The sequence below is a fragment of the Perca flavescens genome, chromosome 12, assembly GCF_004354835.1.
Source record: "Perca flavescens isolate YP-PL-M2 chromosome 12, PFLA_1.0, whole genome shotgun sequence".
Taxonomy (NCBI): Eukaryota; Metazoa; Chordata; class Actinopteri; order Perciformes; family Percidae; genus Perca; species Perca flavescens.
Genome location: NC_041342.1, coordinates 8,251,060 through 8,323,148, shown reverse-complemented (window position 1 = coordinate 8,323,148; position 72,089 = coordinate 8,251,060). Strand labels below are relative to the sequence as shown.

General features: G+C 40.8%; 1 protein-coding gene and 2 long non-coding RNA genes across 3 annotated transcripts; all 3 read right to left on the bottom strand.

The window, feature by feature from the left end:
* Positions 1-53,515: 53,515 nt before the first annotated feature.
* Positions 53,516-58,065, bottom strand: LOC114565219 (uncharacterized). The gene is made up of 5 exons (XM_028593127.1): positions 56,491-58,065; positions 54,984-55,130; positions 54,606-54,748; positions 54,026-54,110; positions 53,516-53,566 (listed from the first exon to the last, which is right to left on the bottom strand). The coding sequence occupies exons 1-5, from the start codon at positions 57,967-57,969 to the stop codon at positions 53,516-53,518; spliced, it is 1,905 nt and encodes a 634-aa protein (XP_028448928.1). The 5' UTR covers positions 57,970-58,065.
* Positions 58,066-58,119: 54 nt separating this feature from the next.
* Positions 58,120-62,858, bottom strand: LOC114564736 (uncharacterized). The gene is made up of 3 exons (XR_003693823.1): positions 62,772-62,858; positions 58,954-59,024; positions 58,120-58,629 (listed from the first exon to the last, which is right to left on the bottom strand). It is a non-coding gene; the product is annotated as an uncharacterized LOC114564736 (long non-coding RNA).
* Positions 62,859-66,326: 3,468 nt separating this feature from the next.
* On the bottom strand, positions 66,327-68,639 carry LOC114565907 (uncharacterized). Its single transcript, XR_003693998.1, has 3 exons — positions 68,454-68,639; positions 67,586-67,627; positions 66,327-66,498 (listed from the first exon to the last, which is right to left on the bottom strand). It is a non-coding gene; the product is annotated as an uncharacterized LOC114565907 (long non-coding RNA).
* Between the last annotated feature and the right edge of the window lie 3,450 nt (positions 68,640-72,089).

Here is a 72,089-nt window from a genome sequence, read left to right as displayed (position 1 = left end):
GTCACTGCTTTCTTCCCCCAACCCCACTCAGAACAGCTCCACCTCTCCACCCCTTCTTCAAACCTCCAGCAAGTCTTCGTCCTCTGTCCATCCTCAGACTGGAAGCCTGAGTCTAGACCCAGCACCCAGCGAGGCCTGATCAACCAGTCCTTTCTGTCAGGACCCTGAGCATAGCCTCTGTCTCACAGGTACAGGAAATCTTTTAGTAGCACAGTCAATTCACTTTCACAGGAGAATGGGATAGTAATAAAAACCAGTGTTGTAGTACTCAAGACCAGTCTTGGTCTCAAGACCACTTTTCAAAAAGGTCTCGTCTTGGAATCAACCACATTTTTATTCGGTCGTGTCTCGGTCTCAGATAAAGAGGACTCAGGATTTTATTTAAGACTGGTCAAGACCACAACTGCAGGGATATCACTAAATTGCCTTGTTTATCGTCTGATTTATGTGTTAACATCATTACTGTGATTGGATGTAAAACTTCCTGCTTCAAATGAAAACAAATACCTTGACTCATTTCTAGTTTGAAATGTGTTACTGTTAACCCCCGTTCCTGCCCCCCCTTTACACACACTCCCAAAGTAAATGTAGGTGACAAGAGAAGAAGTTCTGGCTGTCTGGGAGATATCAACCAAATTGTTGGTAATAACATTTTATTTATTGTACCAAAACTCTTCAGAAATCTCTTCACCCCTTACCCAAAGTGATTTAGCGAATATTAGCTATACATATTAGCTAGTTGTATACTGTATGTTTCAGTTCTTTGGTCTGGTTTTGGTCTTGTCTTGGTCTCAATCGCATAGGCATCGATTTTGGTGGGGACAGATTTCGTCATTAGTCATTTTGTACACACCACTTTTTTTGAAAACCTCAAGCTCAATTTAGTTAAAAAAAAAAGTCCATAACACATCATTCTTGAGCAAAAAAAAAAGAAGCTTAACGTTGTTTAATGTACCTAAACAACGATCAATGATCACCGAATTTCTCATGACCATATCTTGTAATTAACACTTAACCCTGTCAAAAGAACTAAACCGAAATCCAACGATTATATAAGTTATCTCACAAAGCGTTTTCTTTTTCATTGGCGCCTATGGCGAGGAAGAAGCTTGTACCTAAAGAATGATCAGTGATTACCAAATTTCTCTCTCATATTGCTCCTCATAACCACTGAAAACTGTCAAAAAAAATCGAACCAGAAATGTGGCGATGATTGATCTTTGTTTAGGTACATTAAACCATGTTAAGCTTTTTCACCCACAGCCGATCCGCTGCCCTGCTGAAAATATGAAGCAGAAACGCATCAGATGTCAGAAAACGTCCATAATAATTGGACTTTGGGTTAGATTTTTTTGACAGTTTTCAGTGGTTAGGAGGAGCAATATTAGAGATAGATTTGGTAATAATTGATCATTGTTTACGTACATTGAACCACATTTTTATTCATTTGTAAGCTACAGGACAGCGTCTTTCAAAACATGACCTACACGGAAGAGAAAAAAAAATGAATGCGTCATTGTACCCAGCACTTCTGGAAATGTAATTCCTAATGCGTCTCTGTCCACAGCACATTTCAAACCAAACTGATGCCCATGCTCAACCCCTCAAAGTCTTTACACTCGTCTTGGTAACGACTTTGTCTCGGTTTAGGTGGTCTTGACTACAACACTGGTAAAAACTATGCAACTATATGACCTCCCGGTAAAGCTAACTCAGTAATACGGTGGGTAGTCTATATCCACGACATTCCACTTCCGGGATTGTTAAGGCTCTGTCTAAACATTCATTAACATTTGTCAAAGCAGCGAATATGACCCGAATCACAGAGATACCGACTCACACGGGACTAATATTATCTCACGACCTCTGTGTTTGCCAAAATATAGTGGGTAATTTGCTTTGGAATTTTTATGACAAACTACAAACATGGCAGATTCAAAAGGGATTAAAATCACAGATGACCTCTGCAATCATTACAAATCATGTTGAGTTTGTGGCGGTTATACTTGTCCTCACACAATTGACGGAAACATGGATGCAATTATGGTGATTGGGATGTACCCCCTAAATCTATTGCCCCAGTGCATGCTGGGGAGGTTCCTAACACACCAACCCACATGATCAGCACTCAGCCAGTATGAATGCTGATCAGGGTTTCAACACAACACTTTCAACTAGCTGGATGAAAACTAACCAGATGATTTGAACCTGATGTCAGCATGTTAGCCTGAAATATTTAAGCCACATTTTAATAACAGGGCGCATGATACTAGTGTCCATGTAAATGTATCCATTAAGAATTTCATTGAGATTTAAATACCTCAGAGAACTGAACACCATTCATTTTAAAGGACACCATGTAGACACTGAGCATCTTCCCCCTCTAAGAGTTCAGCATGGAATTATGTTTTTTTGGTTCCAAAACATCTGACCTTACTTTGTCTCTCCATGGCAGGACCAGCCCGTCTGTGGACAGACAGTCCCTGTGCTCCCACCATCTGTTTGTCATAGCTTCACCAATCAGAAGAGGGCCTCGCACCTGCTCAACCCAACACAGAAGCAGCATCTAGCCAGAGTAGCAAGGGAGCCCGCTGTGCCTGTTATCATTGGACAGCGGTGTCACCACACTGCAGTGTCTGCTCTAAACTGTGTGAACATGCTTCTGCAGAATGATTTACTTCGTCATCTGTCAGCATATACAGTGGGGAGAACAAGTATTTGATACACGATTTTGCAGGTTTTCCCACTTACAAAGCATGTAGAAGTCTGTAGTTTTTATCATAGGTACTCTTCAACTGTGAGTGACGGAATCTAAAACAGAAATCCAGAAAATCACATTGTATGATTTTTAAGTAATTAATTTGGATTTTATTGCATGACATACAGTAAATATTTGATACATCAGAAAAGCAGAACTTAATATTTGGTACAGAATCCTTTGTTTGCAATTACAGAGATCATACGTTTCCTGTAGTTCTTGACCAGGTTTGCACACACTGCAGCAGGGATTTTGGCCCACTCCTCCATACAGACCTTCTCCAGATCCTTCAGGTTTCGGGGCTGTCGCTGGGCAATACGGACTTTCAGCTCCCTCCAAAGATTTTCTATATGGTTCGGGTCTGGAGACCAGGACCTTGAGATGCTTCTTATGGAGCCACTCCTTAGTTGCCCTGGCTGTGTGTTTCGGGTCGTTGTCATGCTGGAAGACCCATCTTCAGTGCTCATTCTGAGGGAAGGAGGTTGTTTGCCAAGATCTTGCGATACATGACCCCATCCATCCTCCCCTCAATACGGTGCAGTCGTCCTGTCCCCTTTGCAGAAAAGCATCCCCAAAGAATGATGTTTCCACCTCCATGCTTCACGGTTGGGATGGGGTTCTTGGTGTTGTACTCATCCTTCTTCTTCCTCCAAACACAGCGAGTGGAATTTAGACAAAAAAGCTCTATTTTTGTCTCATCAGACCACATGACCTTCTCCCATTCCTCATCTGGATCATCCAGATGGTCACTGGCAAACATCAAACGGGCCTGGACATGCGCTGGCTTGAGCAGGGGGACCTTGCGCTGCAGGATTTTAATCCATGACGGCGTAGTGTGTTACTAATGGTTTTCTTTGAGACTGTGGTCCCAGCTCTCTTCAGGTCATTGAACAGGTCCTGCCGTGTAGTTCTGGGCTGATCCCTTACCTTCCTCATGATCATTGATGCCCCACGAGGTGAGATCTTGCATGATGCCCCAGACCGAGGGAGATTGACCGTCATCTTGAACTTCTTCCATTTCCTAATAATTGCGCCAACAGTTGTTGCCTTCTCACCAAGCTGCCTGCCTATTGTCCTGTAGCCCATCCCAGCCTTGTGCAGGTCTACAATTTTATCCCTGATGTCCTTACACAGCTCTCTGGTCTTGGCCATTGTGGAGAGGTTGGAGTCTGTTTGATTGAGTTTGTGGACAGGTGTCTTTTATACAGGTAACGACTTCAAACAGGTGCAGTTAATACAGGTAATGAGTGGAGAACTGGACGGCTTCTTAAAGAAAAACTAACTAACTAATTCTTACTGGTTGGTAGGTGATCAAATACTTATGTCATGCAATAAAAGGCAAATTAATTATTTAAAAATCATACAATGTGATTTTCTGGATTTTTGTTTTAGATTCCGTTTCTCACAGTTGAAGTGTACCTATGATAAAAAATTACAGACCTCTACATGCTTTGTAAGTAGGAAAACCTGCAAAATCGGCAGTGTATCAAATACTTCTTCTCCCCACTGTAGATCACAGTAAGGACCAACAACAAAACATAGGTTCATGGATCAAAACCACATTTTAAAAACACTTTACTTTCACATAGTCAGCATTACACAAATGCAGTAAGAGAGGGGGCGATCTCTACCTCACCCAGTAGAGTGTGCGCCCCATGTAGGCTGAGTCCTTTGCAGCGGCAAGGGTTTGAATCTGACCTGTGGCCCTTTGCTGCTTGTCATCCCCCTCCCTTTCCTGTCTATCCACTGTCAATAGACGGAAAAGCCCCAAAAACAATCTTTTTGTTGTTAAGAGAGAGGAGACAAAATCACAGTGGCTGAACCTTTTCTATATTTGCCTCTTTAAAATTGGTTTTGTGAATATGACATTTTGACCACAGTAGTAGCGTAAAAAACAAATTTATCTTGTCTCTTTCTCTCAGGGTGACATTACTTTTCAATGCTGGCTGCTATTTCTAAACCATGATCAAACCATTGAGAACAAGGCTATGTTTTTCAGTCAGATCCTGTTCACATGTTCACAGCTACAGGAACCGTGCAGTGAAAACAAGCCCAAAACAAGCGACTTTTTCTACGTTTTTCTTCCTTAAAATTTGCATAATACCATCCTGAATTCACAAATTCTTTATCTATTATTGCAGGGACTGCAGAAGATCCCATTTTTAAATAACTATAACCCAGAAACAGGAGAAATTATTACGACGGGTTGAATCCATTCTTTTATTCCTTTCTTTCTCCCAGTCTGTTATATTTCTTCCCGTATTTCACCCACTTTGCCCCGGGCATTTGTTCCTCCAAATCTCTCCTACAGTCCATTCACCATCAGTTGCGACTCGCGCGTATTTTCATTCAGTCACTCACTGACGTTTTCCTAAACAGAAAAAACTGATTTCCCTGCTCTGCCTCTGATTGGCTAGTACTCGTTGCCATCTGGGTCAGAGCCAATTAGAAGCAGCTGGGAACAAGCCCAAATAAGCAACTACACTTCAGAAACAAGCCCAAGCGACTTTACAGAAAAACAAGCCCAAAGTTTCTTATAATAAGCGGACTTGGCAACACTGGTCACAAATATCATGGAGACAGGCATGTTTGACACATAAAGAATTAAGTTAGAACAAGAGCAAAAGCTAAAAAATGTAACTTTTTTTTATTCAATTTATTGAACATGTTGAACTCAAATAATGTTCACGTTCAAAAGGGGTAGGAAGAAGTTGAGAACTTTTCTAGTCCTACCCCCTCTTAAGTTTCATTATTCATAATAGAAATTTAATTTGCATCCATCAGTGTCCATGTTAACCCAGTCGGCTTTAACAAATCAACTCTTTTAGACAAAAAAATAGAACAAAATACTTTGGACAGATATGTTTTCTCTGTTGAAACAGCCCCTGGATACTACTCGGCAGTTGGATTATTTGCTGTGAACATAATTTGAATAGTTTTGTAGTCAATCAAATCTTGACATTTTAGTGTTTTTAGTTAAATAAATAATGCATTTGTTGGTTTATGTATAAATCCTTTAGCTCTTTTATGGGGATAAAGATTGGAAGTGTATTTGTTTTTAATGTGTTCCCCCATTAGGTCATGTATAGGAGTAAGAAGCAGTAATACAGGGAAGCTTGATTGATTAGGTCTTCTTATTCAGTATTGCTATTGATTTGGATATTTTGGCTATGATATAATTTATGTGTGGTTTCCAACTTAATTTGTTGTATATTTTTACTCCAAGAATAAAATTCAATGTTAGCTTCATCCTGCTCATTTCCTTTTCCATCCAACATCCAGCGATTGTGTGGATACAGTGAGTAATGTTATTAGGGAATGTATTATTAGTTACTTAATTTCTGTAACTGTGACAGTCATGTCAAATTGAATTGAATCCATGTCTTCTGCTCCTGGTTTGTTTCATCACACAGTATGAATAATGAACATCTGCTCAGTTAACGTACGACGCATTTCAGAATAGAGGCTAAAAAGCAGGACAGACTGTGAAACAGTTATGTGGTTCAAGAGTATCTGCATGGTGTAGAATAAAACGGTAATGGTAGTCAAGCATCTCTGCAGTCGTAAAAAGCAGTTTAGTGATGGTGTTGGTCTTTGTTCTAAAAGGTACCAGATCACAGGGTGCATTCCCACCGCCTAGTAGTTCCCTGCAAAGTGGACTGCGTAGCATATTCCGCCATGTTAAGTAAGATTCCAAATCGTAGGGAGCAAACAGGTTCCGTTCAAAGGCGACTGCGAAGTGTGTAGGGAAGAATTGAACATCGGTTCATCACTTCGCCTGAAGCTAGCAAGCAAGATTACCCATCAGTCTCGCTAGCGTACATCTTGTAAATGAATCAATACACATGTATTCATTGTTACATACATTTCAATAGAACACATTTTGTAATGTTATCAGTTTTTGTTTCAATATTTTTTAGTTTAGTAGAGTAAAATTCCAATAGTAGCAGCAACGTATCCAAGGAGTTTATGTTACCAGGGTAACGCAGAGAGGAAGTGATATTGTGTTAGTGACGTTGCAGGGTGTTCTAAATTTTGTCGAGTGAAGTTCCCTTAACTGATATTCCCTGATCAGGGAGCAGGGAGAACCGTTTATGTACACTGTGGAGCGGAACGCAGCCATAGAGTTTTGTTTGTATTGAAACATTTCCAAGGCATTTTATGGTGTATCCAAACGGATGAGAGTCAATGTACAATAGAACATACATCCATACGGTCTATTGTTTATTTATACTGTCAAAATGAGCACTGCTACTGTAAACTTTTTCGTTATTGTGAAATGACAATGACAATAAAAATCTATTCTACAGGAACATCGTAGATTTTATACTGCTTGATTTTCACGTTGTTGCATGAAATGGTAGTTTTTAACTGTCCTTACCCCTGCAAACCTTAAAAAAAAACAGAATTAGACATATACTGACAAACAAAAGATGCAATATATAGAAAATTCCAATATACCCCGTGAAAAGTAAAGGCCTTTACACACAGGGGACGTGACGGATGAATGACACGAAAATGCGAAATAACATATTTTGCCTCAATATAGAGCTGGCCCAGGTTTGCCTTACACCAGCTCTTAGTTATGCTGTTATAGTTTTAGACTGCCGGGGGACACACTGAGCTCTCTCTTTCCATCTGTGTGCATTCATGTCCCAGAAATGCTTGTTACTAACCTAACTCTGGGGAGCTTATTCCCCGGAGTCCTTATGTTTTCTCGCCCAGCAGTTTTCCTTGGATTAGGGTGGCACATAAATCATGGTTGTAGCTGCCGCCGTGGTCGTGCCTTGCCCTGCTATGCATTGCAGTCCCCGGCTATGCCATAAACTGCTACAACTACTATTTCTAGTCATAGTTCCACTATCTTTATTGTGACTATAATTGCCACTGTTTATCATACCCCCAACCGTCAATAGTGGCACCAAGAGCCGGGGTCTGTCCGAGGTTTCTCCCAAAAAGGAAGTTCCGCACCACTCAAGGTTTCTGGGAGTTTTTCCTCGCCACTATCACATTAAATGCTTGCTCTTGAGGGGAATTATTGAAATTGTTGGATCTTTGTAAATTATAGTGTGTGGTCTAGACCTACTCTATCTGTAAAGTGTCTTGAGATAACTCTTGTTAATGTTTTTATACTATAAATAAAATTGAATTGAACTGTTGTTAAATCAATGTTCATAGAACAAAGATTTATTTATATATGTGATATTGGCATTATTCCATTAAAAAAAACATTTGTGAGGGGAATAATTGTGCTTATAAAGAAGAGACCAACACAGAAGAGCTTGCCTATGAAACTTTGACAGTTTTATCGGAAGATTACCAACAGCATTAATAAAACATTAATAAAAAGTTAAGACTGCTACTTTTTGGAACAGAAATTTAGGAATAATGTTCCACTAGCTATCTGGAATTTTTAGGAAACTTTTAACCCAATTGATTTTGATGGTATTGCTGTAAGAGGCAAAATCTAGGATATTAAGACCCCCCTCTCTGTAAGAGGCAGAGACATAACATCTTTTTTGACTTTGTGGGGTCTATTTCTCCAGATAAAATGTAAGAGAAACCTGTCTAATCTGGTGATTTTTATGTTTGGTGACTCTGGATAGACCTTCTGCTTTGCTTAGCAGTAACTAGTGAAACTGGCAGTATGAACCTGAAAATGCTATATAATAGTTCCCCCTTTTAAATGTTGTGTCCTAATTCTCTGCCACATTTGAATTAATGTTCGGTATTGTATTGTAGTGTTCAAGCACATGAGTCAGAATGAAATGGATAAATGTGCCATTTATTTATCTATAACCAGGAAGACAAGACAGCCACACACTGAAACAGCCACGCCAACATGACTAATGCACTTAGCACAGACACACTGAGCCTTTATTTGGATGGAAAACAAGAGCCTTCACTGGGTCTACATCAGTGGAGGCTGGGCTGAAGCAGGTCTGTGTTACTCCTGAACTGCAGGGTGTCAATGTTGAACCTTAACATGTGCTTCACAAGAACACAAGAGGGGGCTGTGAGACAATGGAATGATTTTTATATTATGAGAACTTGCTTTTAAGTCAGATGTTGAACAATGAAACAGTGACGGAATGTGAGAACTAGTGTAGTGTGATAAATCTTCCAAGAGCTTAACTGTACGTACACACCGCCGCCGACTTGAGCTGCAAAGAAGCTCTGGACGCCCTGTCGAGGACGCTGGTCAAAAAGTCCGAGGAAGCTGTTTGACGCTTTGGCCGCTCTGACGTGGGAGCATTCTTCGATCATGTGCAACACACGATTGAAGAAAAAGCACAAGCAGCCACTGCACGGCCAATACACTGACACTAGAAACCTTTTATAAATGATATATATAAGGACATCATTTGTATTGTTTGGTGGTCACAGCGGTGTCTGTTAGCAGTTAGCCGCTGAACCGCAGCAGAATGCAGGCAGAGCGAGCAGCCGCCAGCTGTCGACCCGTGCAGGACTTCACTGTGAGCGGACTGTTTAGAGACCATGTGACGGCACGTTAACTGGTCCCTATACGCAAACAACGTCACATCATAAATGATAGGGGAACCCAGCAACGGCGATTATGAGATTTCCCTCCATTTTCATGGAACTAATGTCTTGGTAGGAACAAAAGTTTACATCGTATGTTTCTCCAGAATCAGCCAGCGAGAAGGACGTCTATATTCCGATTGGTTGCTGCCGTTTGCCGCTGCTTGCCGCTGAACCGCGTCATAGCTCATTACCATAAAGTTGACCAAAGTTCAACTTTCTGATTGACGCTCAAAACGCCCAAAATGCGACGCCGAAAGTTTTGACGCTCCTTGCAGCTGAGAGAAGCCAGCTTCCATTGAAAATTAATGACTTCCGGTATCTTTAGACGCCCAAGTCGGCGGCGGTGTGTACGTACAGTTACACTCTCAATTAAACAGAAGATACTGTGGCATCGGAACCTAAATGTAGTATTTGGCTTACCTTAACGTTTTAGTCACCTGGTGCTTTTCACCACAATATGACTAAAGAAGGTTACATTTTCAAGCTTTTCCTTTTTTCCTGCAGAATGTTGGCCACAATTATAAAGTTTTCTTTATGTTAATTCCATGAGTTGGACACTGAAAAATTAAACTTGGCTGGTGTCTAGTAATGTTATTTTTTGGATATGCTGTGTCCTAAGCTGCAGGTAAACTAGATGCTCAACATCGGAGTATGGCCTTCTGTTTTTAGCCAAACTGTGTGAATCAGTTTGGCTGTTGTTTCTTTAGCCCCATTTTGACCTGGTATCAAAATCTGATCCGAGTGATCAGATCACAAGTACACTGCTGTAAGTACAGGTGAAAACTCTCTCAGGATGCATTGAGGACGCACTGAGATCAACATCCAGAGGTGGTTGGCCACATTCTTATAGCGGTGAGAACAGGAATGTGTCCTGAGCCACATTTTAGACTGGAACTATGTATTCATTCAAGGTTCAAGTTTCTCATGTCACAGAAACCGCTGAGTGAACTGTGTATTTTGGATGTTATTATCATACTGTCGCTAATGTGTCCCTGTTTTTGTTCCGGTGCTGCCTGCTTTTATATCCTCAGCTGTCTGGAGCTCGTCTTTCTCTCCTGCACAAGTCCTGCCACCTGTCAGTAGACATGCTTACGTCGACACAAACAGACTGTACAGCAGAGATTTGTCTACTGCTATTTGCTTGGCTACGGCATCTGTATTTGGAGGATATTTATGGTCAAATTTAAAGTCCAAATTAAATAGAATAGAAAATAAAAAAATACAAAATGAAAAAGATTATTAACTAAATAAGGTGCAGTTCTACATAGACATTACAACGGACTACATTAGTTAAGGCCTAGGGCTGGGTTTTGAATTCAATACATTTTAGGCAGCGACTGAATTGCCTCTGCGACATGTTGCTGCTTCTAGCTTTGGTCCCAGGGCTCGGTAACTCAAAAACATAAGTGCCAATGTTAAAATAGGAGAAATAAATAGTGCATAGGAACACTATGATATATAAACATACACGTACACATACATATGTACACACAGGCACATGTACAGTACATTTACAGATACTCAAATTTACAAAACAATTATACACTCTATCCAAAATGCAGATCCAATCTAATTCCACGTCTTAATTATAACAACGGCTAAATGTATCAGTAGTCAAAATATTGCAGTGGGAGGTAACGAAATTGGCACTGTGTCATGTATTGCCAGACCTATCTCCACAGCACTGCGGAGGACGGTCTGGCAACAGGAGCATACACGCACTGTCCGGACGCGGTGACGGTTGCTCTCCTAAATTGTCTCGGGGAGAAACTCGTTTAGGTGGCACATTTGCACCCAGCAAAAAAAACAAAAAAAAACGGCATACAATATTACCGTAAATGAAATTAATTGTTGACACAATACAGTAACGTGAGCTATTTAAATATGCTTAATACATGGTTAAACCTAATTTGCTCTTACCAGTGTATCACCGTGTGTCCACAGCAATCCCACCAATCGGTCCTAAAACGGGATGTTTAGGGCATTTCCTCTCTGACTGGGACAGTCAGAGAGGAAATGCCCTAAACATATTCTTAGTAAATCTTTACAATCATTCCCCAAAAGAACCAGGCAGCCCTGCCTTGTCTTTGAAAACTTTCCATTTTTAGCATGTAACGTTAGATGGTAGCTCAGAGGTTCCGGTTGCTATTCCTCGATGCGACTGGACTTAAATGTAAACACAAAGAAAGCGGAAGGTGAAACCTATAGCAGCATTACTAAGAGCTGGTCCAAGGCAAACCTGAGCCAGCCCCAACTATAAGAAAAAAAAGAGGAGAGATTTGAGCTTACTCTTAAATGTGGGGACGGTGTCTGCCTCCCGAACCCAGACTAGGAGCTTGTTCCACAGGAGAGGAGCCCGATAGCTGAAGGCTCCGGTTCCCATTCTACTTTGAGAGACTCTAGGAACCACAAGTAACTCTGCATTCTGGGAGCGCAGTGCTGTGGAGCAATAGGGTACCAAAAGCTCTTTAAGATATGATGGTGCTTGACCATTTAGAGCTTTGTAGGTCAGGAGAAGGACTTTAAATTCAATCCTGGATTTTACAGGAAGCCAACGCAAAGAAGCGAATAGAGGAGAAATCTCTCTTTACCATAACCCTTCCTAACCAGAAGGATTTTTTGTTGCCTAAACATGTGTCATGTGTTTAAAACGGTCGCTGTGCGGCCATTTCACAACATTATGTAGAAACGTCTTATATGTTGTTTTTGGGATGGTAATTGCCCATATTCTGTTTGGTTTTAGAGGGCGTATTGCCCTCAGAGAGTCTGTGCACACCCGTCAGACAGTACAGCAGCCTCTGCAGTCGGCTGTCCTGACTGGATCACACACTTCTCTTCCATTCTGTGTGTATGTGCTCATGGATGCTTGACTCATGCTGAGCTCTCAGTCATAGCTGCCATGGTGAATTTCTGACCGATCAAAGCTTTGTCTGCAGTGTGTGTGCAAACATAAATCTACTATATAGACATGCACGGCATGAACACGCATGCATTGCATTTCTACTCAGTAATGTGTAATAAAGCACAGCTCTGTCTCTACCACCCACGCCAGTGTGTTTGGGCTATAGCCTCTCCTTCATGTCATTGCCATGGAAACTCAACAGTGATTGCAGGTTTGCACAGCAAAGAGAGGAACAGGGTTGACGGTGAATGAGCAAGGCAGAGACAGAGGAGATGAATTGGGGTAAAACGAGATTGTGAGATTATTATAAGGGGGATGTAATATCTTTAATTTGTGCATGTTTAAGTCATTATTCCCCATGTTGTCTCCATAACAGTGTAGTAACTGCAGGTATCCAACTAGCTAAACTCTCTTAAAAATAATGGGTCGTGTCCAGTGGCGATTTCTTTAAGAGTGTCTCAAATTTAAATGGTCAAATATGTACTATTGTGTTAACATTTTATTGACTAAAATGCGTTAGAATACGTTCATCTCAAAGACGAGTTGGTTCAGAATCGGCTGACTTGATTTCCGTCTCATACATTCCCGTAGGGTCTCAGTGCATTTCCCCGTTGAAGCCTAGCGTCCGTTGACTTCAATGGGGCAGCTTTGAGCAGTTTTTTTCAGTGCTTTGAAACTAGACGGTTATTGGATAAATGCTGCGATTATGTCCCGCCCACGGACGCTCAGCGTCTCTGGGGGTCAATGGAGCAGGGGGCTGGCCTGGACGCTGGGCTTCTGCATGATGATCGGAGGGTCTGTCAAAGGACTGTATCTCCTTTTGATTGACAGCAACTTTGTACTATAAAAAGTCGCCGAAGCTGTTCAAGCAGAGCTCAGCTCAGTCCCATCGCGGATTTTACAAGTCTAGTTGAAAGACGAACTGCTGCAACCTGTTTCTTGATTATTTGCTTGACGAAATTGCTAGCCAATTTTCATCATACATTTCATACAGTTATACACCACATTCCTTGTTTCAGTTTAACCTAATTCCCATATTTCCTCCTTCGAGTTTAATATCGTTTTGTTAGATCGTTTGTTCATTCATTCATTCATACAGTAGGCTAGTGTTGTAGGGGTGAACTAGCCAGCTAGCAAACTGCACACGACGGCAGACAATGCTAATATTGTCGACCTGATTTTGGCGAAGCCATTTGAAAGTCAACCTTATGAGGAGAAACTTAGAATTAAACAGCAGGGTTAGATCAACACTTAAGATTGATTTAGTGCAAAAAACAAGGCAAAGTAACAGGTCTGTTCAGCTCTCCTGGTAGTACAAAGTTAGCTGGCTGTGCTGTGAGAAAGAAAATGTACTGCTGGCCATTCTTCTTGATGAAACCTTCCCATGGATATTATAATTATAATAATTTTATTATTATTTATTATTATTATATAATTAAATTATTGCATTACTATTATATATATTATAATATTAACATAAATAAAATTTGGACAATTTGTATGATGTAGGCAAAAAATGAGCTTCCCCTCTTTGAATGACTAGCAGCCGCCACTGGTTGTGTCATAGTATAGCTTATCGCGCTGTTTACTGTGGCTCTTTTACATCATCTCACAGACAGTGAAAACTGTAACAAAAGACAAGATACAAAATGGTTTAATCCTATGTACAGTATGTAAATACAATGTTTTAACAGCGAATTGTGGGTTCAAACCTTTTTACAGTCACTGGTTCAAACCCTTTCTCTCAAGCTGGCCAAGTTTTAGGCAGGTGACTGAGTTGTGGACCCAAAATGCACGACACACAAGTTGCAGATGCAGGTGAAAAATTTATTAAAAGCAGACAAAAATCCAGGCTTACATGAGTAATCCAAAACAAGGAGAAACTCCAAAATAACAACTAAAAAAGGCAAAAAATACTTTACAAGGGGTAGGTAAACTAGAACAAGCAGGTAAACCCAACAATGACGAGGACATTACAAAGACTAAACGGAACAGAGGCCTGTACTACAAATCAAGATAAACATGCCCTGGATTTCTTTCAGTTACCCGGCTTCACCTAACCGAACAACCGCGGTCCCGCATAAGCTGTGTCACGACGGTGGTTAACCACTAGTTCAATCAACTCAGGGTTTCCCAATCCTATTATTTCAGTTGCAACCCTGGCAGTGGAAGCGATCGTGAGAGCAAATAAAAAATATAAAAACATAATTTAAACCGCTGTGTGGCATTGGCAACACACGACTCAAGAAGCCGACAAATAGCCGATATGTAATTCCCTCCGCAGAAAATCTTTCATAAAGATACCCATCAGGGAATGTTAACGGGGTTGTTGGTCTCTAAATGTTTTAACTTTTATGAGGGCACCTCTCTCTCTCTCTCTCCGCGCACCAAGCTCCACCGGATCTTCTAAGAACAGTGATGCCGTTATCAATCAATATTGATTGGTCAGTAGGCGGTGCTCCCGAGCAGGTTAGGTGTTCAGCATCAGTTACCACGGCGATTTAACCCAGTAACAAGTGATCCACCAGCTCAGACTCAACAGGAAACAAAGCTACACCAGGACACATACATAATAATACAGGAAGTAAACCGAGCAAAACATACAAGAGTACAGGAAAAACAGAACAAATATCAAGAATCCAGGAATCAATCAAAACACAGAGCAAAGGTAACAAAATAAAACAGGAAACATAACAGAAACTCACAACCCTAACACTTTCTCGGCCAAAACAAGGATGTAAATGGACTGTATTTATATAGCACTTTTCTAGTCTTAACAACTACTCAAAGAGCTTTTACATATTGCAGGCACCATTCACACACATTAATTCACTTCAACATGGGACTGCAGGATCGAAACACCAACCTTCCGATCAGTAGGCACGTTTTTGCTACGCTGTTTTGCTAACGTTAGCTAGACTGCTAGATAGGTAAATATTATGACTGCCTTTGGAGTTTCCCATATCTGCGTCCACGTTGTCAACATAACAAGACCTGTGGCGTTAGTGCTCCTTTTGTACCATCATTTTATTGAATGAAATGTTAGGCCGGTTACACACTGCCTGCGTGGCATTTCTGTTGCATGGATTTTTCTATGTCTTTACACACCAGAAACGTGTCTGCAGCTGCTGCTGCTGCTAGCCTTGTCTGGACACTTTTTATTTTCCCATTTCCCATTGATAAAATGAAATACCATGTTAAACATAAATATATACTGATTTAATTACAGCAAATAACGTCAGCAGTATTGACGCCAAAATAGGCTACAGAATATGTGCAGTGTGTAAGCTCTAACGTGTTAAGATGGGAGCCGAAATATAAACTGACACGCCACGCAGCTGACACGCTCACGTGACGCATCCAGTGTGTTCGCTTCTATGAGATGGGTGGGTTTTTGTTACGTTACACAAAAAGCTAACTGGCTATAGTTAGCCTGTATGTATGCTAGCGGAATTAGCTAACGTTGCGTAGCCAGCCAGCAGCTTCGGCAGTAGTTTCGGTGAGCTAACCACGACAGCTAACACATCCACGTTTTCCACCATTTCATACATAACTGCAGGTTGACTGCTTTTAGCAGCAGAGGTTGATTGTGGGCGACAATACTGTCGTGGTTAGCTAGCCGAAACTACTGCCGATTGCCGAAGTTGCTGGCTGGCTATGCAATGTTAGCTAATTCCACTAGCATACGTACAGGCTAACTATAGCCAGTTAGCTTTGTGTGTAACGTAACAAAAAAACACCTATTTCGTAGGAGCGAAGCTTAACATTTAATTCAATAAAATTATGATACAAAATGAGCACTAACACTAGCTGTCTAAACTTGTGAAAAGCCGAACAGCATCCCCGTCCAAGCTGTTTCACTTTCCCTCCAATATTATTATACACATAATAAAGACACTTGGACTCGGTCAAGACCAAAAGCCATATTTTGCAAGACCAGTGGCAGAAACCGTGACCATAGACAGTGAACCGAGACGGGGCTTTCACCGGTCATCTCCCCAACGTGACGTAAGGCAATGCATTGTGGGGAAAATGAGAATCATTGCAAACCGCTGTGAAATAGTACTACTTTTTCGTATTTTATTCCGTATTGTGATATTCATTGTATTTGATTTTGTTGGGTAACAGTTTAAATGTTTATTACCAACAAGCAAATTGCGCAAATTCTTTAGAAAATAAACCCACTTATTGATGTGTTAAGAGGCACAAAGGCACTCTTTATGTTATGCCCCCAAAACTACCGTTTTAGCTAACTTGGAGCTATGCAACAACTCCAGTTGCTGAGACCGATTCTGTTTGTTTTTTTTGCTATCAACTGTACTCACATATTTATAGCGATCATGATTAACGTAAAAATTGCTGCTTTGACCACTATGTGGTCCACTGTATCAAATTCCTTAGAAAGGTCAACAAAAAGGGCTGCACAATGCTGCTTGTTGTCCATGGATTCAAGGAAGTCAGATAAAAGATTATTACTGTTAAAGAAATCCTTTAAAAGGTCCCATGACATGGTGCTCTTTGGATGCTTTTACAGTGCCTTGCAAAAGTATCCATCCCCCTTGGCATTTTTTGTGTTTTGTTGCCTCACAACCTGGAATCAACATGGATTACTTGAGGATTTGCATCATTTAATTTACAGAACTTTTTTTAATTTATTTTTTATTGTGAAGCAAACAACAAATAGGGCAAAAATAACAGAAAAAGTGTGAAAACATTATTTATTTTAACTATTCACCCCTCTAAAGTCAATACTTTGTAGAGCCACCTTTTGCGGCAATCACAGCTCCAAGTCACTTTGGATAAGTCTCTATGAGCTTGCCACATCTTACCACTGGGATTTTTGCCCATTCCTCCTTGCAAAACTGCTCCAGCTCCTTCAAACTAAAAAACGAAATCCATGGTGCTAAACTGCTTGAATATCTCCGCGACCGTGCTAAAAACGAACTGAGACAACCCACTGAAAGAGCAGAACACACACTTTCAAATGATAATTTGGTTATACATGTAATCTGAGGTAAAGGCATTGCATGTAACACACCATTGCAATAGCCTAATTTAAAACATGTTTAATTTTAAATTAATAGGCTATAATGTCTATAATTAGCAATAATAGGCTAATCAGTGTCATAGGTAGCTTGGTAGCTCATTGCTAGATACATATCATGTCAACATTATAGTTATGTCAGATTTAGTAGAAGCAGATGTTAACATTGTGAAACACAAAGCCCTCAGTTTCACAAACTGTCCCACCAGGGAGTGGAGTAGCAACAGGCCCCTCATCCTCTTCTTTGGATTTGAGACAAGGGAAGTTTATATCAAAATTAAAGCAAACCATCTTTAGCCATTTTGACTGAAAGGTGTTAAGTAACACTAACATCTTAGTGTGTTTTATTATATTAGGTTACAATTAGGATAAGAGGTTAATATCTAACGTATCCTTCATGGAGAAAGATGATAGAGAAGATGTGATTGAGGATGATGGGAGTGAAGACAGCAGCGAGCATGAGTGTTGTTCTGATAGGTACAGATAAAACAAACTAAATGTAGTAGTAACCACAGTAAAGTAAGCTAGAGAATGTTGAGAAAGGAGGTTTGAAAGCATTACAGTTAGTTATTACCCTATAAACATCTAGGCCTACAGATTCATGTGTACAGAGGCCCGATTATTTTTTATTTTTTGTGGGGGGGTGGTGTTGAGGAACATGGGGGCCCATCAGGACTGCCTATCCAGAGCCCAGGGTCTTGTGCTACGTCCCTGCCCCTTAAACCACTCAAGTGTTGCTTTAGCAGTGTGTTTGGGGTCATTGTCCTGCTGGAAGGTGAACCTCCGGGAGCGTGTCTATGTTCCCAGGGTCCTATGTTCCCCTCTTTTTCCACCATTACTGCCAAATTCCATGGCAAATAGGCCTATGTTGGCCTATGTAACCCTAACCCTACCACCCCCCCTGGACCCTCTAGGGCACTTACCCTAGCCAATTTCGATCTCCCCCCTTCCCCTCCGCTTGAAAAATTTTAACGCCATCCCCATGGCGGGGATAAATACAAAAATTGGTCCCTCAAACCCACCAGAAGAATTCAAATTCAAATTCAAATGGGCGATTCAAACCTTTCTAGGCTTCTTTTAACACGGGACAGAAGAATCCAAGTAGACTTCTCACATGCCATCAACATCCTGAAAAACAAAACTCCAACAGAAGACACTGTGGAAAAAGTTATCTTGTCATTTGGCATTAATGAAAGATCCCATCGAAGCACATTCCTCATGGACCAACCCCTCAACAAATGAATTTGGACAGCAAATGCAACTTTTCCACACGCACAAATATTCATACCAATAATCAACACCTCTCCCCTTCTACCCGCAACGGAATTGACAATAATCAAAAAGCTCAACACGCTCATTCGGCAACTCCCTAACCACATTCCCCGCCTCCCACACCACTTCCAAACGGAACCAGATGACAAACACTGGACAACACCGACTGCCAAAGCCATGTAGCAACATTGGAGATCTTTTTTTTAGAATAGATAAACTGATCGTACCTGACCCCTCAGACAAATCAATCATCAATCTCTCAGAAACCTTCATTCTAACCGAATTGCAAAAAAGACTACTACAGAAAGGCCTATTCTTTTGTTCCTACCCCTTCCTCGGTCAAAAACTTCAGACAGACTCTCCGAACTGACCTGACGGCTTACCACTACAGACTGAAACTTCATGCTTATTTTGATCCAAGTGAAAATACTGCCCCCACCCCATTTCAACCTAAATCAATCTGGGAACCGAACTTGGAAACCCTTCCAGAAGAACTTATCCACTATCACATCGACCAACAAACCATTGGAAATCTCAGCCCTTAACCGGAACACCAAAACCTCTCGGAAACGGAGAAACAAGCTCTGAAGGAACACCGAGAAAACCCTTCCATCATATTAAAACCGGCAGATAAGGGCAGTGCAGTAGTTATCATGGATCGCAAAAAATACATCCAGGAAGCCCAAAGACAACTCCAAAACACCAACTACTACGCTCCCTTGACAGAACCCATCCATTAAACGACAGCGCTTCGAGCAAGAACCATTTTGGACTCAATGACCCAAGCCGGCCTAATTTCAAAGAAACAACATACCTTTACTTCTTAAAAGGAAAGAACCCACCACGTAGAAGACTCTTCTACCTACTGCCAAAAATACACAAATCCCCAGAAACTTGTCCAGTCCCCTTCAAGATTCCCTCAGGACGACCCATTGTCTCGGACTGTGATAGCGAAAGCTACAGGATTGCCGAGTTCATCGACTTACATCTAAATCCTCTCTCCAACCAACATGACAGCTACATAAAGGACACCTATGACTTTGTAAATAAGGCCAGGAAGCAGACGGTGGAACAAAACTCCCTTATCTTCTCTATGGATGTAGAGAACCTCTTCACATACATTGAAACAAAACCGAGGTCTAAAAACAGCCAAAATGGAAAAATATCCAGACCCATCACGACCAAATTCCCACATCCTTCAACTTCTCCACCTCAGCTTAATGAGAAACGACTCTAACGACAAACATTACCTCCAAATTAAGGGCACAGCCATGGGTAAAAAATTTGTCCCGGCATATGCCGACATCTACATGTCCAATTGGGAGGATACTATCCTCCCAGAATGTCAAAAACAACCTGCTTGCTATTTATGTTACTTTGATGATATCTGGGGCATTTGGCACCACATGGAAGATGACTTTGAGCAATTTGTGAGAGAACTTAACTCACACCACCCAACAATCGACCTCAAGGCAACAACCAGTTACTCAGGTTATCGATTTCCTTGATGTGACCACTTTCAAAGGCCCTGACTTCCCCCTAAAAAAACAATTGGATACAAAATTTTATTTTAAACCGACTGACTCGCATGCCCTACTTCACCACGTCAGCTTCCATCCGAAGCATACATTCAATGGCATACTAAAATCACAACTGATAAGATTTCAGAGAATCTGTTCCAGAGAAGACGACTATAACTCCACCACAAAGATACTCCCCATGGCCCTCCGGAAAAGAGATTATCCCAGATCCCTTTTTCGGGCAACCCTCAACGAAGTACGGGAATCAACACAAACCCCTCTGACACTTGAAAACACCCCCCCAAAAGTTGTTCTTTTCATCACAACTTACTCGTCTTTCACAGCCCGGGCTTCCAGATTGGCAAAATATAACTTCAACTGCGTTATGGAGGGAACACAACTCGGACAACTTAAAATCATCTCGGCCCACCGGAAAAATCCCAACCTCAAGGATATTTTGGTCTGTGCTAAATTACCTAAACCCAGGGAATGACCCCGCTCTCCAGGCCGCCACCGCTCATCGACCAACCCTTCCACAAGTGATAGAACTTTTTCTGTATATGTAAATGGTAGACTGCCTGAAACCGCTCCATTCTTAAATGGTGTTCCTCAGGGCTCTGTCCTAGGTCCACTTTTATTTTTACTGTACATTACCCCTCTTGGAAAAATTTTGAACAACTTTAACAATGTGTCATACCATTTTTATGCAGATGACATACAGTTGTATTGCTCGTTCAATGACTGAGTTACACAAACTAACGGATTTATTGGACTGTATTTCCTGTGTAAAATCGTGGCTTGCTAGTAACCGCCTCCAATTAAATGCAAAAAAGACTGAAACCCCGATTGTAGCCCCAGACAAAATAATTCCATCCATCATCCAACATCTTGGTTCTCTGAGCTCCACGGTCCAGTCGAGCATCAGAAATCTTGGTGTCTGGATTGACCACTCAATGTCTTTGGACTGCCATTCGAGACTTCGAGAAAATTGAGGATAATTTTAACAGACTCTGACCTTGAGATGGTTATTCATGCTTTTATCGCTTCACGTTTAGATTATTGTAACTCTCTTTTTATGTTTCTTAACAAATCTGCTGTAAATTGTCTTCAAATGGTTCAAAATGCTGCGGCAAGGCTTTTAACAGGATCTGGACACACATTAATCCCATTTTGTCCTCCCTACATTGGTTACCTATTAAATTTCGTACTGAATTTAAAATATTGGTTTTAACTTTTAGAGCTTTAAACAGTCAGGCCCCAGAATACATTGCTGACTTGTTACGTTCATACTCCCCAGGCCATGCCCTTCGATCAGCAGGCCAAAGTCTCTTAATGGTCCCAAAGACTCGCTATAAAACCCGGGGAGACTGGTCCTTCGAGGCTGTAGCCCCCAGACTCTGGAACGCCTTGTCCTTGCTCCTCCGTGTGGCTGATTCTGTTGATTCTTTTAAAAGGCAACTCAAGACACTGTTATTTAAACAAGCTTTTAGTTGATTGGGTTTAATTTATCTTTGACTTTTTAAATGTTTTATCTTCATCCAATGTATTTCAATGTGGTTGTACCTTGTGAAGCACTTTGTGATTTTTATCTGTGAAAAGCACTCTATAAATAAACTTTACTTACTTACTTACTTACAAGGGCCACATATTCCTTACCAAGGAATATCACATTCAAACACAACAATTGTGTTTATATGATACAGTGCAGAAGATGCAACAAGACTAACATCGGAGAAACCCGGAACTCTTTATCCTCACGCCTTTCGACCCACCGCTATAATATAAGGAATAACAAAAAAGTAAACGCATACCTCACACAACACTTTGTCGACCATGGATTGGAAAATCTTTGAGTTCAGGGCCTCCAACATGACCCCTGCTGGACAACAAAGGACAGACTGAGGATTTGGAAACTAAACACCTGCACCCCAACGGACTCAACATGTCCTACTTCAAAGATTGATGCACACTCACCAAATAATGTATAAAGTTCCATCACCTTGAATTCACATTCCTGTATTTTGTTGTTCTTGTTGTTATTAGAGACTTTTATTAAAGATTTGTGGAATTGTTCAAAAATGTCTTTCAAATTAAAATTAAAAGGGTTTTAAATGGGACTCATGACGATAATGGCAGTTTGCTCATATAAGACTTGTGAGAAGCCCACTCTGATGGTCCCTTCAACCCTTTATTAAATAAATCAAAAAGCACTAGAATCTGCTTCACTGTCTGACTAATAACAGCAAGAACAAAACAGACTTCAACAATTCATTCTCCCAAGGACCCCAAAGATTGGGGGATCTAATAAGATGATTACACTCTTTTGGATTCTTTCTAGAATTTTTTTTCTCTCTCAACAGGGATTTTGCAGGGAGTCAGAGTATGCCTAGACCTGATACTTACAACCGATGATCTTACAACCTAACCCTAATGGTGTAGACACATATAGCCGACGGCTGACCGTTGACAGAAAACCCCGTCGATATGAACAGTCGCGTCCCCGAGGTCCAAAAAACTCCCCCCAGACGGACGACGACACGGGACACACCGAACCGATTTGAGTCACTGACCTCGCCAGACTGTCCCACGGCCGATAATCGGCCTGATGTGTCTCGGCCTTAACACCTAACCCTAAAAAAACCTAACCAAACCCACTCTCCTAAACCTAAAACCCGAACCCTATCTCCTAAACCCTAACTTACCCGAACCCAAAATAATATTCTTTTAAATACTCTTCTAGGCCCGATCCACTTGATCCTTAAACTTTAACCGTATCCCCCTAACCCTAACCTAACCTTATCCATGCTCATTTATTTGCGTTCTTTTACAGACCCAACCTATTTTTTCCTTAAATCACTAACACTTCCTTAACCTTAAAACCTTATCCCCTTGACCCTAACCATAAACCTACTAATGAAAAGCGAAAAGCTGATTACAACTCAAACATCTGAGTTATCCACCTCCATCCCAAACAGGGTTTCTCCCTGGCTGCCCAGGGCGTCCGGAACCACACACACATCCACGCACTTTCAAAAAAATACAGGAATGGTCGTTGGAGGTGCGGAAGCCGACCCTCTTTCTTGGGGACTCCAACCTCTCACGTATTCCATCTTTCACAGATCCAGACATACAGGTTGACAGTTACCCCGGAGCAACTTTCCATCACATAACAGCCATTTAAAAGAAACTACAGCTCAACAACTGCCTATCAGAACACGAACAGACTACCATACTTAAACAGCTACAGCAGATGGTAAAAACTGGTCATACTATTTTTCCTCCTCGCCACCATTTACATCCCTGTAATAAACTTCTCCACCAGGTTGAACAGACGCCAACAGGCACTACTAACAACTCTGAATGAAACAATAACTTCAAAAGACACCTTTCTTGCAGAAATTAATCCACTTCTTTTTCAAACAGCCAGAGACAACATACATTGGACTGCAGACACGGCTGAGATGTTGTTCAAGTACTGGAACCAACAATTAAACTACTAAGGGGGACAGACTGTCATATTACAACCCCCATTCACTCAAACATAACAAATCTTTCTGCTGTTTTCTCCCTTACACCCACACAGCTGGAGATACTGGAAAAGGGACTCACCTTCATTCCAACACCAAAACCTCCCACCCGGCCGGACCTCAGGGGGGACCTACATACCTTTCACAGGAGGCTGAAACCTTTGGACCATTTTCAGGGGGTGCAGAGGCAGGAGCCTGTGCTCTTTACCGGACCGTCCTACTGGGAACCACAAACACCACAAATTGCACAATTAATCAATAAAAACAACCAAGCACTCACACATTGGCGCCCTTTACCACACAGAACACCCAACATTAGTCAGGAACACAAAGACATTATTAAATCATTAGGTAATAACAAATACATAGTCATAAAACCAGCAGACAAAGGGGGCCAAATAGTCATACAGGATAAAAACAACTACATTTTAGAAGCCAATAGACAAATTACACATATTACAGACCACTCACTTACCCATTACAGTTAGAAACACAAACAAGGACATTACAGACAACCTTTATCAAAACAAATACATTAACTTTAAACAGAAGAAATACCTGGACGGTCCGGATGAGCCCAGGCCTCGCCTCTTTTACCTCCTCCCTAAGATGCACAAGCCTCCTGTAACTTGGACGGTCCCCTTTGTTGTTCCGGTCGGCAGATCAATAGTAAGTGACTGCAGATCAGAATCATAAAACATCACAGAATACATAGACCATTTCATTAACCCACTTTCTAAACTTATACATCCATATATATACATATGAATTTGTTAATAAAATAAAAAACCTCCAGGTACCCAGTCACACACTCCTTTTTTCAATAGATATAGACTCATTATACACAAACATAGAAACACCACTTGGCCTCGCTGCAATAAAACACATTTTTGATAAACACCCAGACCCATCCAGACCTGACTGCCAAATTTTACAGTTACTCCATATCACACCTACCAGAAATGACTTCACCTTTAACAATAAACACTATCTCCAGCTTTGTGGTTGTGCAATGGGCCGGAAGTATTCCCCGTCATACGCGAACATCTACCTGGCCCATTGGGAGGAAACAGCTTTCCACAAACTCACCATCAAACCTCTGCTTTACTTCCGGTACTTGGACGACATTTTCGGCCTCTGGGACATCACCGAACAGACCTTGTTGACTTTTCTGGACATCCTCAACTCACATCACCCTAAAATAAAACTCAAACATAACCTACAACCCGTTACAGTGGAGTTCCTGGACACACGGGTCTTCTTCCGCACCTCCGACAACCAGACATAAACACTAGCCACCAAAGTGTATTTCAAGGACACCGACTGCAATGCACTTCTCCATAAGACCAGCTATCACCCCAAACACACGTACAGAGGCCTCATTAAGTCCCAGCTGATACGCTTCCACAGAATTTGCTCCTTCCCGGAGCATGTGGAGGAGGCCACTAGTACACTTTTTAGTGCGCGTCCAATTCCGCCCTCGTACCCCTGGTTAAACAAGAAGAATACTGACCCTAGGGAAGCACTTCGAGGCTCGGATGCTGAGTCTCCCCCACATTTTTAACCTTTACAGCAGAGTTGGTTTTACAACAACAACAACAACACCAGTATGTTTTAAATAAGGGCGATGGCTGTTTTATATGCACATTTTAAACTCCATGGCTCTCAAAATGTTCAGAGCATGGGCCTGGAGAGTAACAGAGCCTGGACCACGGCTCAGTGTCGGGCAGCGGAGAGGAAGTGGATCCATCTTTTAAAAACCATAGACCCTACGGGTCTAAATGAAAAATACTAAAATGGATCCCCTTCTCTTTTTAACCTTTATCTGGTATTTTTAGAAATATTTCCTCCCACTGCTCTGGTCTCCTCTCTCCCTAGGTTTTATCTGGACCTCCTCTGTAGTGCATTATACCCAACCTTTTATTTTCCTTGTTTTTTCCATCCTTTTCTATTTTAAATGACTTTTTATTGTTTTATGATTAATAATAACTATTTTTTGCAAAATATATTTTTTATACATTTACTTCTTTTATGGCATGTTTTTCTCCGATTTTACTATTCTTTCTTTTCGGGGGTTAATCTATTCCTGCAGAGGAGATCCTACCCAATATTTAAATTTTATTAATTTTAATAAATATTTTGAAGATGCCTTGTTTGTCCTTTTATAACTTATTCTGCCTTATCTACAATTTAAGAATTTGATTGGATTTTTTGTCTGTTGCTAATATATAGTTTATTATTATTATTATTATTATTATTATTATTATTATTATTATTATTATTATTATTGTTATTAATTCAATTTTATTTATAGTATCAAATCATAACAGAGATAGAGTAGGTCTAGACCACACTATAAATTCCAAAACCCCAACAATTACAGTAATTCCCTCAAGAGCAAGCATTAGCAGTGGCTATTGCGACAGTGGCAAGGAAAAACTCCCTTTTAGGAAGAAACCTCGGCAGACCCAGACTCTTGGTAGGCGGTGTCTGACAGGGCCGGTTGGGGGTGTGATGAACAGTGGCAAATAATAGTCACATTAAAGATAATGGAACAGTGACTTCGAAGGTCATCGTGGAAGTTCATGTCATAGCAGGGCACATCGTGTCATGCTGAGTAGTGCAGTCTCCAATACCGGATCCTGACTACTCTGTGCGTATGAACATCACAGCAGGGCGTTGCGGGATGTAACGTGGCGCTGCAGAGCATGGGTGGATGCGGCGGATGCAGCAGGACGCAGCAGGATGCGGCCGGGTATTGCAGAGAATTGCAGAGCATAGCTCTGTGAAGAAGAAACATAAGGACTCCGGGGAGTAAACTCCCCAGAGCTAGGTTAGTAACAAGCATTTCTGGGACAGGATGCATACAAAAGTTACAAGTAGAGATGAGAGAGCAGCTCAGTGTGTCGTAGGAAGGAAGGAACTTCCCCGGTAGTCTAGAATTATAATAGCATAACTAAGAGAGGCAGGTTAAAGAGAGGTGCCTGGTAGGGCTAGAACTCTCCCCAACCGGATCGGGCTGTACTGACGTGCCTCCCTCTACTCTCGCTATATTATTAATTATATAATAAATAAAAATGATGACTACGAAGAGAAGTAGGTGGGCCAGGTTAGGTGGACGCTGCAACTCATCACTCCCTAACTATAAGCTTTATCAAAGAGGAGGGTTTTCAGTTTACTCTTAAATGTGGTTACGGTGTCTGCCCCTCGAACCCAAAGTGGGAGCTTGTTCCACAGGAGCGGAGCCTGATAGCTGAAGGCTCTGGCCCCCAGTCTACTTTTAGAGACTCTAGGAACCACAAGTAGCTCTGCATTCTGGGAGCGTAGTGCTCTACTAGGACAATAAGGTACTAAGAGCTCTTCTAAGTATGCTTGTGCTTGACCATTTAGAGCTTTGTAGGTCAGGAGGAGGATTTTAAATTCGATCCTAGATTTCACAGGAAGCCAGTGCAGAGAAGCCAATACAGGAGAAATATGATCTCTTCTCTTAGTTCTCGTCAGAACACGTGCTGCAGCATTTTGGATCAGCTGGAGAGTCTTAAGGGACTTATTTGAGCCACCTGATAATAAGGAATTGCAGTAGTCTAGTCTAGAAGTAACAAATGCATGGACTCGTTTTTCAGCATCGTTTTGAGACAGGATATTCCTAATTTTGGCAATGTTACAAAGATGAAAAAAGGCTGTTCTTGAGGTTTGTTTTAAGTGGGCGTTGAAGGATATATCCTGATCAAAAATAACTCCTAAATTTCTGACAGTAGAGCTGGAGGCCAGGGCAATACCATCCAGAGTAGCTATATCTTTAGATAATGAAGTTCGGAGGTGCGTTGGTCCCATCACAATAACTTCAGTTTTGTTTGAGTTTAACATCAGGAAATTGTGGGTCATCCAGGATTTTATATCTTTAATACACGCTTGAAGTTTAGTTAACTGACCACTTTCATCTGGCTTAATTGACAGATATAATTGGGTGTCGTCTGCGTAACAGTGAAAGTTAATTGAGTGTTTCCTAATAATATTACCTTGAGGAACACCATGGCTAACTTTAGCGTGCTTGGAGGGTTTATCGTTAATGTTAACAAATTGGGATCGCTCAGAGAAATAGGACTTAAACCAGCTTAGTGCGATTCCTTTAATGCCAACTAAGTATTATATATATATTATATGTATATATATATACATACATATATATACATATATACATATATATATATATACATACATATATATACATATACATATATATACATATGTATATACATATATATAAACATACATATATATACATATATACATACATACATATACATACATACATACATAGACATACATACATACACATATATACATACATATACATATATATCCATCCATCCATCCATCTTTGTCCGCTTATCCGGTATCGGGTCGCGGGGGTTGCAGCTCCAGCAGGGGACCCCAAACTTCCCTTTCCCGAGCAACATTAACCAGCTCCGACTGGATGATCCCGAGGCGTTCCCAGGTCAGGTTGGAGATATAATCCCTCCACCTAGTCCTGGGTCTTCCCCAAGGCCTCCTCCCAGCTGGACGTGCCTGGAACACCTCCCTAGGGAGGCGCCCAGGGGGCATCCTTACCAGATGCCCGAACCACCTCAACTGGCTGACCATAGGTGAGGGTAGGAATGAAAAATGACCGGTAGATCGAGAGCTTTGCCTTCTGGCTCAGCTCTCTTTTCGTCACAACGGTGCGATAAATTGAATGTAATACCGCACCCGCTGCGCCAATTCTCCGACCAATCTCCCCCTCCATTGTCCCCTCACTCGCGAACAAAACCCCAAGGTACTTGAACTCCTTCACTTGGGGTAAGAACTCATTCCCTACCTGGAGTAGGCACTCCATCGGTTTCCTGCTGAGAACCATGGCCTCAGATTTAGAGGTGCTGATCCTCATCCCAACTGCTTCACACTCGGCTGCAAACCGATCTAGTGAGTGCTGAAGGTCACAGGCCGATGATGCCATCAGGACCACATCATCTGCAAAGAGTAGCGATGAGATCCCCAGCCCACCGAACTGCAACCCCTCTCCACCCCGACTACGCCTTGACATCCTGTCCATAAATGTTACAAACAGGATTGATGACAAAGCGCAGCCCTGGCGGAGGCCAACCCTCACCTGAAACGAGTCCAACCTACTGCTGAGAACCCGGACACAGCTCTCGCTTTGGTTGTACAGAGATTGGATGGCCCTGAGAAGAGACCCCCTCACCCCATACTCCCGCAGCACCTCTCACAGTATCTCCCGGGGGACCCGGTCATACGCCTTTTCCAGATCCACAAAACACATGTAGACCGGTTGGGCATACTCCCAGGCTCCCTCCAGGATCCTTGCGAGAGTAAAGATCTGGTCCGTTGTTCCACGACCAGGACGGAATCCGCATTGTTCCTCCTCAACCCGAGGTTCGACTATCGGCCGAACCCTCCTTTCCAGCACCTTGGAGTAGACTTTACCAGGGAGGCTGAGAAGTGTGATACCCCTGTAATTGGCACACACCCTCTGGTCCCCCTTTTTAAAAGGGGAACCACCACCCCGGTCTGCCACTCCTTTGGCACTGTCCCAGACTTCCACGCAATGTTGAAGAGGCGTGTCAACCAGGACAGCCCCTCCACACCCAGAGCCTTGAGCATTTCTGGACGGATCTCATCAGTGACCTCCGCCTGGGAAATTGACAATGATCCCCGTCATCCTCCAGCTCTGCCTCTAACATAGAGGGCGTATTAGTCAGGAGTTCCTCAAAGTGCTCCTTCCACCGCCCTATTACCTCCTCAGTTGAGGTCAACAGTGTCCCATCCTTTCTGTACACAGCTTGGATGGTTCCCCGCTTCCCCCTCCTGAGGTGGCGAACAGTTTTCCAGAAGCACCTTGGTGCCGACCGAAAGTCCTTCTCCATGTCTTCTCCCACACCCGCTGCTTTGCCTCTTTCACGGCAGAGGCTGCAGCCCTTCGGGCCCTTCGGTACCCTGCAACCACCTCCGGAGTCCTCTGGGATAACATATCCCAGAAAGACTCCTTCTTCAGTCGGACGGCTTCCCTGACCACCGTTGTCCACCACGGTGTTCGTGGGTTACCGCCCCTTGAGGCACCTAAGAACCTAAGACCACAGCTCCTCGCCGCAGCTTCAGCGAGGGAAACTTTGAACATTGTCCACTCGGGTTCAATGCCCCCAGCCTCCACAGGGATGCACAAAAAGCCCCGCCGGAGGTGTGAGTTGAAAGTCTGTCGGACAGGGGCCTCCTCCAGACGTTCCCAATTTACCCGCACTACCCGTTTGGGCTTACCAGGTCTGTCCAGAGTCTTCCCCCACCCCCTGACCCAACTCACCACCAGATGGTGATCAGTTGACAGCTCCGCCCCTCTCTTCACCCGAGTGTCCAAAACATACGGCCTCAGATCAGATGAAACGATTATAAAATCGGTCATTGACCTTTGGCCTAGGGTGCTCTGGTACCAAGTACACTTATGAGCATCCCTATGTTCGAACATGGTGTTTGTTATAGACAATTCATGACTAGCACAGAAGTCCAACAACAAACAACCACTCTGGTTTAGATCAGGGAGGCCGTTCCTCTCAATCACGCCTCTCCATGTGTCTCCATCATTGCCCACGTGCGCGTTGAAGTCCCCCAGCAGAACAATGGAGTCCCCCACTGGAGCCCCATGCAGGACTCCAGTGAAGGTCTCCAAGAAGGCCGAATACTCCGAACTCTTGTTTGGTGCATATGCACAAACAACAGTCAGAGTTTTCCCCCCCACAACCCGCAGGCGTAGGGAGGCGACCCTCTCGTCCACCGGGGTAAACTCCAACGCAGCGGCGCTCAGCTAGGGGCTTGTGAGTATCCCCACACCCGCCTGGCGCCTCACACCCTGGGCAACTCCGGAGAAGAAAAGAGTCCAACCCCTATCCAGGAGTATGGTTCCAGAACCGAGACTGTGTGTAGAGGTAAGCCCCACCAGATCTAACCGGTAGTGCTCCACCTCCCGCACCAGTTCCGGCTCCTTCCCCCACAGAGAGGTGACATTCCACGTCCCCAGAGCCAAGGTCTGCTGCCCGGTTCTGGTCCGTCGAGGCCCCTGACCTTCACTGCCACCCATGTAGCAGCGCACCCGACCCCAGCTGTCCTCCCTCAGGTGGTGGGCCCATGGGATGGAGAAATACAACTTACAACAATATCAAATATTTACATATGAACAGCAGGAAATCAAATTGAGTTACTGTTTTTTACACTTGGTACATTGCCATTGAAACAATTCTTCCGGAACATTTACTATTTTGGTTGCTGTAATGCAGAGATCGTGGAACCATCATCTGCATGAGTCACATTCTACAAAGGTCTATTTTATACATATACATTTATTTACACATAATATATTTTACACAATATCAGCATAATGTAATTTTGTGAAGGTGCATATGTATCCTCTATCTATTTATGTAACTTCTGTTCCTTTAACAACAGGATATTCCAACGACTAAAGAAAGACTAATGCTTTCTGATTTCTTTCTAATCTCCAATATACTTTCCAGCATTTAGATGTTCGTGTTGTTGGATTTGAGGCACCTAACCAGTCAATTAATTACAACAGCCTCGATATTTGTGTCCCTTGGCACATCTTGCAGGCCACAGATTGAACAGTAGTCTTTCTCTACAATAAGCATAACATTCATTTATGTAGTGCTTTTTAAATTGACTCCCACACTGCATTACTGAAGGAGAGAACGTCAACAATCAAGTACCAGCATGCAGCAGCTTCTGAGTTACATACAGCCTAAAATTATAAGAGCTATTGCTTAATTCTGCTAAATAAATGTTTTTATGTATTTACCTGATGCGGACAGTAATTCCTCTGCCATTTCTGCCCGGAGACGACCTATAGCCCTTGGTGAATGTTTCATGGTGAATGAAGTTATCGCCGGAAAGGATTTTATTGCCTCTTTAGCCATCTGATAGACATGATAAAATAATATGCCTTACTAGAGTGTAGTCAAGCATGCTTAGGGGTGTTCAAAATCTTCCTGTAATACCTGCATCACAAGATCTCCACAGCTTATAGAATCTTTTTGGACTGGGTGTGGAATAGTTGCAGCTTTTCACTTTATACTGCTCCACATTTTATTTTACTTATTTTTTAAAGTAAGTGCTGTAGAATAACTAGCAGGAGACAAGTTATAATTGAGGTAAGTTTGGAGACATTACCTTATTTAATCATTAAATTAATAAATATTTTTGTTGCATCTCTTTTCGGTGTAGTAATTTGTAGACGGCCCTAAGCACTCTTACTGCCCGGTAGTAACAGCAGCAGCAACAGCAGAGAGCAGAAGCCAGGCAAGTGTTCATAAACTTCTGGTGTACTTACAAACTTTCCAATCCATCGTTTTATGAGTGTATAACCTATTTGTACTAGTGTAGAAGTTTGGTATCATTTCGGGCATTATTAGTGGGGTAATGTTAAGAGACACTTCGGATCATTTAGCCCCTGCGCTAAGCTATTCAGCTGATAACGCATCTCTACGCTAACTCTCCCAATGTTCGACCCAGGTGAAAAAAGCTTCTGGGGGGGGGTGTTTGGCTCGAGGTCATGGTGCAAAGGACCATTACTCCGAACCATCACTTTAAGCCAATCAAGGCAAACGGGCAGTTGCTCGGGCAACAATAGCCTGTACCTTTGCAGGGCTCATCAATGTATATTTAATTTTAAATTATCTTTAGTTCTGCCTAAGATTCTGTACTTTTCACTGTCATTCAAATTGCAGCTCTAAGCACTACACTGAATACTCTCTAAACTGACAATGTTCTTAGTGTACTGTTATTACTCCAATGTCCTGATGTTAGCCAAGTCTTTCGGGTAACTTAGATGAAGGGCATAAATGAGTGCAAAAAGATAACAAAAAACTCAGCCAGTCTCGTTAAATCAGTGACCATGTCAATCAATGACTCAAGAACTATCACAATCCTGGGCTGAAGAATGAGGTATCTGTTGAACTGGAACTGACTAAGAGGAGGCCAATTTCCTAGTTGTCAATGTTGAGATTATCAGACTGTGTAACCTGAAGAAAAAAAAAAAGAAAGAACTGTTACCAGTTTTGCTGATGAGGAACATTACATAGCATTACATCAGAGTGTGTGCTTTTTGTCATGCAGACGGTACTTTTCTTTATTCCTCGGATGTGTTTTGACAGGGTGAAAAGGTCAAGCCGCATAATAGATTTATAGCATTTTTTAACATAAAAAAATATAAATAAAATTCAAAGATTTTTTTGAATGTGTCAAATATCCAACGTCCAATATAAAACCAACTTTACCACGGTGTGGATAAAAGAGTTAAAATCAAGACCAGCTGCCTCTAAAACATCAGGCTACATCTTAAAACCAGCAGTAAGAACGAGGAAAAAAGCACTTTCCTTCATCATGGAGAGATCAGGCCCATAGAAATCAGCAACATGTCTGCACTCGAGCTCCAGTAGGTGAAGAGGCTCCAGGCACCGACCCGTCAGCATGAAACAGATCCTCCAGAAATGGCGAAAAATTATTATTAGTAAATTAACATACCAGCTTCATGGTGTTACGTGCTCCCTGCCCTGCTTTTCCTTTTCTCTTTGACCCAGGTGTTCCTGATTCTCTGGTCTCTGTGGGTGGCTCCGCCCCTGGGTATAAAAAGCTGGGAGGCTGGAATGCCAGAAGGGCAGTGACTGCCGCAGCTTGGAACGCGTTGTTTCTTTTTGTTCTTTTGTTATCTTTTCTTTTGTGTTTTTCTTGTTTTGAGGATGGAGGTCTGGTAGTCTAGTTTTCGCAGCTTTGTTTCTGTTAGTTAGTTATCACTTCCTAAGTTAGGGGAAGAAGTTCTGGATCCTACGGCACTTGATGGGTTGGCTCAGGCTTCTTCCCTTCTTTTGTTCTTTTTGGCCAGACCTCCAGACTCCCTTAGTTTTGGTTTAATTAATTGTAGTTAATTTGTGAATAAACTTTGATTTGCTTTTACTACCCTCGGGTTTGGTGTTAAAATATGTTGATGGTCACATTTTCCATAGTGTTTATCTGCTGTGGCCGTAACACCTGGTCGTAATCACTTATTCAGACTGGAAGTATACGGATTAGAAGGGTGACAATTTTTCGGGACTCCCGCGGGTCACGTGAGTCCCGCGGTACGGGACATAATCTCACTGTTGGTAACGTGATAGGGACGGATAGAGCATTGAAATCAACGGGAGCGTGCGGGAGGGGGAAGGAGTCGAAGATTAAATTAAAAAATCATGCTGCAATACGGTGAGTGTGCGGCATTTCGTTTGTTGATTGGCTACAACTAGCCGCAGAGTAGCCTATCAGAGCAAGACAAAGCACCTGCCCTGTTCACAAGCCAATCAATCAGCGTCACTGACCAGTGCACCGAGAGTCGGCAAAATGGATTCTGGAAAGAAGCTGTTGCAAATCAAAGTATCATCGAAGGACCCCTCAGTCCAATGTCAGGAGCTGTCCGGAAAGTCGGGAAGTTTGGCCGAATTTCGAAGGGTGTCAGTAAATTATGTTGCATGTAAAGACTGCCACACAATCATTAAATATCTGACGGAGAGTGGTACTAGCAGGCTACAGCGACATAGCCTTGCCTGCTACAAGAGGCCGACAAGCAGCACACAGCCTTTGATTTCTAAAAGTTTGAGAAGGAAGGTGCCAGAGACTGAGAAAATACGTTTAGCGGGTAAGCTGGCCCAGATGTCGGCCACCGACCTCAGGCCGTTCTCCCTGGTCGAAGGCCATGGCTTTCGTAAAGTGGCACAGGCATTGGTGGAAATAGGAGCCAAATATGGCAACGTAGGGGTGGAGGACGTCCTGCCCTCTGCTAGGACCGTTAGCAGGCATGTCCAAGAGGAGTACGAGGCAGTATAGACTTCGGTTGTGAGCGCGTTGAAACAGGTAAGCTAGCTAAGCACATTCTCAATACGGTTCTTGCCAATTCAGAATGTGTTCATATCTTTTTTTTGGGAAGAAAACACGGAACCTGCCGTTTTGTTTGTCTAAAAAAATGCTAGCAGCACTTATTAACTGAAGGCGTTTTCTATTTTATAATAATAATGGGTCAGTTTGGTTGCTGTTTCAGGAAATTAAGTGTGCTTCTACAAATATCTCTCTATTTAAAACATTCATAAAAATGAGATTAACTTTTGTTTTGTTTCCTTAGTGCTCTCCGAATTGTTCTATAACAACAGATCTGTGGACAAAGGAGAAAACAAGTATATATCACTGTCACTGCACACTTTATACATGATTGGGCCATGGTGAATCGTGTCCTGGCTACTAGTGATGTGCGGATCGATACTAAGGTATTGATATTTACAATCCCAACGTCTCCTGCTCTAGTATCGATTCTCATATAAAAAGATCGACAGCAGTGACGCTGTGTGTGATGTGTGTGGAAAGACAGTGAAATACAGTGGGAACACTACAAACCTCGCTAAACATCTGAGGTTAAGTCATAAGAGTGAATATGATGATATAATGAAGCGGCGGTCTGAGGAGGAGGTACAGGGCGAGAAGACGACAGACTTCAATCAGTGAGTCATTTGGCAGCAGCGGCAGAAGTTATCCAGGTACAGGGAGATAGCGTGATAGTCGCGTTATCACTGACTGTGGGAAAGTTATTCACGTCTGTTAAGGCTTTAGTTTTTTAATGGTCAAGAGTTCCCCCGGAATCCCAGCATTCTTACAACAAGCTAACAGAAAGAAGTTTGTTCTGAGATTTTCTTTATAATTAAATAATATGAGAGTAGTTTATTGTCTTGTCATTATGCAGCTATAATTTGGAATTGGTAAGCCTACTTTTTTACTTTACTTTAAACTAGTTGTCACATCACACTACAAAAAAAATATGTAAAAAGTATTGGTATTGGTATCGGTATCGGCAATATCAGCCTGGGTATTACTTGGTATCGGATCGAATAGGAATTACGTGGTATCGCACATCACTACTGGCTACGCGGGAGATTGATGGCGTGAAGGATCAGCATAATATGCGAAACACTGGACTCAATTCTCCAGGTAACCAACCAAAGTACCACCACACCTGACCACAGACCCACACACACACTCACTCACTCACCACCAGCGCCAGGACAATAGGCCTATCTACTACTTTTATGCAGTGGTTCAACTTAAATTATTTTGTTTTAGGTGTGTTATACAATTAAAATGTCTTAGTGAAATAGGTTAATAGGCTATATTGACAGTTTTTAAAAACAGATAAATGTCTAATCTCCCTCGCAGGAATTTTCCATCCAAGGCAGGGAAGTCGTGTTTGTAACAGACAACAGCTCAAATGTAAAGGCAGCCTTCAGAGACCGTGTGCGTCTGTCTCGTGCAGGGCACAATATCAACCTCGTCCGGAAATATGTCTTTGATCGCTTGGATGGAGACCACAACCCACGCCACAGTGTCATCGTCAACCTGGTGAGCGATGCCAAGAACTTGTTCACACATTTCAGAAGAGCAGGGTAAGATGCCATGTCTAAACGTATTCACAATTATTATCATGCGTGCCGCAAAATGTTGTCAAAAGAGTGAAAACCAAACAATGCAGTTGGAATGCAATTGATAATTTCAGGCTACAGAAGAAGTTGGATCGTTCCCAGAAACAAGCTGTTGACACACGGTGGAACACCAAACTGCTAATGCTGGAGTCCATTAGAGATGCCATGCAGTCTGCAAAGCTACACAAGGTGCCGCTGCAAAGGAACGAATTGAGATTTGTCAATTGCATTGAGTTGGACCTCTTGGAGGACCTCATCAGACTCCTTCAACCTTTTGATGAGGCCACAAGGCACCTATCAAGCGAGAGGGCCCCAACGCTGCACCTTGACCTGCCAACCAAAGTGACACTGCTCGGAGGCTTGGCACCTTAAAATGATGATGGGGACATTGAGAAAGAGGTAAGGTACTGTTTTGTTGGTAGTCATAGTAGAACAAGTAAACGTTGTATATGCAATAATTAATATTTATGTTTGTAGTATACAGCAATAGTTAATAGGCTATGTATTTAAACTGACATAATTACTGATGCTACGTACAGATGCATAAATGTGATGCATTATCTACAGAAATTGCACTTACGCTTTTTCTTTCCTCAGTTGAAAAGCATGTTAGCTGAGGCAGTGGAGCTGAAATTCCAGATCCACCACTATCATTTGATTGCCACTGCTTTAAGTCCTAGCTGAGGTCATTCCTAAAAAAACACCTGAATCCACAGCAGTTTGAGGAAGCAGCCATGGTTGGTGGAGCAGGCTCAGGGACAGTGCAGAGAGTCCAAGAGGGTAACTCATAATAGCAGTAGAACACTACAGAGAGATCACTAGTCTTTTAAAAAAAAAAAAAAGCTCATAAGTTTTGTTCTGTGTCTGAGTTATACTACCCCAGCCCCAGATGATTAGCCCAATGGAAAATTCATGAAGCGAAAAAGATTTTTCCTTGATATCAAACTGATATGAGAAATATGCCGATATTGACATCATATGTTGCCAGATATTGATAGCCTAGGCTCTCTTGAGAAACAAAACATGGTATAACATGTATAGATGGCCTTTATAATCACCAAGATATATTTTGGTAAATGAAAGTAATACAATTATCTATAGATTTTATTATCTATATTGAGGGCACTTTGGTGTTGTCATAAGCCTGTTCCGAAACTGTCCTGTCCCCTTTTTTTGTTGAAAGATCCTGCCACAATGGGCACCACAGAAATCCACAACTTTTTTGCCAGCTGTGTTCAGCTGGAAGAGGAGGAGCCATCAGATGAATTGGAGGAGACAACTCAGCAAGAAGTCATGAAGTACCTCAAGGAACCCTTGAAGATGCCCACTGACCTCCTCACTTTCTGGAAAGACAGGGCAAGTGCCGGAGATGCCCTTGTACCTGTGGCCAAAAGACTTCTAGCCATCCCAAGCAACAAGCACCCCGTCTGAGAGGAGCTTTGTGTGGCAGGCAGACTAATTGAGGAGAGACGGACTGCCCTCGATCCAGAGTGTGTTGATAATTTACTCTTCCTCCAATCCAACGTACCCTGAAACTCTCTCTTTCTCTCTCTGTCTCTGTCTTTCATTCTCTGTTTCTGTCTCTCTCTTTCTCTGTCGCTCTCTCTCTGTCTCTCTGGTTCTGAGTGAATGGCGGATTGAGTGTGGAGAGCGTGGTTTGTGCTGATTTGTTTCAGCGTGTGTGAGTTTATCTTACTCTTTTTTGTGTGTGTATATGCGTTTTATTTATTTTTATTAGTTAGTGGTGTGTTTTGAGTTTTGGCGGGTTGGTGGTGGTGTAACTGTCGGCATGTCTTTGTTTGGCTGCCGTACTGCGGCTGAGTTTGAGAAACTGACTCGGCGTCATGCGATCAAACTCACGGTTTCGCCCGGTTGTACAATGTTCTGTGGAGGAGGCAGGTTTAGCGGTGGGAGAGGTGGTTGGGTTCAGCAGCATTAAGTCCGCTTCCCGTATGAACGGAGCGATTGTTATCTTCCTGAGCAGTACCTCTGCAGTAAGCGAGGTGGTGTAGAACGGTGTAGTGATCCAAGACACTTTCATTTCCGTTCTCCCGCTGGTTAGTCCGGCCATAAGGGTAACGATCTCAAATGCTCCTCCGTTCATCAAAAATGAAATGTTGGCACAAGAGTTGTCCCGCTATGGACAACTCGTCTTTCCGATAAAAATGGTGTCTTTGGGCTGCAAATCTCCGCAGCTGAAGCACGTTGTCTGTCACCGGAGACAGGTGGACATGATTCTCAAAGACACAACAAGTGATTTAAACGTGTCCTTTTCTTTTAAAGTGGAGGGTTTTAGTTATATGATTTTTGCCTCATCAGAGACGATGACATGTTTTGGATGTGGAGTGGAGGGGCATTTGATCCGCTTCTGCCCGGTGAGGGGGGCGGAGCCCAGGGTGCTCCGGTGGTCGTGATTCCCCCCTTGATTGATGGCCCCTCCACTTCAGGTGATCAGGTAATGAGTACACATATAATAAACAGATCAATGATCAAAGCAAAACAAATGAGGGTGTGAACACAGTAGAGGTGGATGAAAACGTGTCAGTGAGTATGGATTTGCTGGTAGATGACGAGCATATGTCTGATGAGGAAGTGCTGAAAATTGCGCAGAAGAGAAAATTGATCGATTCTTTGCCAAATAACTCAAAAGCTAAGAAAACAAGTAAAGTACTATACACTCCACCAGAGTCAGAAAGTGACTTCAGTATGACTCAGGAGGACCAGCTGATAACTCATCAGACTCCTTATCGGACAGCTGATATTAAAAAGTTTCTGGAAAGCACTAAGGGAGCCAGGCAGCCCATAGTAGAGGAGCACTTCCCTGATCTCAGGCTGTTGATCCAGTCAGCTCGGCCTCTCACCAGAAAGTCTGGTGTAGAAGTGCTCACAGATCAGGAAATCTACAGTCTAATGAAACTTATAGTGAAAGTAAAAGCACAACTCATCATATTTACTGTCATGTTTTTCTATTGTTGTTTTTTCTCTCTCTCCATCCATGACTTTAACATAGGGACTTTAAACCTGAACGGAGCAAGAGCTGATTTTAAAAGAGCTGCTCTTTTTAAGCTCATGGAGATAAGGAAGTTAAATCTGATGTTTTTACAGGAAACCCACAGCACCTCAGATATTGAATGTGACTGGAGGAGGGCTTTTAATGGGGAGGTGGTTTTAAGCCACAAGTCCAGTCTGAGTGGAGGTTTTATTTGCCAGGAGTTTTTTTTACCACTTTCTTTTGATGTGGATGAGATTTTGCCAGGTGTTTTGTTGAAGGTCACAGCTTAATATGAAAAGGTGAAGTTAGTGCTTTTAAATGTCTATGCGCCAACCAATGGGGTGGATAGGGTAGCATTTTTAAACATTTTATCTGATGCCATTGAAGCTTGTAGTGATGATTATATGTCTTTAGGCGGGGATTTTAACTGTACAGTGGATCCAACCCTAGATAGGAATCATCCTGAACCTCATCCTGCATCATCCCACAGGATCAGACAGCTAGTGGAAACACATGAGCTGTCTGACCTGTGGAGGGGTTTTAATAGGAACCATAGGCAGTACACCTGGAGTCACTCAAGAGACAATGTTTTATCCATGGCAAGACTAGATTGCCTCTATTGTTTTAAACACCACTTTAATATCTTTAAAAGGTGTGTTATTCAGCCTGTGGGTTTTACAGATCATTGTCTTGTCTCCTGCTCCGTTTTTATAAAAAATGTTCATTTAAAGAGCGCCTATTGGCATTTTAACACAGTTCTTTTGAATAACCAGGCTTTTAAGTCTGCTTTTAATTTGTTTTGGTCTTCCCACAGAGAGAGCAGGCCTGCTTTTACCTGCATTCAGCAGTGGTGGGACTTTGGGAAAGTTCAGATTAAACAACTTTGCCAGCAGTTCACTCGTATCTGGAGAGACAGGTAGAACGATTGCAATTTTTAGCAGCTTCTACAGGAGATCGAGGGCATTTAGTCTCCCTCAAGTCCAAACAGTCGGCTATAGCCAACCTGCTGGGCGTTTCAGCACAGGGAGCTCTGGTCAGGTCGAGGTTTATGGACATCTCACAGATGGATGCTCCATCTCAGTTCTTCTTTGGGCTGTAGAAGGAAAATGGACAAAGGAAGATCATTCATTCTTTACGTACGGGTAGCGGCTCTGAAGTCTCAGACTCGTCTGAGATCAGGAAGATTGCTGCCGGTTTCTACAGAGACCTCTTTAAAAGTGAGTGGTCAGATAATCCCGATGTGTACAGCAGCTTCTTCAGTGGTCTCCCTCAGGTAAGCACAGAGGACAACTCCCAGCTGGCAGCAGAGTTAACTCTACAGGAACTGACCACAGCCATGGGAAGTTTGCAGAGCGGCAGTGGATGGCCTTCCTGTGGACTTTTTTAAGTCTTTTTGGTCCATCTTAGGACAGGACCTGCTCGAGGTGCTAAATGACAGTCTCCAGAAAGGTAGTCTTCCTCTGAGCTGCAGGGGGGCCGTCATCACCCTGCTGCCTAAGAAGGGAGACCTACATGAGCTGAAGAACTGGAGACCGGTCTCTCTGCTGTGCACTGATTATAAATTCCTGTCCAAAGCCCTGGCCCTTAGATTTAGGGAAGTGATGGCATCCATTATCCACCCTGACCAGACTTACTGTGTGCACGGCAGGCTCATAAGTGACATCACTTTAATTTGTGATGTTTTGGACCTTTCTAGTTCATTGGCTGTTGAAACTGGTCTTACTTATGGCAGACTCTGGCCGCTTTTGGGTTCAACCCTGGTTTTATAGCCATGATCCAGGTTCTCTACAGTGACATTGCCAGTGTTCTTAAGATAAATGGCGGGCTGGGTGCTCCCTTCAGCATCAAGAGGGGGGTGAGGCAGGGCTGCTCTCTCTCTGGAATGTTATATTCATTATCCTTCGAGCCTCCGCTCCACAAATTAAGGAACAATTTGAATGGTGTGTGTTTCCCTCAGTGTCTTATCTCTTTTAAGTTTTCTGTTTATGCAGATGATTTGATTGTTTTGATAAACTCACAAAGAGATATTGATGTTTTAAAAGATATTCTGAAAGATTTTGGTTTTATTTCATCTGCAAGAGTGAACTGGGGGAAGTACCTTGGAGTTTTTTTTGGGGATGAGTCCTATGTACAAAAGAACTGGGACAATGTTTTGGAGAGCGTTAAAGGTCGGCTCAATGGATGGAAGTGGCTACTGCCCAAAATGTCCTACCGAGGCTGCGTCCTCATTTTAAATAACTTGGTCTTGTCTTCCTTGTGGCATCAAATGGCCTGCATTGACCCCCCGGCCTCTCTCCTGTCCCAGGTACAGAGGCTTTTGGTTGATTTTTTTTGGGATCGGATGCACTGGGTCCCACAGAGCATCCTGTTCCTCCCTAAAGAGGAGGGAGGGCAAGGACTGGTCCATCTGGCAAGCAGAGGTGCTGCGTTCCGCCTCCAGTTTTTACAGAGGATGCTCACTGGACCGATAGACGTTTTTATGGAGGCCTTTATCCTGCTGTATTCTGCAGCGTTTTAACAGCCTCGGCCTGGATTTTAATTTGTTTTTAATGGACACCAACAACATGAGCAAGTTGTCTCTGCCGTGTTTTTATAGAAGTGTTCTTATTGTGTGGAACTTAGGAGACAGAGAGCAGAGCAGGAGGACTCTCTGCATTGGCTCTGCAGGAACCTGTGCTGTTTGGGACAGTGCTGAACTATCCTGGCTGGGGAGGAGCAACTCTGTCCAGGGTGCTGAAACCTGCAGGGATTTCCACTCTGGGTGAGGTGGTGGAGCTGGCTGGGCCTCGGCAGGACGACCCCGTCCATCTGCCTGCTCGACTTGGTCTCAGGTCGGTCCAGGTCACCGGGCAACTTTTGGAGTACTGGAGACACAAGCTGACTGGACATGAATGTTCTCTCCTAGACTCTTTCAGTAATGGGTCACTGCTGCCAAACAAGAATGACCCGTATCCTTCCCTTGGTTTGCTCCTTGATTATAAAGCCTTTGGAGGCCCTCTGCTGGAGCCGCTGTGGGCCGTCTCTCTGGAGAATGCCTCAGGAAAAGCTTTTTATGGTCTTATGGTGAAAACACTGAACAAGACCAAGCTGAATGGACAGACTGACACTCCATGGAGGAGTCACCTTGGTCTGGATCAGAGCTTTAGACCTGCATGGAGGTCTATCTATAAACCTCCACTGTCTAAAAGACATGCAGACTTACAGTGGAGGATCCTTCATGGGATTATTGCGGTGAACTCTTCTGTGTCCGTTATAAACGCTGCTGTTGAGGACAAATGTCAATTCTGTGGACTGAGAGAGACAGTATTTCACTGCTTTTCTGAGTGTCAGCGTCTTTATGCTGTGATTTTGTTTTTACAAACTGTATTCACCAAATGTGGGGAGGTTTTCAGCAAACAGGTTTTTGTCTGTGGTTTTAATTACAGTCGCCATCACAAGCGCAAGTGCCAGGTTCTGGATTTTTTTTGAGTCAGGCCAAGAGGGCGATGTATGTGAGCTGGAGGAGGAAGGTGGAGGATGATGTTGATGCTATCCTTGAGTGTGTGTGTAAATGCGATCAAATCCAGACTGCTGGTGGATTTTAGCTTTTATAAAGCTGCTGCAGACCTGAACTCATTCCTGCAGGTCTGGGGGTTGAATCAGGTTCTCTGTACTGTCTCAGAAGAGAAACTTACCTTCATGTAGTTTATTTATTTTCAAAATGTGTTCTGATGTAATTTATTGAGGCTTGAAATAGAATGAAAAAGAGCAGCAAATAAAGCTGTTTTCAAAAATCTAAAAATCTCTCTCTCTCTGTCTCTCTTTCTCTCTCTGTCTCTCATTCTCTGTCTGTCATTCTCTCTCTCTGTCTGTCTCTCTCTCTTTCTCTCAATTCAATTCAATTTGCTTTATTGGCATGAATGTCAGAAATAACGATATTGCCAAAGCATCAAGGATAATAATGAAGAAATACATACATACAAGTAGTAAACTAAAATATATACATTTAAAAAAAATTATATTATTATGTACTTTCTCTGTCTCTCCCTCTGTCTCTCATTCTCTGTCTCTCTCTGTCTCTCAATTTTCAATTTCATATTGCTTTATTGGTATGACAAAAATATATCTGTTTGGCAAAGCATAAGAACAAACATACATATAAACAACAACAAGGAGTAAATACATCTGATATAATAATACAAGTAAACAGGATCATTTTGATATAAATTCAGATACTGAACAAATTCTGTGCATGTCCCTCAAAGGGTAGGTTGAAACAATATATATATATATATATTAAAAAAAAAAAATACAAATAAATAAAATAAAAAAATAAAAAAGATTATATATACAATTTTCTATTTATTTAGCCTTGCATTGTGGCAGGAGGAGTCATATTTAGTTGCTAGCCATGCCGTGCTTTTATCTTCCCCTAATAAAAAAGGAAGCTTTTTGTCCTCAGTGTAGGCAGTGAAGCCTGGTATCTGTTTTTCAAATTTTTGGAAATATTTGGTTCTTAAGTCTTCATATTTGGGACATGTACATAGGAAATGTAATTCTGTTTCAATATCATGGTGGCAATGTGTACAGATACGTTTATCTCTTGGTCTCCACACTTTTAAATGTCTACCTCTTTCAATTTCCAGCTCATTGTCACTGACTCTGTATTTTGTTAAAATTCGTATTTCTTTTGGAGTTTTTGTTTTGAGATATTCGGCCAATTGGATATCTCTGTTCAGGGATTGATAGCAGAGGAGTTTGTGTTGTATCTTATTTTCATTTTTCCATTGGTCTGTATACTCGTCTTTTAATTTAGTTTCAAATCTTTTGATTGAAGACTGAGGATTGTGTCTGTGGCGGCTCTGAGGCTCAGTGTACCTGTCTCTCTCTCTAGCTGTCTGTCTACTACTGACTGTGTTTAGCTCAGTGTACCTGTGAGCCAGCTGGTCGAGGGGGTGGAAAACTGAACACTGCTGGTTGCTCAGGAGAGCTTTGTATGCAATGGAATTTTCATCAGCTTGATTTAAATGCTGCCAAAATTTAAGTGACCTTTTTTGGATTTGAATTTTCAGAGGGAATATACCGAGTTCTGTTCTGCATGCATTGTTTGGGGTGTTTGGGCGAACTTTTAGAATCATTTTACAGAATTCCAATTGTAATTTTTCAGTGGGAGTTTTATCCCAGTTTTTAAATTCTGGTTTCGAAATCGGGCCCCAAACTTCGCTTCCGTAAAGCATTATAGGTGTTATCAGAAAATTGTAGATTTTTAGCCAAATTCTTGCGGGGATATTTGTTTTTCCAAATTTGCATTTGATTGCATACAAAGCTCTCTGAGCTTTATTACATAGTGTGTTTATGGCCAGGTTGAAACTCCCTGATGCACTAATTTCAATCCTTAAGTAATTATATGAACCCTTTTGTTCTAGTCTGGTGTTGCCCAGATTGAAATTGTATCTCTGTCTATTTCCCCGAGATCTGGCTCTCCTCTGAAATACCACAACACTGGTCTTTTTCAGATTCACTGTCAGTGCCCATTTCTTACAGTACTGCTCTAGGACGGACAGGCCCTGTTGTAAACCTTCTTCTGTTGGGGACAACAGAACCAGATCATCGGCATAGAGCAGGAACTTGATGTTGGAATCGTGAAGTGTGAGACCTGGGGCAGCAGATTGTTTCAACATCGCTGCTAGTTCATTGATGTAAATGTTAAACAGTGTTGGACTCAAACTGCATCCCTGTCTCACTCCATGCCCTTGTTTAAAGAATTCTGTTCTTTTGGAGCCAATTTTTACTGCACATTTATTTTCTGTGTAGAGTGATTTAATAGTGTCATAGACTTTACCCCCTATACCGCTTTCAATAAGTTTATAAAAAAGCCCATCATGCCATATTGAGTCAAAAGCTTTATATATATATATATATATATATATATATATATATATATATATATATATATATATATATATATATATATATATATAAATATTTCCCATTTTTAATTTTGGTGTAGTTTTTAATAAGGGTGTGCAGAGTGTAAATGTGGTCTGACGTACGATATTTTGGTAAAAAGCCAATTTGATTTTTACTTAAGACATTGTGCTTTGTAAAGAAAGACAGTATTCTGGCATTAATAATACTGCAGAAAACCTTCCCCAGACTACTGTTCACACAAATGCCTCTGTAATTGTTCGGGTCCAATCTGTCGCCATTTTTGAATATAGGGGTGATGAGTCCATGGTTCCAGATCTCAGGAAAATAACCAAACTCCGGAACAAGGTTGAACAGCTTGTGAAGGGTTGCCTGCAGTGTAGGGCTACTGTGCTTTAGCATCTCAGGGCAGATGCTGTCCACTCCACAAGTCTTTCCAGCCTTCAGAGCCTTCAGTTGGCTCTGTATTTCTATTAGTGTTATTTCTGTATCTAGGGGGTTTTGGTAGTCTTTGACCTTTTCCTCTAACTGGTGGAGATTTTCAACTACTGAGTGACTATAATCAATATTTTTATACAAAAATTCAACGTGATTTTTCCAGATCAAACAATTTTGTATTGTTAATTTATCTTTAGTTTGTTTTGGACTGAATTTATTCCACAAATTTCAGAAGACGTTTTGGTCAATGGCTTCTTCTGTTTTTTAAGTTCTTCATATCTGTAAAGCTATTTTTTCTTATTGATTAGTATTTTGTAGTATTTTAGTGTCTGATGGTATTGGACCCGTATTTGACTCTCACGGGGTTGTCTGTGTTTTTTGTTAGATAATAGTCTTAGTTGTTTTCTAGCATAAACACTTTCATTATCATACCATTTTTCTTTTGAAGGTTTGTGTTTTGGTATTTTGTTACTATAGTTAATTATTTTGAGATTTGATTTTGTAGCTAATTCATCAAATATATTGTTTAAATGCTGTGTAGCCAAATTTACTCCAGTTTTGTGCATGGGAATTTAGTGAGTCTGTAGAGATTAAGATTTGATTTCTGTACTGTCAAGTACAGTTAAATAATCCTCTGTTGCTGCATTTTTTCCATATATATTTTTGATGGAGGTCATACATTTTGCTGGTTTCTGATTCTGGTACAATGCTATACTTTTGTAGACTTATTTAAATAAAGTGTTGTTTGGCAGTGATCTGAAAGGGAAGTTGTGGTAAAACTACAAATGCATTGATATCCTCTGGGTCGATATCGGTTATTGTATCATCCACCAAACTGTTACCTAAAACAGAGGAATAGGTCATTCTCCCCAGAGAGTCACCACGGGTCCTTCCATTAACGATGTATAAGCCCAGGCTTTTGCATATCTGGAGAACTTGTTTTCCGTTTTTGTTTATAATATTATCCAAACTTTGTCTTTGTGGAATTGTCTGAGCTGGGACTGTGGAGATTTGGCAGAATATGTGTTTGTTTCCATCTACTTCGATGTAGTCTCTTTTCCGGTTCTTGCATTGAGATCTCCACATATTAAGATGTGACCCAATGACTGGAAATTAATGATCTCCTTTTGAAGTTCTTGAAAAATCTCCTCAGTGTAGTTTGAGGGTGGGATATAGATTGCACATAAATATAGATCTCTGGCACTATTAACTATACCTGTGTTGATTTTTATCCAAAGGTGAGTTTTTCCTTTTTTCACTGGTGAGATATAATTTTTTATTGTGCTTTATGCCAAATTAATGTTCCCCATGAATCTCTTCCATTTTTAACATTTTTTTTTTTTTTTTACAGAAGGTATAGAAAATTCAATGTAATTATTAGCACAATTAGATAGTAAATATGAATGGTTCCTCATGTAGAATGATGATATCTAAATTATTTACACTTTTTACAATTCAGGATCTGTAGTTTTATCCCCAAAATTTGTGGAGTACAAACCCTGGATATTCCAACTACTAATTGAGAATGACATTTGTCTAGATACAGGATCTGTGTTTCACATAGCAATATTCAATTAAAAAAAATAAAATTAAAAAAATCCAACTCCAACGATATTAAATACTATAATTGCTATTTTTTTTCTATCCATGTATAGGTATCTTTGGTGTCTAATAATTATCACGAACACAGATGTATGGACACACAAATGCACAACTCAGGTACGTAAAATGTAAAAAAAAAACAGTTTATTGGAGACTCACTAAACTCACAAGCAGAAGTGTCCAAATCGGTAGGCAAAAAGGGTAATCCGAAAAACAGGCAGTGGTCAAAATCCAGGGAAACAACAAATTCAAAAACAGGACACTAGGAAAATGCTTGAAGGCTGAACACAAAGGAAGCAGACGATCTCGCACTGGGATAAGGGAAAGACTGACCTTAAATACACAAAACAGGAGAGACAATGGGACACAGGTGTAGCACATTAGGGTAGGGACATGTAATCACAATGGAGGGAAAAAAGACAAACAGGAAGTAACTAAGAACACTAACAGAAACCTTCAAAATAAAACCGGACATGGAAAGAATCTACAACAATGAGAACCAAAACGTAAAACAATAACTTTACACAGGAGCGGGCATGACAATAATGTTGAAAGCCCATGTTAATGTAACAGTTTTGAGCACAGTAAGGTGACTACACACTTAAAAATGATGGGTTAAAAATAACCCAACTTGGGTTGTTTTATAACCCAACCGCTGGATCACTATTGCACCGGACCAACAGTAGTTAATTTGACCCAGCAAGATGGGTTGGTCATTTCTAACCCAACAGATGAGTTAATTATTCTACCCAAATGCTGGGTCAAATTAATTACAATTCTGGGTTGATTCAACTAAACATATTTGTTATATAGTGTACCCAAATGCTGGGTCAAATTAATTACAATTTTGGGTTGGTTCAACTAAACATATTTGTTATACAGTGTACCCAAATGCTGGGTCAAATTAACTACAATTCTGGGTTGATTCAACTAAACGTATTTGTTATATAGTGTACCCAAATGCTGGGTCAAATGAATTACAATTCTGGGTTGATTCAACTAAACGTATTTGTTATATAGTGTACCCAAATGCTGGGTCAAATGAATTACAATTCTGGGTTGTTTCAACTAAACATATTTGTTATATAGTGTACCCAAATGCTGGGTCAAATTAATTACAATTCTGGGTTGATTCAACTACACATTTGTTATATAGTGTACCCAAATGCTGGGTCAAATTAACCCATATGCCAGATTAATTCTAACACATTAAAGTACAATTTAAGAAAATAAATTGCATTAGACTATTTATAGCTATAAAACTGTTAAACTAAAAACCTAACAGAATACATGCTAGATTTATGCATATATTATGCAATAAACACTTAAATACAAAAACAAAAAACATAATGGAATCTTAGAAAAAAAAATGTATTATATTACATTAATTACGTTCTTTTCCGTTATAACTGACTGTCAAACTGGATAATAAAATAAAGTTCTGTGGCATTCAGGTTTCACAAAGAGTTTAACCTGAGCCAGACTGACAAAAAGATAGAAATAATCACATGCATACAGAGATAGTAGTATACAGCTGTTACACATCATATCACATCCATACAGAGATAGTAGTATACAGCTGTTATACATCATATCATCATACAGAGATAGTAGTATAAAGCTGTTATACATCATATCACATCCATACAGGGATAGTAGTATACAGCTGTTATACATCATATCATCATACAGAGATAGTAGTATAAAGCTGTTCTACATCATATCACATCCATACAGAGATAGTAGTATACAGCTGTTATACATCATATCACATCCATACAGAGATAGTAGTATACAGCTGTTATACATCATATCATCATACAGAGATAGTAGTATAAAGCTGTTCTACATCATATCATCATACAGAGATAGTAGTATACAGCTGTTATACATCATATCACATCCATACAGAGATAGTAGTATACAGCTGTTATACATCATATCACATCCATACAGGGATAGTAGTATACAGCTGTTATACATCATATCACATCCATACAGGGATAGTAGTATACAGCTGTTATACATCATATCACATCCATACAGGGATAGTAGTATACAGCTGTTATACATCATATCACATCCATACAGGGATAGTAGTATACAGCTGTTATACATCATATCACATCCATACAGGGATAGTAGTATACAGCTGTTATACATCATATCACATCCATACAGGGATAGTAGTATACAGCTGTTACACATCATATCACATCCACACAGGGATAGTAGTATACAGCGGTTACACATCATATCACATCCATACAGAGATAGTAGTATACAGCTGTTAAAACATAATCAAATAAATGACTTGAATCGGTCTCGGGAAGCAAAAAAAATGGTATCAGGCCAAGTCTCTAAGTGGAACTGTTGCGGTTCATATCACTCAGGTAGGATATAAACTGCAAAACAACATTACAAATTAACTGGCTGAACATTCAACAGGCCAAATAAATTCAAATTCCTATTAAGAGCTATTAGCTCTAGTTGCAACAAGTATTCTGCTTTGAAGAAATTTAACCATTTTAGACTTCCCTCCTGGCATTTCATATATGACAGTCTGTATGAATTCCCACACATGTTCACACTGCTTTGGGTATTTCATGTCAAAGACAAAGAACGCCTTGAAGCAGACATCAATGGCCTGAAGCAGTGCTTCTTGTTCCAGGGCCTGTCCAGCTATAATGACAAAGGCCTGAAATGCACTCTGACCATTTCCCAGCATCAGGATGTGGGGTATGGTTTGCATACCTTGGCCTCATGGAGGTACTCCACCATGTTTATTCCAGGCTAAAAAAGAAAGAATACAAAAGAGCAAGTGAGAAAGTGCGAGTGAGTAAGGACCAAATGTCTACCGACTACTAGAGTAGAATTAAAATATAGACATTGTGACCATTTTCCTGGTCCTCATTAGAGAAATTATTGTTTTATGATAAAGTCTAGTTAGCTTTACAATTTGGAAAAGATTCAGTGCATCTCTAATCAACTCAAAAAGTTGAACTATAATAGCCTACATTTCATTGCACATAACAAAATATTCCAAACCTTTTTTGATTAAGTCTTGATGGTTATGGCATATACTGTAGCTCACATTACAGAAAACAATTTAAAAAAGGATTCAGACCTCAATTGACCTAAAAAGCCATAAATCAATTGATGATCCATCATTAAAATATAAAATGCTCAGAAAATGCGTGCGGCCCACCTATCTGACTATCCTATGTGGCTGATAGGCAGCCGGGTTAGGTGGTCAGATAGGTGGGCTGCAAATGCTTTGTAGATTTAGAAGACATCTTTAGAGTCAACCTCATAGAGTCAGGTCCAAATGGGTTAAAATACAAACTCCGGGCAATTTTTATGTTAATCTTGATTGCTATATGTATACGAGTACTGTCTATAGCAAAAAAAACGAGCCGACTGGGTGCTAGCAACACAGAGCTGCTGCAGCTAATGCCGAGAGCTCCCACTTAGCTAAAATGGCAGTTTTGGGGGCATAGGATAAAGAGTGCCTTTGTGCCTCTTAACAGACACAAAATGCAATTAAAATATCTGTGCAACAGGAACAGTTTACACGAGGAATTACGACTTTATGACATTTGATAAACAGCTGATTGAGCGGCAGTGTGCGATGTTAATTATGCGGTGCCCGAGTGCATTTGACCGGAATAAAATTGGCATGTCACTGACCGGCAGGTCGCCGGTCATGGCCGGTCACGTGAAAAACGGCCAATTCCGGTCACCGGCTGGTCAATCGGTGCATCTCTAGTTGTAAGCATATATGCTATGTTACGAATACTGTCATGCTATATTTGATCAAAGCTGGATATGCATGTGTGCATGCACACATTCTTGAGCTCAGATATGCTGATAAAATTAATAAAGTTTCCCCTTTAGACGTGCTTGAGAACTTACAGGCTTATAGTCGATGAAGGCCGAGCTGCATTCATGAACGGTGTGACGAACCACTTTCGCACCACGGCCACGGCCAACTTTGTATGTTGTAGGTGGAAGCAAGGCTGGCAGCTGCCTCAGGGCGAGTTCCCCAACACCATCTGTAGGAAGACATAGGTGTCAATACAATGTGGAATGGCATATCTGTGATTTTGTCATTCAATTTCCAACTAAAACAAAACCCATGCTAACTGTTACGTGCAGTTAATTCCCACCCTACAGCTAGTTAGTTGGTAGTTTTGATAATCCTCCTATTATTGGGCCGGAAAACGGCAGAGAGCTAAGTATTTAAAAGACTACCGGAGTACAGTCACTGCGTTTCTGTGGCAGTAAACGTGTCACACACACCCTTAACTAACCGTGCCATATTCAGAGTTTTACAAGATATTCAAAGCTGAAAATGTTAACATGACAACAGCAGAGCTGCACACACACACACACACACACACACACACACACACACGCACAAGCCTCATATTAGAGTCACTAGCTCAGCTAAAACAACGCGGTACCACAGAAACGTTCACAAAGGGCTATTAATGTGCTTATAGTGACTGTCAAAGCTCCAGTGGACTTGTCTGTTAGCAGCGTGAGTATACGGAGTCCGATTATAGCTTACCATGGCTTGTTTTGATTGCATTTTTTCTTACCATCACCAGTCTGTTAACTAGGGTTGTCCTCGACTAAAGAAATTCTTAGTCGACTAACACTTATACAATGTTGTTGACTAATCGATTAGTTGAGTTTATTGACAGAACTGTGCGCTTTGAGAGGTGGTTAAGACTAGAAAAGCACAATATAAATGTAGGTAATTAACCATCTGTAAAACTGAGTTTCTCCACAATTAATCCTGCAAAAGCACCACTTTAAATCTTGTGTTTACCATAAATGTGCTCAGAAGTTTCTTGGAAATGAGTAATTAAGCATGAATAAGCATCAAAAATTACTTATCAACTAAAGAAATCTTAGTCGACTAAGACCAAAACGACCGATTAGTCGACTAATCGACTAAGAGGTGGCAGCCCTACTGTTAACACCTCCCTATGGATGCGGAGAGTAATGTCGATCTGGTAATGCAAGGTGAAATTTGCCAAATCAATTCTGAGTTACTGGGTGACTTGCTAAAACATGTAATTCAATTAAATTCATTCAATCAATTACATGAATTAATAACTGCATTTAACTCAGGTGTTACTTACTGGGACTCTCATTTGAACAGAGCATTCGTTAATCAGTCCCTCCAGAAAAACACGATTATGCGATCGCATAATTAGCCAAAGTCCACATATTTATGCAGGGGCCGCATTTTTTCAAATACGGCTCATTTTCGCCGCATAAATTGTCGATTTCTGTGCAAAATATGCTGGGCTTGCATGATTTCATATTCCCTGCAATTTCATTGCATAAACTTGCATAAATATCCCGCATATTCCATCGCATTTTTTAATAAAATATGCCGCATAATCAAGGATTTTTGCCCGCAGCAATCACAAAAGATTTATTTTCTTTTTTGTACCCAATTAGCATAAACAGGCCGACAGATTTATTTAACTCTATTCCTATGATGATATCACTCACTATTCTCAGAGCTCATGTTGTTTTTCACTGTGTAAAATGTTCGAGAAGGCTGTGAATTGTGTAAATATAGATGTTAATAACTAAAGCAAATTTACAATTTCTTTTTTTTTTTTTTAGTTAGCTATAGTAATGATAGTGGCCAAAATGTGAAATTGCACTGTTTTTGGTCAAAAACCTTAAAAAATGTTGAACAGAGGAACGCTAACCCCCCCACTGCTACTGCTGCCCACCCACATACGCCCCTTAAAACCCAGGGAAAAGCCTGCATTTACAAGATCTGCAGACAAGAATATATTACCTGGTGTTAATCCATCCAGGGGCAATGTCAGCTTCCCCTCCTGTCTTGCCAGGTACAGGATCTTCTCAGCATAAATGGGTAGCCAAGTTTCAAACAACTTTGATGAGGCATCCCCATGCAGGATAAGAAAGTTCTGTGCAATCTATAAAATGGAAAACACATTTTTAAAACCAATTCAATGTGGCACACTAATAAAACATTATAAACAATGCATCCTCATATTTCCCTATACCTACCATGCCTTTGGTCATTAGTCGAGGGAACTCTTCAAGGATCTCATCAATGGTCCAATTGTTGTCTCTAATCCACTTGGCCCTGTAGACTGCAGTATTCTCCATGTAGGTTTCTATCTGGCTGAGGGGCTGACAGTTATTTCTCAACCATTCCTTAAGCTGTAAAGCTCGTTTCGTCTGATATGGTACATTCTGTAAGAAAAGAACAAGAAAGTTGTCAGTCACTGAAATATGGATGTTTTGCTTCATCAAATAATTTTTCAGTTTAATAATTACCTGGTATGAGAGCCCTTGCAAGAGCGCCATCGTCTGGCGCTTGTGGTGGTTTCTGTGCCGTGCTCCGCAACCTGCTTGTTGATCTCAACCGCTTCCTGACGTTGCGCAGCCTTTCCTCTAGGAATCCAGTGGCTGGCCGGTGGCTCCGTCCAGGGTGTACCATATTTCCTGCCAAGAAATCGAAATCTTTAATGAATAGAGATGAGGCACGTTAGACTTTGACAGCGTGGGCTACAGTTAGAACAGGGTTTGTCTGTACGTCTGTCTGTCCTCAGAGAAGTAGATCAATTATTGTTCCTGCTGCTTAGTGCATACCAGCGGGCATCAAACAGCACAAAAGCATTTCTAGGAGTGAGCTGTATTTTAAAGGACCCATGGGCAATCATTTTCACATGTATGAACCATAGTGTGTATTCTTTGGTAAGGATTCGCCAGAAACAGGAGATCTACGTCGGAAATCTAGCAAAAACAGAAGGGGGCCTGGTATAGAGCCCTCGGCTGACTACAGTTAACTAAGTAAAGTTTAAATTGAAAATTGAATTGGATTGCAACCTTAAAAATCTAACTGAATCAGTTTGAGGATCATGAAAACCCAAATAAATATCTCAATGACATTTTTCAACTCACGCTGCCACTGCTTGATGAGTCTTTCAAACAGGCAAATGACTGAACCAAACCCAATGCCAGTGCCTTTTTGACATCTGATGTAGGACTGTAAAACAGAAAAAACACATCACACATGTAAAAAGTGAAAACTAGATTTAAATGGATAGTTTGGATTGTAGGACATAAAGATGAATGAAATACTTACAGTTAATATAGGCAATGTGGAGGGGTTAATTTATAATCAAAGTCTTGATTTGGTTATGATCCATATCAAGTACTTCCAGTGAGTTGAATGGAAAAAATAGAAAACTTTGTATTGTATTGTTGACTTATTGTGGAGTAAACGTAAAATAACCAAATCAAAATTCAAGACACAGGACTTGGGTTATTAATTAATACATTACACTTACATTAATACACTTTGCATCGGCTATATCGACGGTAAGCATTTCAGACATCTTTCTTTATGTCCTATAATTCAAACTACCCCTTTAAAGTACTGCTGAAAAATGTGTTGTATCCCCCCAAAAAATAGCTGTAGCAGTTGGAATATGGCATATTTAACAGCAACCCTATTCAATATAAAAAATAAATAAAGTACTTCTCTCCAAACTTCTCAATGAGGTACGAAACCAAGATACGGACGAGGAGACGTCTCTGGCTAGTTGTGATGACATTATCTTCATCAAGGCTCTCAACAATTTGCTTGCCATCATGTAAGCCTGTAAGAATCTGCCGGACATCCTGAGAAAATTGCAAGAAGAGACAACATTGCAGATTTCTTACTTTTTGTTAAATCGATAACCATTATTTCAAACCTTTGCCTTGATTCGCCAATTTAAGAAAAAAAAAGCATCTAGATCAATCAGCATACACAAGATACATTCAGTTTTGTTTCTAAATTTTGGCTTTGATTAATTGCCCAGCCTAGTGTTGATTAAACAAAGTGACACCCAAGTCTATAAACTGTGGAACTTACAAACTGTGGAATGATGTGTATTGTCTGCATGAGCTGATTTACTGGTACCACAGCTGCTGCTTGTTCCTCCATGGGGTTTGGAGGAGTGGCAGTTGGTAGGACATCCGAGATTGTAGGTGGGATAGCAGGCACAACAGCACGTTCAACCTATGCAGAAAATCCAGGTCAATATAATAAACAGTGCCAGCCACCTAGAATAGCTTGCTAAGCATCAGTAATGTAAACTCCTGGATGGATAGTGAACAAGGTGACAGTTTTATATCTTGACCCCCACTCCATCTGTGCATGTTTTTGCCACATTAGACTAGTGGACTCAGAAGACTGCATACAGTACGCATGGTGTGACAGATGTGTACTGGCTGGCATTCTCACAGAATGTATACTGTAGCAATACTGGGTGGTATATGAGGCTAACAAAACGGCTCTACCAAGCAGAGATGCCCCTCTTGGTGTTGCGGTTAGGAAGCATGCATGGGGACCCGGGTTCGTGACCAGTAGGGTGCACTCCCCGCCATTTGTTACAATACATTTGGAAAGAGAGTGCACATGGTTTCCGACACAAAACTGTTCAGAAATTCTTCACCCAAGTGCCCTGTTTTTAAGTGTAAAAGGTGACATGTTTCCTAAGACTAAGACTGTACATGGAGCAGATAGACATTAAGTGATTAAACCGAAAAAATACTTACAGTACTACTTATAACATCCCAGTAGTCATTTCAAGAACATCCCAGTAGTTCGGTAACGTCATCCCATCCCAGAAGTAGTTCCAGTAGTTCTTCCCATCCCATTTGTCCAACACTGATCATCCTCAAGCAATGGACACTTTACGAAGCATGTATGGCTAAAAACTAAACTAATATGGTGGACGATGTCAAACTAGGCCTTTTCACCATCTATAAACCTGTCAAAATACTATTTACAAGTGTCACACACACACACCTGGTGGCAGTCAGCTGATTATCTAAAAAAGTCTATAGCGCAGGGAAATGTATAAACTTTCATCATCCTCTCTGTACGACTTGACTGCATGGATGGGATGGTGATCAAGCAGCTCTCTCACATCTACAGTTGCCAAAACTTGAGTGGGAATCACACTGTATGCAAATAAATGCCTATCAAACCACTGTGTTTCCCACTTCTTTACAACAAGCTTTATTGTTGGTGTATGTGATGTTTGCTCCAGTAGTAAAACTGATTGTATGACACCAAACTGAGGCTCTCCATATGGATCATAGGACAGGAATACGGTCATGCCTGCTCTATATTCAGTTCCCTTAAATGTAACCCAGGCTGGCACATACAATTCACTGAAAAGGGGAATACCTTCTAGACCACTTTGGATCTCTTTAAATCCCTCAATGTTGGCCAGAAATGTAGTGTACCCTGGACCAACTTCTGTATTGTGGCACAACACAGTTCCACACAGGAAATTGTAGCACTGCATCATCTGATGGCGAAATGCCATGGTTTTACAAATGTTTCTGAAGTTGCAAGTTACATGGCTAACCTGTTTGAAAAATGCATGTCGAGCTTCAAATCTCATCGCCCAGAACTGCCTCAACGGTCCGAGTTTTTGAATGACTCCTGGGTAATGCAGCATGAAGTGGTGTTTTGGCCGTAAATGTAGGTGAGGATAGAGCTCCAGGAAGTAGGAGTGATGCTCTTCAATGATTTTGCTTAAGTACAGTGTCGCTGCTACAGTAAGCGAAGGAGAAAAGATGAACTCCATGCACAAGAGTAGGAGGAGTAGAAGTTCCCAATGCTTGTTATCCACAGGGATAAGGTCACCTATCATTGTCGGCAGTAACCTAAGTAGGCACCACATTTGAGATGCTGACTGCCGCATGGGGGCTTCAGGGTTTTTGAGATTGCTTATGACGGAAGGTTTGTTACCCTTATCACAAAATCCATAGTCAAAGCTTGTTATTCTGTAATTGAGCTTTTCTAGTGTGAGATACTTTTGCTCAATTAGTGAATTCAACACAAGTTTGACTTCATAGGGCCCCACCCCTTCCAGTACATCATGCATGATGTCAACTGCCACATTGTCCGATACATGATAAAAAGACAAGTTGTTCAAGACACTGTCTCTTTTCAGGCCTGTCTGGGAGGAGTCTGCTGTACGCAAATCTGCCTCATAACTATTGCGATCATGCAACAGTGCAGGATCTTCCAGTGTCAGAGACCTCACACCCCTTTTATCTGCTTTGCAGAACCGACACACATAGTTTCCACTGAAGCTTTCAATGTAGCCAAGAACGCCATGCAAGCCTAAATTGTCTCCAACTACCTGGACCATCGTAAACTTGACAACACCTTGATAGTTGGGGGTATTAACAAAGATGCCATCACTCTCTAGACACCTGATCTCTTCCACGATAGGGCTCAGGATCGCATCAAGGCCATAGGTCGCTACGTCATCAGATTTGTACACTGCTAAAAGGAACTGTGACTGCAAACTTGATAGCAGGTCTGGTGGCAAGCTTTTCAAGATGAAATAAATAAGTCCTAACTTGTGAATCCCAGTCTTAGAACCAAGCGGATTTACTATCTCACAATCATCTTGGTAAATCACAAGTGGGATTGAAACCTCATTCTGGAACAATGGATGTGTTTTACAAAATTCCCCATCAAAAAGATCCTGAATTGCATCACCCTCTCTGCGCTGCCATTCCAGCATGGCCTGTAAAATCCCGGGAATTTCAAGAATCTTGGTCAAAAGGCTCTTTAACGGAATACGGTGATATGAATCAGGAACTGCAACTTGCCGGACAATGCCAGTGGCAGAGGCCATTGGCTGAACATAGGAAACCCCAGACAGAAGCTCCTCAACTGGCTGAATGAAGTTTCCAGATTTAGCAAAATACTGCATCTGTTTATAATCTGTCTCCATTCCTTTGAAAGGCTCAGCTGCTTCTGTGAACTCCACCCCAAGCTCTTCTACCTCTGGGCTTTGATCAAGACCAAACTGACGAAATAAAGACATAGTCTTTGATTGCAGTCTGCTGACAATATCGCCAATTAAACTGGAGGTATGCTGAACCACAAAGTTTAAGTTTGAGTATGTCGTAGAAGATTTGGATTTAAGGTGGGCTAAAAAGAGGGCCACCTGATTGGTAATACCCTCTGGCTCTAGTTCATCCCATTCCTCAACTTCCTCATCTCCCTGTGCTGGCTCCATTTCCGCAATCAGCATTTCAACATTCTGTACATCAACAGGTGGGGCTGGACCTTCAAAGGGGTCATCAAGAGTATTTCCAACGTTATGCTCATTTTCCAAGTGTCTTTTAAAAGACCACATGTAAGAAAATGTCCTACCACAACCACTTTCACTACACTGGAAATGTGTTGATGCTGAGTTTACATGGTGTACTGCACGTAAATGCATAAAAAGACTCTTGATACCCCCTGAAATTTGCCTTTTGCACTTAAAGCAAGTATAAGCCATCTTCCCAAAGCAACTATTAAATACTCAGAAATAATAACAGTGTGTGGAAAACTGAAGAATTGAGCCTCTAAGTCTACATTGATCTTACAAGTCCTCTAAATTTTTTGAGGAACTTCAGCCTAGGGCCAGCTCTTGGGATCAACTGGTTGATGGTAGCCTCATCTAAAAGAAGAAAACTCTCCTCATCAATCCCCTCCTCTGAAAGACAAAAATAGAAAACACAAAGACATCTTTGATTTCACAACAGATGAGTACAAAACAAAAATGTATGGGTAATTAAATGGAAGATATAGTAATAAACATGCATATTCCATTATTTGTTATTACAAAATAGAATGAAGCACTGAAAGTCTACAAAAGACGTGTGCCCTATTCATCTATTGGAGTCACTTTGACACATTACATGGAAGCTATTGAAAAAAAATATAGGAAATTATATTTCATAAGAATTCATGTCTGAAAAGGGCTTGAGTAGCAATGCAGACTTGATATGCTGTGGATGGGAAAACAAATATTTCTTACCTTTAAATCTTTCGGCAAGGTCTGTCATCTGCCACTCTGTCAACTTGTTTATGACAAAGCTGTCCATTGATCTGAAACAAACACAAAAAGAGCTTAAACAAAAATACAATTGCTTTTGTATTAACTATTCAGATGTCACCATGCAAAAGCAATGCAGACTAGCAGCAGAATGGAATCCAATATTATATATTTCTTAACCCTCATGCCCTCCTCAAATTTACACACTGGACACCTTCGTGGCAAAAATGTACACGCACACAAAAACTGCTATTAAATCATCATATATCAATATTGTTTTTTGCTTTTTTTTCATACATCACTTTAACAACTTCTAACTTGCTCAAAACTACCAAACATTCGATCATTTTCAGGATTTTAACCCTTTAAATGCCGGTTTCTTTATTTGAAGTATTTCATTATTTATTACAAAAAAAATAAAACAAAATTATTTATTTTCCATATAATGAATAATATGGAGATGGGGCTTTGGTGGTGATTAGAGGTTTGGATATGTCAAAGATTAGAATTTTTTTTTTTATTGCATTAGTATTTTATTACGTAGTGTCAGATACTCTCTCTGGACAACTTCGTGGCAAAAATGTACATGTCCAAAAAACTGATATTAAATCATCATATCAATATTTTTTCTGCTTTTTTTTTCATAAATCACTTAACTTCTAACTTGCTCAAAACTACCAAATATTCAATACTTTAAACGATTTTAACCCTTTAAATGCCAGTTTAATCAGTGTTTCCTCTATGTTGATTTGACCGTGGTGGCCCCCCACCGCAACATTTCTGCCCCCCACGGTATCAGAAATAGGGCTGCATTGTCAGAGTGCACGTCAGAGAACGTTTGTATTTTAGGTGCATTATAAACATGCTGAAGTAGTTACACTGCATTAAGATAATGTAATTAATAGTGGGTTTATTGTTATTTGCTACAGAATGCTTAGCTTATATGTCAAGATCATAGTTGGCCTGTAAAGTAACTCAAAAAATACAGTTCTGAAAATATGCCTCAGTGTGTGCATTGAACCTGCCCCCACTGCTAAAAAAATTCCTAAAGGAAACACTTAATTCTTAAAATAATTATTATTTATGAAAAACCCAACATAAAATTCAATTTTCCATAAAATAAATCGTAGGTGAATGGGGCTTTGGTGGTGATTAGAGCATTTCATTAAAGCCTGGTCTTGCAAATTTAAATTAAGTTAACTGGTGATTTTCATTGTTTGTGTGCTGAAGTAGTTACACTGCATTAAGATAATGTAATTAATAGTGGGTTTGTTATTAAGGTAATGTAATTAATAGTGGGTTTATTGTCATCATCATCATCACGAATGAAGAACTCGAACATAACGATTGCGTCATTCACGTGAATATTAAGTAGCCACTTATAATACCTCCATAGAGTTACCGCTCCAGCGGAGTTTGGTTTGTTCAGCCAGCAGTGAGGTTTACAAGAATTTGTCCAAATTTCCAGATTCCCGGCAACTAGGGATGGGCGATATAGACGATATGCAATATAAACGATACAAAACTGGCCTACAAAAGAGATTTTAATTATATTGCACTATCGCGATAATTCATATTGATGACGCAATCTACCCGCGAAGTTTAGAGCCACGAGCTGCAAACGGCTGCAACGCGTCATCGTCATCTTGAGTAAACATGACTAAAAGGGAAACAAGGAGCTGGTAAAAAAGACCGGTGCAACATCCATTATTTGGACGTGGTTTGGATTTAAGCCGCTACACCGGACCGGTGGTCGAGCCGTACCATGGAGCCTTTCACCAGCCTGACAATTCACTATATAACGGACGATTGGAATCTTGGCCTTATTGTGTGTGTGAATAGAGGTGAATAAATATTAGTTTGTGTTGCAGCAAAGTGTCAGTTCCGTTTCATGGAACTGCCCACACTGCTAAAAAAAAAAATTATAAAGTTAACACTGTAGAGTCTTTGATATGTCAAAGATTATCAACAAAACTGATTTGATTGAATTAGTATTTTTATGTAGTTCCAGATACTCCCTTTGGACACCTTCGTGGACAAAAATGCCTCATTGACTTCCATTATAACCACATGTTTTTATCTCACTGGCTTTACAGTATAAAACCATGCATTCTGTAATGTCAGCATTTCATTTTGACCATATTTGACATTTTTACAGTATTTCACCAGATTCCAGTGTCATCTTCAGATGAGTCCTGCAGTTCAATGGCGGATAAAGTCTCCTTCTCTTTGCTCCAGGTCTTTCTCCTTCTCTGCTCACTAATGAAATGACCCCTCAGCAAAGCTGCATTTTTATCTTTGGCTGTGAAAGCAGCCAGGTGCATAAACACACTAATAGTTGTTTTTGTTTATAACAAAAGGTAGGAGACAATGTTTTTATTCAAGCACATCTTCAAAGACACATGAAATGCATCCTTCAAAAGATGCCCTCTTTTCAACCTAAAATGATCAGCGCTTTGTTCAACTCTCACACACTGACATGCACGCACGCACGCACAGCTCCATAATATAACTGGCAAAAATACAATAATTTCATGCCTTCAAAGGGAAAATGGTTGAATTTGGTGGAATAAATGTCAAATATGACCACTTTTTCTAAAATGAAATGCTGACATTACAGAATGCATGGTTTTATACTGTAAAGGCAGTGAGATAAAAACATGTGGTTATAATGGAAGTCAATCGGGGCATTTTTGTCCTCAAAGGTGTCCAAAGGGAGTATCTGGAACTACATAAAAACTAATACAATAAATTAATATTGTTAATAATCTTTGACATATCAAAGACTCTACAGTGTTTCCTTTAGGATTTTTTTCTACAGTGTTTCCTTTAGGATCCCCACCTCCATATTATATGGAAAATAAATCATTTTTTTGTTTTTTTTTAAATAATGAAATACATAAACTGGCATTTAAAAGGGTTACAATCCTGAAAATGATTGAATGTTTGGTAGTTTTGAGCAAGTTAGAAGTTGTTTAAGTGATTTATGAAAAAAAAAAAAGCAGAATAAATATTGATATGATGATTTAATAGCAGGGTACAAAATGAATCAATCAAGTATACAAACGTGTAAGGTTAAAAAATGTGGCCAAAAAGAAAGGTTCTGACAAAATATCATGCCATAAGCAGTAACACAGCAAAAATTATCAGAAAATGAAAAAAAGAAACTTGAGAAAAATTTACAAAAATGCCTGAAGAGGGCATATGCTAAGTGTTAACCCTTAACTCAAATGGCCCTTGTTGTTTGCCAGCCCGCCATTTTAAATAAGAATTTCTTCTTATCTATTCTGGGTCACCACATTACTTAAATAAATGCACATAAATGCATTTAGTTAGACATATCAGGTTATCTCACTGTTTTTACATACTTTATGCCTTCACAGGCACGTTATGCCTTCACATCTCAGGAAAAACAAGTGCGTTCACTTATAGCCAGTTAAAATAATATAGCTAGCTAGCTAGCAAAGCAACTAACTGACAGCATGTTGGCTATGTAAACTAGTTAACTGGCGAATCACCTGGCTAGCTTGAAACTAGCTGGCAAATTAACCTGTCGAACTCAATAAACATGACCATATGCCCATGGGCATTATGAAGTTGTTTCATTAATTCATTAATATAATTCAGACCAGACGGGTAAGCTGTAGCTAGGCTATCGTGCTTCCATGATAACGGCTAAATAACGTTAGATAGCTACGTTGTTAGCCAAACCAACCAACTAGCCTCGACAATATAAATATACTACTTTAATAGGTAACGCAACACAGACAATGTGAATTAGACATGTAGTGTACACAAACCTTGTATTAGTTAGTTGTCTCGCTAGATGACCAGTCAGGTTCTCTGCTTAGACGAGCACTCAGCGTGTGGACTCCGGTGGATATCAGTACCCGATCCGTACCGCCTGTAAGATCCGTTCTGCGCATGCGCATGATGTGACGTGATGACGTTTGAAGCACAAACAACCCAAGTGCTGGGTCAACTGATGTATGTTGGGTTGATGGATTTTGACTCAACGCATGAGTTGCACAAAATAACCCAAATTCCACATAAATAACCCATAATGGGTAAAACATTTCATAACCCAGCGGTTGGGTAGATGAAATAACCCAGCATTTTTTAGGGTGTAGGTCTCTTATCTGGTTTGGGTTCCATTGGGCAGATGGTGGTATTGGTGCTTTGGCAGCTATGGTGTAGCTCTCTCTCTGGCTGGGGGGCTGAGGCATGTAGGTAGGTAGCTCCTTTGGTGGATGGTGGGCTGTGACTTCGTCAGGTAGATAAGTCTCTCGGGGGCTGTGGCAGGTAGGTAGCACTCTCTCTTTGGATAGTGGGTTGTGACAGGTAGATTTCTTGGTTTGTGTGGTTGTACTGTTGTTGTGGTTGTTTTGTGTAGGGGGGCTGCTGAGGGCACATCTTCTGGGTAGGGTGACGTCTGCATGGGTGCAGAGAGTTTCCTGATTGAGTGGAGTTTCTTATGCGGTCAGGTGTGGATGTGCCTCGGCCTAGGGCTGTGTCTTTGAGGCTCTTTGCAAACAGCTCTCTCACTGAGGTGGATGTGGTCACATAAGTGATGCTGAAGTATGTCTCTGTGGAGGGCTACATGGACGTTCTGCAGTTGTGTGCATTTCTTTCTAATCTCAGCGTTGATTGGGGCAGAGAAGCAGTGGGTGTAGGGTTGATGGGAGGGGGGCGATGATCTCTCAGCTCTTCTCTCAGGGCGTGGACCTCAGCCTGTAGAGCCTATAGAGTCTGCAGCTGGTTGCTCTGGGTGGTGGAGTGTTGGGTGAGATCCTCCATTACTCTGTGCAGGGCTAACCTCAGGGCCTGGTTGTCTTCCTCCAGCTCCTTCATGGCCTGGTACAGCTCGTGGATTTCAGCCTTCTGTTGTAGGACCATACTGCTTGGCTCACTCACTGCTGGATGTTGTTTCTCACTGTTGTTGTGAAGGCAAGTCAAGGTCTTTTCTTTGAAGTCCACAAACTCCCTCTCTAGGATGGAGAGTCTCTCTCTCAGTACTAGTGATGCACCGAACCCAGATTTTTGGGGTTCTGCCGAATACCGAACCCACTGGTTAAGATTCTGCCGAACCCCGAACCGAACCCTAATCCCATCCTTAACACAGTAAACACGTTAATGAAGTAAACAACGTCCACAGCAGTGCATTTTTCATTTTATTTTAACTGTAAAAAATAAAAAAGAATGGACAACATTATGCCTGGCATGCAAGTGGGAAAAACTATTTTTGACAAGGCCTATGTTTACCCTATCTCAAGATCCAACCAATATCCAAAATATTAGCCTTTTAGATTTATAATCCCATAAAGTAGGCTACCCCCACACTCTATTCACATCGTAGGAAAGTACATCCCCAGGTGAAAAAGAATTCTATTAAAAATATACTTTTATAAAGTGTACTAAGTATATTTTCTAAATTTTGTACTGTTTTCGTCAAATCCAAGTATAGTTAAGTGTATTCAATTATGTATTAACTTCAATTTAACATCTATTTGACTACACTTCAAGTGTAAATAGTATACTAAAATGGAACAACTTTTTTTAAACTTCAAGTGCACTAAAATACACTAATGAAAATCAAGATTCATGAGCAATTAAGCACACTTACAGTACAATTGCATTGTATTGCCATTCTTATTGAAATACACTTAAAAAGGCATTGCAGCGCAACTTATAGTTGTGTTTAAGTATATTTTGTGCATACTGCTATCATACTTAGAATTACTATAAACTATGTTAATTTAGTATGCCTCTCTGATATTTCAAGTGATCTACAAATGCACTTCATAACTATATTTAGTGCTTTCAAAGTGTCCCACTATGACAATAATAATGTGTTTGAAGTGAAGTTCAATTACAACCGAAACATTATAAACACGTACTTTCAGTGCAATGTTATTATAGTGTTAGGTAGAAACAAATAGTTTGAACTATATTTCATCTCTACTTTTATCCCCATTTTTTTTATACTTAAGCATGAATGTTGCTTTTACACTACAAGTGTATTATACTAAAATTCAGTTAAAGTGCATTACATCAACAGATTATAAATTGCATTTCAGAAAAGGATCTTTATTATTGACACAAATGTAAAACACAAAAGCAGATATTGGCAAAAGCAGGAACCTTGAACAGTTAAGGCAGCGTCAAGAGAAAAAAAAAAAAAAAAAAAAGAATATGAGCGATATCCGCCATGCTCGGACATACGCCGCTGTGGACGATGTCTTGCAAGCGGTTTCAGGAAAGTGGCGCCAGTGTTTGTTTGTGTGTGCGCGCGCATGTGTGTGTGTCGGCCCACCCCCGCGAAGCTCCGACCTGCAGAGGAGCAGAAGAAAGTAGCTGCACCTTCACCAAAATGAAGGCTGAAAAACAGAACTATTATGGTAAAAATATTTACTCGCCATGTGGCAGATAGCCACATAGATATAGATAGATATAATTTATGTTATTATTTAAATGTAATATTTAGTTTTTAATAAATAATTGTTAACAGCAGTCGCACAAACACTCTAGTAATAATGCAAACATTTGACGGTCAGTACCAATTGCCTGGGGGAACATACGTGCCACAAACGGCAATTCCACAACTGTACAACAGTGTGAAAGACAACATAGCCTACTAAAGGAGATCAAAGACATATTGTGGATATTTAAAATATCTTCCAGTTCTAGTGTTAAAAATTCCTTACAAATAAAAGTTTATTGATCTTTGAAAAAGTGTACCTGCATTATTATGCCATTATCATTATATTAGATGAAAATGGTCTCAGGACGACAAGATTATGGTTTATCACAATAATTTCTGGGACAATTTATTGTCCAGCAAAACTTGTTATCTTGACAGGCCTACTCGCTTTATACTGGACCAATGTCGAAGATCGTTGTTCCCATCAGTAACAACAACAGAGGAACATAGGGTCCAAGTTGAAAAACCCGAAGTTACCCTTTAAATTGTGTACTGTTTTCAAAGTAGTTTTTCAAATGACAAAAAAATGTTAACCCTGTGTAAAAAAAACAAAAAACAAAATAAACATCTGGTATAGCAGTACCAAAGATGCCTGTTGGTCTTTAATGAAGGAGTCTGTTTTCTAGAGAGAAAACTTTTGCTTGGTTTGCAAAAGGTTATAAAAAAAACTAGTCCAAAGAGTACAGCCATACCAACGATGCCTTTAGGGACAACTACGCTGTTTGGTTGACGGCGCAGTCTCTCTGGCCCTTTCACTGGAAGAGCCTGTTTTTTAGAGCAAGTGCTTTGTTGATAAGTTTCCCTCCATCAATTTCCATGCAAATCTTTTGGATCAAAGGCGAGCAGGGTAGCTGAAGTTCAGGGCATACTGTACATTAGTCCAAACAGCGTAGCAACAGGTAATGCTACATTATAAAGATCTTGCAACATCTTGATGCCTTCAAGGACAATACCAATGTCCCCTGGTTCATCACTTGAAGCATGTTCTTTAAGAACCCAACACTGGTTTCTTCAATGGCCTCGTTGATGGCGTCTTCATCCATGCCCTATTAAAACAAAAACAAAAAGGCAGTCAATAAGACCAATCGAGAAACAAATACACAAGTATTAAATCATAAGGGAGTAGTAAGTTGGGCTAACAATTTTAGAAAATAATCTAATTGCGATTTTTTCCCCACAAATATTGTGATTGCAATTTAATATGCAATAATTTTTTAAGCTCTTTGTCTTCTGTATTATTCAACAAAGACAAGTAATACATCCTTGTATAGTATGACCAACACAAGATTAGATAGATTTAACAAACTGTTATTTCCTGGAGGCCAGGTCTGGATGTGATGATGAAATTAGGTGATTCATGAATTTATATGAATGACATATTTTATTTAACTACTTCAATCACAATAGTATATTGAGCACTGACCAAGCTTGGTGTAAACGTTCATATGATAGTCAGAAACAAATCACACAAACTAAAGTGCAGATTGCAAAAATATGTGGCTTTACCAGACTTAGTAGTACTTAGATTATTTAATTATTATTAACTGTAATAAACATATATAAACATGTGGATTGCATTGTTTTTTTAAACACACTACACTTTGAAGTCAACTACTGGTGTACACTGTCATATGGGTACATATTTCTCTAAGAATATTACAACATGGTTACTACAAAGGTACTAGCCTTGCTGTCAACTCCAAATCACGTAGGAAAGAGATTGACAGTAAAGACAAAGAAAGATACAAATATGAAGATAAGTAAAAAAATAAATAGAGGAAAGGTTAAAACTGAGACAAAAAGATGAATATAGTAGGAGAAAGATGAAAAATAAGTAGACGTTGGGCCTTACAGTTTGTATACTGTTCTTGCCAATAAATTGTGGTATGTAAAATATTTTACATAACCTTTCCACAATTCTAAAATCTTCCAATCTCTAAAAAAAGAAATAACACTAAACAACCAGTTGGTGTTTTAATGTTTCCGATACTGTTAAAGTTTAAAATGGCGATATCTGTGAGAGTAGGTCCATTTTCATTTGTAAACAATTGAGAAACAAATAAATGTTTCCATCTGTAACTTTCAATTAATTTAGGTAATATACAAAGAAAAAAGAAATATGACCGCACTTACCACTATAAAGCATTTGATTGTGTATGCTGTTCAAATAGGATCCTATGAAAGAAAACATTTAGAATCAATGAGGTGAACCAAGCACATTGACTCAATAATTAAAAGACCACACAAAATAAAGCACACAACAAAGACACAAAGGTGGGCTAAAAACCAATTTGAGTCCGACCTTAAAAACGCTGCGTGAGAGAGATTTAGGAAAATGACATGATAAACAAAGAGTTCCCATACACTGTGCTAACGTTAGTTGCCCTGATACATTTTCATGTCAGCAGCATCCTCCCGCATATAACGGACACACACACACACACACACACACACACACACACACACACACACACACACACACAGTCTGTAACTAAATAACTGACAGCTTTAGCTACAACACTCGTTCGTTCTTACCCGACGTTACATTGAACTTGTAAGCCTGTGGTCTTAGCTAGCTAACCTTAGCTATTAGCAAACCAACATATAACGTTATGCCCAAACAACTCAACAGACCTTTTTTTTTGTTACATAAAGTAACGTTACAACAGCATCAATGTAATCTAAATGTTGCGAACTAAACCCGACCACTTAACACTAATTCTTATGAGGCTGACTGGCTCCTCTTCACCGGCTACCATTAACATTACGTTAGCTACATTGAAATACCGTTGTTAGGAGCAGGACCGTCAGGGGGAGAAACACAATTATTAATGCTAAACTAAGTAGTTACTAGTTAGTGATGGTATTAGCTAACTTAGTTACAAGAAAACCGATATATTTATAGAATGCACAAACAAGTGAACGGACTTTTGTAACTGTTACATGCAGTACAAAAACATTATGAACATGAACAAAATCATTTTGATTGATGTTAACTTACTTTTTCGTGAAGGAGACAACACATGGCTGCTGTAGAATTAATCCTGCAACATTCTTCTTCACATTCTTCTTGTTTTGGCGATGTCCTTGTTGAAACAGTTTGCCTGTGTTGGCAGCATAGACAGTATATAAACGGTTGGTGTCAGTGCCCGGGAAGTGCCACCTACACTTCCTGGCGCCATTTGATTCAAATATACCATTTGGTAGAAACTTAATTCGATCATTTAAAATGTTCAATTCAATCAATTTCAATCAACGCAAAAGGAATCTATACAAAAACAACTGAAGTCTACATGATTGAACCATGTTCTTGAAAGGAATATAAATGAATTGCGTAGCATATTCTAAATTCATTTTTGTAAATTCAAAGACCTATTTCCCATTTTTTCAGTGTACTTTGATATGCTAATAAAAGTACACTTAAATTTAGTGCACTTTGTTTACAGTGTACTAAGATTACACTACTGATGAAGTGAAATTTCAAAAATTATACCAACTCTGTATTAAAAATAAGTGTACTTACTATAAACTTAAGTACACTAAGTTACCACTATAGATTTTTGTATTTTAACATATTTCATGAAAGTACACTGATATGCCACTACAAATACACTTATTTTAGAGTGTACTGTATAAATTGTACATAAGTCACACTTCTAATGAAGTGAGATCATAGTACACTTTAAAAAAGTATACTAACAATTAATTTCCAAAACAATATACTTCCCATAAGTACACTGAATTGCCACTCTAAGTATGTCAAATTTAATACACTTAAAAAAAATAAACTTCTATACAATTTAAAATACATTAACAACAAAGTACACTTTCAAAAAGTACATTTAAAAAATAATTTGATTACTGGTAAATTAGTATACTTACTTTTTGGACTCTGAAGTTGAACTTAATTACATCTATTTTGAAGTATACTTTTAAAAAGTACATATTAAATACTCTTTAAATAAAGCACAACAAGTAGAAGCATACTTGTTTTATACTTCATGTACTTCATTCATATTTCTAATACACTAAAGTATACTACTTTTTTACCTGGGTCGCTATCGCCAGATGAGTGACAATTTTGTTTTGCAAATTTTCGCTAGCCAGTGTATGATGAAGGCATGTTATGTGGGCGGAATTAGAAAGCAATCGTATCAATAGATTCAAATAACGTCACATTTACACAAACCGGGCTGGATGATCAGGGTGGGACAGGTGGGGTCTTCCTCACAGACTGTAAATTGTCTTGCTTTGCTGATTCCATTCTTCTTAACATGGGTGAAAATTTCACAAAAGGCTGCATGCCAGGCAGGAGGATGATGGGTGAAGAAAAGCAGGTTGCTTTTGATCCTACAGTTTCCCTTCATGGTAAAATCTGCAGTGATCCTCTCAGGTAAGTCCTGGAGGGCTTTTGTTTTGAAGGACTTCCTATCTTTTAGCGAAGTCACATGGTCAGGATACTGGATCTCGTATCCGTCAGTGTCCGTTGGCAAGAGCGGCAAATCTGAATCTTCTACCGGTAACGTTAGATGGCTGATAGCGGAGCCTTCCTCCATCGCGGCATCCATTCACTCGGACTAACGGTAGTTTTTTTTTCTTCCTGTAGTTAACGTTACCGGTTGATGGTGCCGGTTGATGGTGACGGTTGATCCTTGTAATGTTGATTAGTGTCCGGTGCTTCGTGTCTTCTTGTTTGTTTTCGGTTGTAATGTTAATGTTACCGTTACAGGCTAGCAAACGTTAGCGTTCCGTTGGTGCTGTCAGTTGTCTTCTTTGTGTTCATATTTGAGGAAATAATGAACGGATTTTATCGGTTAAAATATCCTCTCCGTTTTATGTTCTACGTGTCAGGATTTGAAATTGTAAAGTGAACATTTCACCGTGAAAGCACAGTAAATGTAAAAAGTATCTCAAGAGCTTGTCATTTTGTTGCCAAACAGTTCGGTAACCATGGTTCTCTGTCTCAGTCTCTCATTCTCTGTCTCTCTCTCTTTCTCTGTCTCTCTTTCTCTCTCTGTCTCTCATTCTGTCTCTGTCTCTCTCTCTCACTGTCTCTCTCTTTCTCTGTCTCTCTCTTTCTCTGTCTCTCTTTCTGTGTCTCTCTCTGTCTCTCATTCTCTCTCTCTCTCTGTGTGAGCGGATGTGTGAGTATGTGTGCAGAGTGAGTCTCAGGAGCGTGTGAGTTTCTATCTTTGTTTTTCTCTTTATTTTGTGTTTTGTATGTGTTTATTTGGTTGTGTGGTTGTTAGTTATTAGTTGGGGGAGGGTTTAGTTTGGGTAGTTTGGTTGTCAGCCGGGTATCATGCCTGTGGCTGGTGGCCATGCGGTGCTAGAGAAGCTAACACGCTGACATGCGAGGATTTCCCCGCATGTTGGCTGTTCAGTGGAGGAGGCCAGCTATGCTGTCGGGGAGGTTGTGGGCTTTGACAGTGTGCTGTCTGCCTCCCGTATGAACAGGGCAGGGGTTATTTTCCTGGATGATGTGGCGAAAGTTGACACTGTGGTGGAGAAAGGAGTTGTAATCCGGGATACTTTCACCCCGGTTCTCCCGCTGGTGAGCCCGGCTAAACAGATCACCATTTCAAACGCTCCTCCGTTCATTAAAATGGTTCCGCTCGGGTGCAAATCACCAAAACTCAAGCACGTAGTGTGTCACAGAAGACATGTCTTCATGATTTTAAAGGACAACGCGGCGGATCTAAATTTAACGTTCAGTTTTAAAGTTGACAGCTTCACTTATGTTGTTTTTGCAACTTCGGATACGATGAAATGTTTTGGATGCGGGGAGGAAGGTCATTTGGTCCGTTCCTGTCCGCGCCGGCCGGCCCCCGGTCTCGCGGATCCGGCCCCCGGTCCCGGGGGGCTCAGACTCAGATGTTGCGCCTCCTGCGGCTGACTCAGACTCGGCAGGTGCGCAACAGAGTGCAGAAACTACACAGGTTACAGAGCCAGTCACGCAGGAAAAAGAGAGAGATGTTGAATTAATGAGAGTGTAAACGAAGGCCATGCCCAGTCTAATGACAAAGCAGAGAATAACAAACAGACAGAGAAAAAGAAATGCAGTGCTAAAGGAAAAGGCTGCAGTCAGAATATTATCAATGTGGGTGATTTGGCTGAAAATATGTCCGAAGAGATCGAGATCATTAAAGGTTCCAGCAAAAGAAAAAGCAGTGCTCACAAGGAGCAGAGTGAGGCAAAAGCTAAAAAGCTGCTGGAGGATCTGAGTGATGAGGATGAGGATGATGAGGAGGAATGTGAGTGGACTGCATCCCAAGCAGAGGAGTTAACTCTTTATCCTCTGGATAAAATTAAGAAGTTCCTGCAGGACAATAAAGGGTTCAAGGCGGTTAAGACTGAGCAGTTCTTCCCTGATCTGAGAGTGTTCCACAGATCTGTGGCCTGGCTTAGGAAAGATACAGAAGGGTTCACTAAACAAGAGGGTTACCGCCTCAAGAAACTGGTCACTAAAGTCAGAGCTCAACTCATTGAGGATGATAATTTAGTGTAATATGTTTTTCCACATACATGTTGTGCATAGGCGCGGGAAGTAGGGGTGCTGGGGTAGCTGCAGCACCCCCTGTTGGTGGCAGCACCCCTTGTTGGCGGCAGCACCCCTTGTTGGCAAACTGCGATCAAG

Bases quoted from the DNA above. Each gene is read 5' to 3' on its own strand.
- LOC114565219 (XM_028593127.1), bottom strand. From the start codon at position 57,969: ATGTCTTTATTTCGTCAGTTTGGTCTTGATCAAAGCCCAGAGGTAGAA. The intron at 55,131-56,490 runs GTTAGCCATGTA...TTTTCTGCATAG, and splicing joins GACATGCATTTTTCAAACAG to GTTGAACGTGCTGTTGTGCC. The intron at 53,567-54,025 runs GTGAGTTGAAAA...ATTTCTTGGCAG, and splicing joins ACTCATCAAGCAGTGGCAGC to GAAATATGGTACACCCTGGA.